Source organism: Podarcis pityusensis (assembly GCF_964106645.2).
Source record: "Podarcis pityusensis genome assembly, chromosome: 10".
Taxonomy (NCBI): Eukaryota; Metazoa; Chordata; class Lepidosauria; order Squamata; family Lacertidae; genus Podarcis; species Podarcis pityusensis.
Window position 1 is genome coordinate 32,436,255 of NC_138035.1, and position 63,002 is coordinate 32,499,256.

The window sequence follows — 63,002 nt, forward strand, 5'->3', positions numbered from 1 at the left end:
CATGTTATCTGTTTCCTTGTCTCCATGGGAAAGGATTGCTAAAAAAGAAAAGGGAAAAAAAGGGGCGGAGGAGCCCTCAGGCATAACATCTGTGCAACCAGTCTTCTCTCCAGGTTTTAAGATTTATGCAAAAGCAAAACACAGAGTCCTGTGCCCTGTGATACCACTGTTGCCATTTACTTCCAAGCTTTCAGTCCTATCGCGGAGGATGGCACAACTGCAAAATGCCCTAGCTTGAACACAATGCTCCTTTGATATTTTTCCCCACAAAGTTCCAATCCTAAAGATGTATTTACTTCTCTAATCTAGGCATAATCACTGTGCTACTTTCAGTCTCTCCTCTGCAGCATTTTGAGTATGCATAATCATTGCGGAGTTCTGTTGTTGCATTCCCTTTTGTACTTTTTGGCAATGGAACAAAGAAGTCTTTCTTCTCTCCTAGTTATCTGACGTATGAAACAGAAATGTGTGTTGTGATCTTCGTTTCCACCTAGAGATTGTAGTATCTTTTAACTGGAACGTAGCATGTCTAGCCTTTACACACACACACACACACACACACACGGGAGCTTATAATCTCTGCAGCAATCTGTAATACCAGCATCTGGGGCTGGATTTGGGGCACATGCAGCAGCATTTGTGATGTCAGTCTAATTTGTGAATGAGCGTAAAATGGTTGCAAAACCATGAATCCTATAGGCACCCTTGTTAATCAGTCACGGTTGATGGCATCTCCCTTTACTTCCTGCAGTACAGTCATTACACATTACAAAACTTAAATTGACACCAAAACCAGCATCCCCATAGTTTTCAGCTTAGCCAGGGTCCAATGCCATCACAATGTATGAATACCCACCTCATTGTGTAGATCACATCGTTGGATGGTGGGGACAGGAAATGCACACTGTAATGAAGCCCATCCATGTTGGCCAATAGGCAGGGGTGATGGATGTTGCAGTCCAACATTTGAAGGAACACAGGTTCCCCACCCCTTCCTCAAGGACTAACAAATTTATAAAGACATTATGCCAAGCAATTCTTTGTTAGCTTTCCTGCAAAACATGCCTATCCTCCTGAAAGAATGAGGAGTACACAATAGATCGGAAACAAAGATCAGAGGTAATCAGAAAAATATGTAAGAGATCCATTCTTCTATATGCTCCCTAAAATTCACAAGGAAAGCTTCTCTTTGCTAAGTAGACCTGTTGTGTCAAAATCAGGATCTATTTGGGGGCTATTTTGGAGCCTTTCTTGATTCCTTTCTACAAGACTTTGTGCAGCAGAGCCCATCTTTTATTTAAGATACAAAACATTTTATCAAGGGAGTGGATTGTATGCCTCCACTTACATACTGATCTAAATACTGCTGCTGCATGCATTTGGCATTGTGATGTGATGGCAACAGCAAGCTGAGACAGATTCCTGTGGGTTGTTCATCCTCTGCCTCCTGCATAAGAGAGGTAGAAATGTGACTTTCCTTGGAACTCTGGAGACACATATTGTAGATGGCAGTCAGAGGCCACATGCACACCACATATTTGTAGCGATATTATGCCACTTTAAACAGTCATGGCTTCCTGCAAACAAAGAATCCTGGGAAGTACAGTTTGTTAAGGATGCAAAGAGTCATCAGAAGAGCCACATTACCCCCACAGAGCTACCATTCCCTGGGAAGGGATGGACTGATTGTGCTGTAGGGAATTGTGATGCTGAAAGACTACATGGCAGCTGTCCAGACGCATCATTCCAATCATTAACCAAAAGAATGGGAACAACCCAGCAGCTTCTATCCCATTTGTGGTTGCGTTTGCTGAGCACAAGTTAAACGTAATAGTATTGCTTGCTGGAATATAAAACACTTCTCCTACTCATGTTTTATGGATTGAAGTTTTAAATATTAACACAACATAAATAGGCCAAATAGCTTTTATCTTCACTGACTCAAAGGCTCTTCTTTAAACGAACCTAAAATCCTTCCTTTTGTAGATAAAGATGCCCATCTGTATTGCTCATGAATCAAGTCTCATTTACTTTGAAAAACTTAAATCACACTTGCCATGCTGGGAGGACAGTAACAAGCAATGATACTTCTTCTGGAGTCAGATACAGAAACCTGAAGGTTGAATTGAACTTTGCTTATTAGCTCTTGTTTTGTCTCTCCTGCCGCACACTTCCCATTCTGTCACTTGTTGATCTCCTGGGGCAGGGGGCAAAGCTTGGCGTTTTAAAATTAACGGTTATATCCCACCATTCCTCCAAGGAGCTCAAGGCAGAATACATGATTTCTCTTACCTGTCCCCCCCCCCCCAGTCAATTTTAGCCTTGCAACCACTCTGTGCTGTAGGTCAGGCTGAGAGACCACCAGCCCTAGTGTTTCACGGCCAAGTAAGGATTTGAACCTAGTTCAGCACCAGTGGACTGTCCTAGTCCTAGTCCAGCATCATAACCATTACACCACAAGAAAAGCCCGCTGGGCCAGAGCAGTGTCCCACCTAGTTCTGCACTGTGTTCTCAGTGTGGCCAACCAGATATCTATGGGCAGCCTGCAAGTGGGTTCTGAGTGCAGCTCCTGCGGTTTCCAGCAACCGGGTATTCAGAAACATACCGCCTCTGGCAGTGGAGGTAGAGCATAGTCATCAGGGTTAGTGGCCACTGGTGGCCAGCTTTATTCTCCATAAGTGTCTCTCTTCAAAAACCATCCACGTTGGTGGCCATCAACTGCCTCTTGTGGGAGCAAACACACCAGCTCTTGCTAAAAACAGGGGGCTTTATGGAAGCAGGCCTTAATGAGAACATTACTCTTTGGACATGAGTACCCCATCCTCATGGGACGCGGGTGGCGCCGTGGGTTAAACCACAGAGCCTAGGGCCTGCCAATCAGAAGGTCAGCGGTTTGAATCCCTGTGACAGGGTGAGCTCCCGTTGCTTGGTCCCTGCTCCTGCCAACCTAGCAGTTCGAAAGCACATCAAAGTGCAAGTAGATAAATAGGTACCGCTCTGGCAGGAAGGTAAACGGCATTTCCGTGCTCTGCTCTGGTTCGCCAGAAGCGGCTTAGTCATGCTGGCCACATGACCCGGAAGCTGTACGCTGGCTCCCTTGGTCAATAAAGTGAGATGAGCGCTGCAATCCCAGAGTCGTCCACGACTGGACTTAATAGTCAGGGGTCCCTTTACCCCATCCTCACAATGCTGGGATAAAGAAAAATAGAACCTTGCTGCAACTGTGTTACATCAGTGACATAATTTCACATGGTTCCTAAAGCTAAAGTAGAGCAAGCCATCTCAGCAAAGGAACACATTGGCCTGCTTTTCAAATATGCTGATCCTTTCAAAGGCAATGAGCCCTGCAAGTGACTCTGTGCATTTGCAAATAAGAATCAGCAATTTTTTAAACATGCAATTGCCCCGGAACCTACAGCTGAGTGTTTTTGCCTTATTTACAGCCCAGGTTTTGTTCTCACTGGGAATGACTGCAATATTAATTAATGCTAGCCATTCATTACGGAAGTCAATGAAGTTAAAGGAGAGAGAAAAACTAGACGAAATTGTTTCTGATAAGCACAAAAGGTTGTCTAAGGTGACCACACTGTGAGGTCAGCACAGCAGAGGTGGGGAGGAGCAGGAGGCCTGGAAGCGTAACCCCTCCAGCGAATTAGTGGAGGGGTCAGGGTGAACGAGACTCATTCAGCTTAAGTTGGAGGGCAGCCAGAAAAGCAGAGGTAAGAGCACAGACAGGCACTTAAGGTTTTAAGGCTGCCTATCCTTGGCCCAGGCCTTTCCTACTTGCCTGTGTTTTTGTTAGCAGACTTAACATCCCCAAACGCAAACCTGCATTGTAGGGTATAGAATTATCACACTCCTGAGCAAGAAACATAATGTACAGTGGGGAAGAGGAAGGATGTTATGGAACTTATCTTGTTAACTGTTCATTTATACAAGAGTCATGAAATGTGTGCATTAGCCTGAACCATAACCCTTGAAGGTGGGGCCTGATTCAGAGGGACCATGTGTATTCTGCCACTCATCCAGCCTATGACATGCCATGGCATTCAGGAAAGACAAAACTAACCTAGAGGTGCCAGGAGACCAGCTCTGCCATAGGGAAAGGCAAAAGGAACATTAGATCAGCATCCCAGCATGTAGACTGAATTGGTTGGGGGTCTTGCACGCCTAGGAAGCCTGCTTTCCCCCCTCAGTTAATTGTTCTGCCTTTACCCACTCCATACTTCCAACAAGTCCAGCCAGCAAAGTTGGCATTGGTACATTTTGAATTGGAGAGATGCAAAGGTTTACACTTTGTGGAAGCTACACCACCTTTCTAGTGCCTGCCTACTGTTACAATGATGTAAAGGGAGGGATCAGTCTGATTCTGATCTGTGTCAGTTTCACATACGCAACTCTGTTCCACCCCGTTTTTGCATCAGTATGCAAATTATGAAACTGTACCAATTCATATTTAAGTATACATTCTTGACTGTTTTCTACACAATAGGTGAATTTCTAAATGCATCTTCCCTAAAAAATATTTCATTTTCTTATATTTGGATTCCACCGTGACGTACATGAAATTCTCAGAAAGCCATGTTCTGTCTATCAATGAAGCCTGTAGGAAAGCATTCTAGATGGCAGCTTTACAGTTGCAAAAACTCCACATTGTGGAAGCACAAAGATAAAACCTGAGCCTCTTCCTTAACAGGGCAACTGACATTTTTACTCTGGTTTTTAATTAGTGGTAGCTAACTTGGAATTTGGTATGGATCTTGTTATGTTTTGTAAATTGAAAGTTTTAACATGACTGATACTGCTAATATGTACATAAACTCTGAACTGATAATGTAAAAACCAGCAAACTTAAAAAGTAAAACCAGTAGATAGCCTTATTACTATTTCTCTGGGTTTTTTACACCAGCCCCTGTACTGTTGGGGAACAGCTCAAAAACCTTAAGACATATTACTACATCAAACTCTTCTAGCTACAATGGATTATTTAGCAAAATCTGGGCTTGCAGTGCTGTAGAATGCAAGGCCCTCTGTGAAGCTGTGATTTTCCAGCTGCTATTGTGTGTGGGAAGCATGTATCTCCTATTTAAATCCAATAATCTAAATAATTGAGGCTTCAGCAGTCCTACATTCCAATCCACTTTCTCCAGGCCTGTTGCTCTGTCTTCACATCTTAAGCATTGCAAGATCAGCCTTCTTTTCAGTTCTCCGACAGCCCTCCCTGGATGACTCATGCTGTAAGTTGTTGTTGCCCTAAGAGGGAATGACAGCAAGCAGAAATACCAGTGCTGTTGACATTATAACCCATGCTCAGGTAGGATCCCTCCCTCTCAAATGACTCAATATTTCAAATTCTCTTAACATGGGAGTCCCCTGTGATGAATGTCTAACCACCACCCCACACCCTAGCTTGGGAGAAACTATCCAGGAGTTTCTGGAGACATGTTAGAACTTGGTGCTCTGGCTAGGCTACCAAAGCACTATTGTGACCAAACTTGGTATAGTTTGTTACTTAGAGGAAGGCACTTAACTTGAAGAAAACACTTTTCCTTTTTTAGGTGCTCATAATGGCGGCTTCTTAAGTGCTGCATGACAAATACTGTACATTCTTTCCAAAATACTGGCTTTCTAACCATTGCATGCAGCTACAATCAACACTCAAGCAACGTTGAAACCATCATAATACTCTTTGCACATGTCAGGACACCAAATCCTGAAGCACTGGGCCAACTGAACACTTAAAACGGTCTGCCACAAGAAGCCCCTAGTGGCGATTGTTACTGCTACCTAAAAAACCTATTTTGTTTAATCCAGGAATAAGGGCAGTGTGTTGCGGATCCTAGTTGATTTCTGGACATGTCTGACCTTACAGGCTAGCAGGGGTAGTAGTATTACAAAACTCCAGTGCAACATTATTTTCTGAGTTCTTGGTTGGTATAGCATTATGTAGTAACATGCTTTCATTTTATTCATATAATTAGGGCACTTTTCGTAATTTTGTTACGGTTAACTTTGCATGCTCCGACAATCACTAGCACTCGTCATGCTGCCATGTTTTAAACACTATTTGGAAGCAAAGCGAGTATTTTCGCAAAGCCCTCCGATTGCATTTACCAATAGCATTTGGAATAACCAATACACTTAAGGGTTTTCTTATATAAGGCAGAAAGTTTAGAAAATGTTGGTATCCTTTAAGTTAGGTGTTGTCTCATACACCCCGACTTACTTCTAATACACAAATGTTAAGTCAAATCTCACTGAATTCAGTCAAATTTACTTCCACATAGAAACACTGTGGTAGAAATGTAGTCCAATTAAAGATGTAATAGCCAGGAAAAGGTCATGGTGCTAAACAGCATTTTCTGCTTTATATACGGCATTCAGTGGCTTCCAACCATACTTTGGGAGATTTAGTTGCTGCAACGTTTCCAGTTATCATCCAGGTGGCTTTCAGCAGGTATCAGTCACATCTGGTCTGTGCTATTTCTGCAGCGAGCTCCTCGCTCACCCTGGGGATGTCTCAAAAGAGCTGAGCCTGTCTTCAGGACATTTACTTTCTGGCTTTACACCACTGCACCCATCTGGAGAAATGTTCCTCCCAACCCCCCCCCCCCCCAAATCTATTTCCCACCCTTACAAACCCTTAGTGCCCTTGCACAAACAACAGGGACAAGAGGCTATTATATATCATGCTTTTAATACAAACTTAAAAAAATCTGGAACAATAGAAACTGTACAGATTTGATCAACCTTTGTTGTTTTTTAACTAAATCTCTAGACACGCCAATGTCCTGTTCCAAAATATTGCACAACATTCTGAATACAAAACTCTGATTGTATTCCTCCTTCGCTAGAGAAAAAAGAAAGAAAAAGAACGAAACCCCCTCTGGATCCCTACTCAATGGCCCCCTGCATGTAAGAACCAAAAAACCAAACAAGAACAGCATGGACCTCTGCATTAAAAAACATACATAATTCTGTCCTCTTTGTGTCCATCCATACTCCAAGATCACACGTTGCTGATTCGCTCTTCAAAAAGGGTCAGGAAGGAGGGAAGCGAGGGGAGAAAAGGAGCTTTCACTGCTGCTTTTTTAAAATTTTCCTGAAAAAATATTTTTTTCTCTCTCCTCTAAGAAAAAATCTTGAAAAGAAAAAAGTTCAATTTTTTTTTACGTTAGAAATATACATATATTATATATACCTCTTACATTTTACAAATGTAGCAAATTATTCAATATAAACGGACAACAAAAAAATTAACACAAACCCATAAAAATAAAAGTTAAAAAAAATCTCTTTTTCTTCCTAAGAAACCAGGTAAATTAGTGCAGGTTTTAAAAATAAAATTGAAGCTGAACGTCTAACTCTTGAGACAACAAGACCAAAAAAGAGGCCGTGAGTTTCATTGTCGCCAGCACTGGAAATGCTTCTGAAGCACGGTATGTGTTCCTTTAGGAAATACAGAGGTTGGTCCTTCCCCTTTTCCTCCTTATGAACGCAGACTTCTTTTCAAAATGCAGTTAACAGGATAAAGCAGTGTGAAACATCACATGTTGCAGGTGCTAGTGAGGTTCTCTCCCTCCCTTCAATATACTTAAGCCTGAGAAGGGTACATAACCCCACCCAAGGCAGTGGCTCAGGGCAGCTTTCTGCTGCATGTGGAAGTTCTCGGCGGAGATTATGCTGGGCAGATAGGGAGCCAGCAGCTCTCCTAGGGAGGAAGTCCAGTGTAAAAGCATGGCAGTCTACAGTACATGTTGAGGGGAAAGAAGTGGGTGGCAGTGGTAATGTTGGGAGTGGGGGTGGGGTGGGGGGAAGACAAACAAATGTGTTTACTGAAGAGGTCTAACGTGTCTTGTTCAGATTGAGGACTTCTAGCTTCATGAAACTTCACCCATCACATTACTGCCCAATAGTATCTTCCCTCCTCAACCCCTTAGTGGCTCACAGAAAACAGGCAGAATGCAAATAAGTTTTTTCTTTTTTAGTGTCCTTTTCTTCAGCCCAGCAAAGAGGCAGGGGTAAGAAGGGGTACAAAGAAACAAAAAAAGGGCTCAACTTGGGGATACCTAGAGAAGATCTCCTGCATAAGCCACATCACTGTGTCCTGGGCAGGAGACATTTCCCATCCATTTCACCAAATGATCTCTAGTGCATCAGAATTAGGCATCCTTCACAGGAGGACAGATGCTTGTAGCAGTTAAGGCTCATATACAGTCCTACAGGGAATCCTCAGTTTAGCTTAAGTGGAAACGCAAGTCTCCAGGTCAAGTCACCAGAGAGCTCTAGAATTGTAGCTTATTTATTCAATATGACTTTGCCAGAGAAGGTGCAAAAGCAACACTTTATACACGGTCCAAACCATGCTGTTTGGGGGTGGGGAGCAGATAGTGATGGTAGAGAGAATATGCCTAGAGTATGTAATCCACAGTCACATCTATGTTATCTCCCCTGAAGTTCTCTCTCACCCCTTATCGCCATAGATAAGTAAACTTTTGGACTCAGTAATTATCTCACAAGGCATAGATGGGGAAAGGTTTGCCAATCATCTGCCAAAAGAAAAGAAAAAAACTCACTCTTGAAGGCCACTACTGTCCCTGTCTTCCAGGCTGTCCTCTCATGACAGAAAAGGGAGATGCAGGGAATACCATTAGGATTCCTAGTTCAATAGCAACAATAAGGAAGGAGAGACTCTACATTCTTATCAGAGAACACTTTCTTCTCACCACATGTTGAGCAACATTCTACAGCAAGCCCACTTCATTCCTCATGCAGAGTCTCGAAATGGAACAAGTCCAGACTGGACCTGATATGTGGGGCGCTCTTCCGTACAGGAATGCCTGCTTCCTTTCAAATGAAAAATCATAAGGTTTTTGGTCAGAAGTCTTAAGAGACATGAGATTAAAAGTGCAAACCCTCATGCTATTCATCCAGAAAGCAGTCTGCACTGTAACTTCCTCTTCCCTGCCAAAAAGTAGTGCTATCATAGTCAAGAGCAGGAAACCATCCTTTCCATGAGAATTAGTAACCAAATGCTCGGCTGTCAACAGAAGAGCTCAGAACCCCATAAACCAAGGCAATTGGTCCAGAGGAACATCAATGGGGGCTGCTCAGGCACAAAAAAACCCTGGAAGGCCAGCTCTCACTCCTACCCTTGAAAGAGAGTGCAATATACATGGATCAATTTTTCTCACAAGTCAGAAGTGTTTGCATCTAGAGTCCTATTTATACATCATAGCATTAGCAGCTGACATGGGATCTAAGCTTCCCAAAGAGTACATCTAACTCCAGACTCTTAAGGGGGCTAAGGGGAGAGGAGGTGCTTATAATGGAAAACTGTAGGGGGGAAAAACCTGTCCCAGATGCTACAATGCTGCCCCTTCCAGCATTCCCCTGAAGCTAGAGGGGCTAAGGCCTTGCCATCACCAGTTAGCGCAGGAAGAAACAGAAGCTGAGAACTTTGTTCTACTCCCATTTTGCAATAGGAATACAAAAATGGAGTTATGAGAAATGAATACATTTGCTCCACTGTCTGGGCCTCTCATTACGCATTGAGAAGCCCAGGCCTACCCTAGGAAGTGCTTGAGACTTCACACATCCAGAAGCCATCTAAGTCACCCCCCATCACTCCAAAACAGGGAGGGGGGGAAATCAAGGTATCTGGCTGCAAGGGACATGACAGCACCCTGAAAAATGCCATCCTTGCAGTAAGAATATTTGAGAACCAGTTCCAAGAAGCAGCATGGGACATAATATAAAGTGGCTCTGGCTCCCACCACTGCTGGGCTGGAACAATAACCTTCCTCATTAAGTGTACAACAACGGATAGGAAAGAGCACAGGAAACAAGTTTAAAAAAATAATCAGTGCTTCAGCAGCGCTTCCTGGCATGACACAACGAATCAGGATTTGTCTCTTTCCAAGAAGCTATATTTATAAGATTTCAAATATTTCTAATTATTTTTTCTCTTTTTTTGGAAGTTATTTTCCCCAGAATACTCTCATGGTGGTCAGTTGGCCAAAACCACTGGCTGGAACGACTGGCTGGGATACTGCATGGCGTTCAGATTGTAGCTGAGTCCTTCCACGAAGGGTGTCTTCTCCAGAAAGAGGCTGTTGGTGCTGCCCCCAAAGACCTGAGCCATGTCAAAATTGCCGCCGCCGCCACCACTGGCACTGAATTGGGATGCAGGAGGCATGCCGCCGGCCTGGTTTTCGGTGGCTACACCATCAAAGAAGAGGCTGCTAGCTCCTGGTGATCCACCATTGTAAACAAACTCCTTGGCATTGGGGGAGAGCTGAGATTGAGGGGCCGTACTGCCCCCGATGAAGTTCAGAGAATGCATAGACAGGGAGAGACCTTTGTGCTTCAGCAGGCCATTGGTGGGCGACCTGGCCAGGCGCTGCTGCTGCTGTGGTGGAACCCCTGTGCCACTGGTGGCTGCTCCAGCTCCTCCACCTTTCTTCATCTTGGTTGAGCCAAACTTAGTGGCAGCAAAAGTGGCAGTGGTGAAGGTAATGGGCTGGGCAGAGCGAGGGATGAACGTGGGGCTGGGTGACTGGCCAAACGATGGGGATGGAGAATTGGACAAGGAGTTGTCCTGGCTGCCAATAGGGACGAACACCTGAGCGTCAGGATTGAAGCTGCTCTTGATCTCCTTGTCCAACTCAGCTGCACTGCAGCCCTCGCTGTCATCTAGATATAGGACCTTAACAGACCCTTTCTCACCAATCTGGTAGGAGACTTCAAATGGGTCAATCCAGACACTCAGTTCTTCAGGAACATTGGCCCGCACATCCTCTACAGCCAGCCCACTCCGCTTGGCTGCCATCTCGACTACGGGGTCCACCGTCTCCCCAATGTGAACACAGCGGTAGCCAGAACCCTTCAGGGGCTTCTCTGGGTACCAATGGCCTTCATATTTTTTCTTCAGCAGCCGCTCTAGCTCTTCACCAAACAAGTCGGCCCGCCTCCGTGGAAGCTTGTTGTACAGATATGAGATGATGAAGTTCAGAGCAACTTTGATCTCCAGATGCATACTCCCTTCACAGCAAGCAAGGTAGGGCAGTATATTAAAAATAGACAGCGGACACAAACATAGACGGATTTTGGCTCCAAACAATTCTGAAAAAGACAAAGAGAAATGAAATGTAAGGTGGAAATACTGTATCTTTAATACTGTTGCAGCACAATAGTTATACTTTTAGTTGCAGAAACTGATTCCTGAAAATTCAACATCTTAACTGGCAATAATAAATAAAAGACTGTGCAAAGTGCATTTGCACCTTGACAATTGTAAAGAAGAATATCCCTTTATGCATTTAACACATACACATTTCTTTGGTTCTTTGTATGCTGTCAAACATTATTATTTATTAGTTTATCTCTAGGCCACTCACCAGCCAAAAATTGCAAGGTGATATACAACATAAAAAGCTGTAAAACTACACAATAAAAAAATATGATAGATCCTTTAAAAAAATCACAGTAAGTTAAATGTTATAAAGTAAATCAAACCAGCAAAATATACACCCTTGGAGTGCCTGAACTTCCTTCAAGAGCCTCAATAAATAAATACGTATTTTTTAAAGTGCCTAAAATTGCTAAGGAGACCAACTGCACCTCCAATGGGAAGGATTTTCATAACTGGGGTGCCACTAAAGAGAGGTGTTGCTGTCTGGACAATGCCATTGATAGCACCACTAGCAGAGCTTTCATGTAGTTGCTACTGTCTTAATGAGTCAAAGTTTCATTTTAAGACACTGGAGCAACGCAGATCAATACATTTCAAAAGACAGAAACTAGTTTAATGGTGATTCATCCCATTGTGGTAACACCAGTGATCCTTGACATTGTAATATTAAATAGATAACAAAAAGCTGAAAAGGTGTTTCTTCTGAAAATAGCTTCAGAAGGTCAACTCAGATAAACGGAAGATAATCCTGGATGGAACTAACAGTAGCTTCTGATCCCAAGTGATATAAAAACAAGGCATACGTTCATCAGGAAGACTCAGGAAGGTTAGTACTATGTGGCCTGGAAGAGAACTTTAGGTCAGGCTTTCCCAATGTGCTGACCTCTAATGTTTTGGTGTACAACTCCCATCATCACTGACCACTGGCCAGTGATGAAGCCCAAAACACCTGAAGGACAATAGATTATGGAAGACTGACTTAGATTCCCAAACACCAAATTTTCTTCTTTATCCCCCCCTTTTTTTTAACTAACATTCTAGGAGACCTCCAATCATCACTCATTCTATTAAATACAACTCTAAATGCCCCAGAAAAAAATTAGAGAAAATGAAAGATATTTAAAATGAAAGCTATATGTATTATCTTGGCAGCTTAGCAGGATAGAGACTAGCTTTTTGCTTCCTTAGGATCACCTATAACAAGTGCCTACTAAAAAGCAAGGGCAAAGGATACACTCCAAACTTCTGACATATATGTCAAGCTGCTTCTTCTGGTGTGGTGCTTGGAGCTAAGAAGAAATCTAAGCTTATCCTGAAGAAGGAACAAAGAGACCTCTAACTACAGCATTAGGAACAACAAAGGAAGCTACTGGATAAGTTTCCATCTTACACGCCATTTCTGAACACTTGTGGCAGCTTATCTGCCTATCTGGTGTATGAACAGCTGGAATTAGACAAAATTGTGTGAAAGAAGGAATTAGCACACAATGACTGTACAAACTGTACACAGGTAAGATACTGAATTTTCTACCAGAAGATGTAGTGATTATAGGTGGTGATTCCTTAAAACCAGGGTTGCATTCGCCAAAAAAAATGCCTAGTTGCCATTTTGGGGCCAAACAGCTTGAAAGTTGTATTTTTCAAAATGACTTTTTGCTTCCTGAAATTCATTCTGATTGTACAAATAAAATATAATATAAAGAATTCTACAGGATGCGATGCAAGTGTGTGAAAACATTCAAGACCCAAGGATTTCAGGCATGCATCTCCAGATGGTGAAGATGGCAGGCACCATCCTGGCGCCCGGGCATCTTCACCTGGCTGCAAGTGGCTGATAGCCAGCTGCAAAAAGCACCTGGCAAATTTCAAACACTGGCCACTACCAGTATTTGAGAGAGTAGACAGATTCATGGAAAGTAGCCCCATCAATGGCTACTAGTCATGATGGCTGTATGCTGTTCTCCAGGATCAGAAGCAACATGCTTCTGAAAGTTGCTGGGGAACAAGAGCAGACTATTGGACTTATGCTGCATTTGTTCCCATAAGCATTTGGTTGGCCACTGTAGGAAATAAACTGGATTTGATGGGCCTTTGGTTTGAACCAGCAGGACTTTGTGTTATTGTGTTTCACTAAAGCCTTAAAAAACTAAACTCTGCATTAAGTATGTGCACAGAAACCTGCCGATTCTATGCCTGCTGTATTATCAAGTTGCAGCAAATAGCAGAAGAGCTCTCTAAAAAAAATTCCTCTGAATGCAGTCTTATATAGTTGACCATGGCCTGACCGCTAACAGCACAGCCCAAGACCTTGGAGCTTGTTTTTCAGGAGTTACTAAACCGTGAGAAGTTTTATCACAGCTATTTGAATGTGCTTCTTAAAATGGAAATTGCCACAGGAGAAATTTGAGTAAGGCAAATTTCTGAAAGGTCAACTAGAAGCAGAACATTTTCAAGCTAGGCAGTCAAACAAACTCTTTAAGATGGAGCCTTCCAATGGATTTCTGACTAAAGAACTATTGTTAAAGCAATGATCCTCAAATTTCTCCCCCTCCCCCAGATTTCTCCCCCCACGGGTCTTGGCAAACCCCTAAATTCTGTTTATGCTTCTTGCAGCAATTATAATTTTATTATTACATTTGCTTACTGCCATTTATCCAAAGACCACAGGGCAGTTCACAACAGAATGCACTGTGCTAAATACTGTATGATTTTTAATTGTATTTTTATTTTGTTGTACTACAATTTGAATTTCATAAGATTCTATAGAATTCCTTCACCAGCATGCTGTGAAACACCTGAATGATATTCAGTTTGGGAACCCCTACCATAAAGCACACAATCAGCTTGGAACAGAAGCTCATGTGCAAGTTCAACCCACACCACCCTCAGTAAACAAATAGGCTGCATTTATTCCACATATAGCAAAGTTTCAGTCTGCTGTACTGAAAGCTTAGCAAACTTGAGAGGGTAATACATGACTGGCATTAAGAGACCTTATATTTCTGTAAGGATGCCACATTTTGGAAACTAGCTACTATAATTCAGATCTGATAGTATTTCTTTCTTTCTAAAGGGACACAGAGCTGTCTACAAGTATGTTTTCAGGAAATAAACTGTTTTTGCTTATGTACATGCTGAATGCCTTGGTCAGAATATTAAGTTACAGCTCACTTCAGAGTAATTATGCACAGGAGTAAATACCAAGTTGAAAGGGACATACTTGCAGATAAGTGTACAAAGGATTGCAACCTTCAGACCTAAATACCATTGTCCTGATTGAGGGGTGCTCTTTCATAGTATAGCTTTAAGACAGGCATCTACAGCTGGAGAATGGAAAGATTGTCTCTCACAGGAGTTCCCTTGTCCATCTGGCTCTTTCTCTCTCAGGGAAATGAAAGGAATGTATTACTTTTCTACAAGCAGAACTTTAATGGTTGCGAGTCTTCAAAGATAGTACGAAAAACTACAGATATCTAATCTTCTACTCTTTGGCTATACCATGCTGCATTTATCACTGCAATGATAAATTAAATGTTTATGTTAAATTAAATTAAATGTTAAATTAAATGTTTGTGTTATAGCATCTATACAAATAATAATCATCAAACACTAGCTGACCCCACATATCTGTGTGTATCTGAAGAAGTGTGCATGCACACGAAAGCTTATACCAAGAACTAACTTAGTTGGTCTTTAAGGTGCTACAGGAAGGAATTTTTTTACTTCGACTATGGCAGACCAACACGGCTACCCATCTGTAACTGACCCCACATAGTTTAGCACAACAGTCTAAATTATTTTAGAAAAAAGGTCCACCAAGGAATATAAATCTAGCTTACATGTCAACAAAATAAGCTTTATATCCATCAGGATTCAGTAATCCCTAGGCTGTTAATATGGCAACCTACACAGGGGATGACTGCAGGTGGCAAAGCATAACAGTCAATACGGAATCCCTTGTTTTCTCTGCAGAACTTCATCAATAAAGGTGCACATTACCTCAGGACAGCCTATGGTTCTGAAAATGTCAGAGGCAAGTAGCAATTTATTTTGCACGAGACAATTACAAGCACATGACACAATGTGGAATAATGAGCTACACAACATTTGCCTATGATTCGATGCAAGAACAATCTCTGGCATTAGGGCATAATGTCTCAGTAATACAGGCATTGTCAAGGTACATCACTTGCACATGAGGAAATTCTACAGTGGTCCAGTCATATTGAGTAAATACTTAAAATAATGACCTTGTCAGCCAGGTTTCTGACCCTTACACAAAATACGGCAATTATTGGGGGGAGGAAAGCGGTACAACGCTGGCTTCATCATTGCTTTACCCAATAAGCCAGAATCTCATAATAGTCTCCTAACATTTGCTTGCAAGCCACACCCAAGCAAAAGAGCAACCTTCAATTCAGTTGACCCCCACCTCACCAATGCACCCACTTTCAGAGGATAATCTGAATTAAGTACAGATGCAATACAAAGCGACGGTGCCTGGGGAGGGGCAAGCCCGAGGAAGACACGTTCTCGATCCACGATTGCACAACCCACTCCCTCTTCTCCTGCCAAAACCTCCTGCGTCTGTGGGCGTTATTTGCACAGGGCACCTCCCTCCCAGGCCTCCTCGCGCACGCAAAACTGGCATTACCGTCCCGCACGGGGACCTGCTCTCCGCCCGCCTCCTGCCCCACAACTTCAATAATCGCCTGTGCCAAGGTCCACGGATGAATGACCCAGCCAAGGAAGCCTCAACACCCATTAAGGCTGGCCCCCTCCCCTCCGCCTCGACTGGAGTGTCCCGGGAGTTGTACTACGTAGCGAGCCCTTCTTTTCTCCTACACAAGATGCAGCGCCTGGGCGAGTGACCTACTTTGCCTTTTAACTACCCTTCTCAATATGCTTTGCGCCAAAGCTGGCCCAGACAGCGAGCGCCTGCTCAGTGGAGCACGGCACAAAATTTTCCAAGGCGCATGCGCTCTCTGTGCTCGATTGCTCAACGCTTCTCCCCCCTCCATCCCCCCCCGGCCCCAACATGCCATCTTGCATTGTTGGATTTCTATGTGGAATAACTAATTTCTCGGCCTCTTTCTCCCCCGCGCGGAGAGGCGGCTTGCGGGGCGGGAGATGGATTAAGCGGAGGAAATTTCAATCAGGGCTTATTGTTACGGCTGCAACTCACATCTGCTCCTGCTGGGTAGCTCAGAAGTAGACAACACCCCCCCCCAAAAAAAGACACACCAACACACACACGCAGAGCTGCTAGGCCTACGAAATAGAGACTTGGTAAGGCGTCCTTGCAATACTCGAAAGTAAATCCCCGCTAGTTCAAGTGCGCCTTGAAACTGATAGCCAAGGCACCTAGCAGGGAGATGCGGCCTGCACTGGGGGGGAGGAGGAAGGGCCGCTTCCCCTTCTCCCTCCCCAGCCAGCAGCCGGCCTCCGCCTCCCCTTCCCGAGGGATGCACGCACCAAAGAACCGCTTGCAGCCTCCTCTTTCGACCTAAAGGCAGGCACCCCCCCAAAGATGGGCGGAGGCCGAGGAGAAGCGTAGGCCGAGTGAAGGTGATCTGGCCCTGACCTTTACCTCCAGGCTCTGGGCTCTCCTTTCAGGGCCGCCCAAGCTTCTGGGTCACAGGCGCCCCCGCCCCATAGCTGAGAGCCTTCCCTCCCGAAATCTCCCTTCTCAACAAGGGGGGGGGCGCGGAGGCGACACCCCAAAATTAAATTCGAGGGCGGTGCAAAAATGTGGCTTTGGGCTCCAAGCCGCCCCAGGCCCGCACCTGCAGGGCCCTCCGAGGCAGATCCCTGGGCCTAATTTACCTCACAAGGTGGCTGTCACGATGAAGGAGAGGAAGACGACGGCCAAAGGCCCTTCCCACACCGAAAACTGCTCCCAAAACCGAGCCCAGTGCTGCCGTTTGGTTTTCCTGAGCCTCCCCTCCTCCATCCCATTATTAAATCACTGCGGGAAGGAGAACAAGTTCATCATCCCACCTAAGCTTTGGGGCAGCGGGATTTCTCCCCCCTCTTTACCCCGCACTATAATATAAACATATCTATATTTGCTTTGTTTTAGGTCTGCGTTTGTGACATAAGAAATCCTAAAGAGGCCCCCGGGGCTCTATTCCGAGGAGGGAGGGGGAAAGAAAGTTCGAGCACAAAACGGGCTGGAACCATCTTTTTTCCTGACAAAAGCCGAGCTTTTGAGTATTGATCCGGATTGAGCGGAACGGAGCGGAACAGAAACCATCTTTTTCCTCGCTCGGGTCCCAAAGATCCCCCACGGCCACCCCTTTGGTGTTGTTCTTGTTGTTGTTGTTACCTCCACCACCGTTTACATTCTTAAAAAGGATCGAAATTTCCTCCCCTAATTCACACGAACCTGGGAGGAAGGCAGAGAGGAGGTTTTTTTTGCACGATAGGTGGTCCAAGGACTCGATCCTCGCGAATTACCTGAGGGATCTGGGGTGGCTGTTGTTGTTTGTTTTTAATCCACTCCGGTAAAATGAGTAAAAACAAAATGGTGAACCGGGGACATTTTTCAATCGTTCAACCCAAATGACTTTCAACCTCCCTTCACGATGAAATGAAAAACATTAATCGCTTGGGGGGGGGGGGGCAAAGAGTGCCGTGTAAGAGACACAGCGCTATTAAGACTAAGGCAGGGATTCCTTTTTTTCCTCCTTTCTTTTAAAGGGGCAGAGCAGATCTGCCTACGATGATTTGAGTAGAAGCCAGCCCTTCTCTCCTTGAGAGAACCAGAAGCGGAGTTGGAAGACTGGCGGCTTCTGAAAATCTTATTAGCACAATGCGATTAATTCGTTCCTTAAAGGAATATACGAGGCGCAGCAAAACCCCAACGAGATAAGCCGGTGTGCGGAAGAAAAACACCGTTCAAGAAAATATTTAAATCGTGTGACTATGGAAATCGTTCCTCTTCCTTTGCCCTCATCACCCCTCAATTCTAGCAATAAGCCATCACTTACTTCTTTTTTTCAGCACCAGGTGAGATGGTTTGGTGGCTTCTTTTTCTTTCCAGGGTGTTTCTTGGGAGTTCCTCTCTCACAAAGTGCTGATATGGTGGTGGGCGTTCGATTTTTTTTATATAAAAAAATTAAATGGATGCTGTTTTAGATAACTTCTCCCCCTTCTACAGGCCCAATCAGAAGTGGGGTGGGGGGATGTTGACTGGGGCGCCCCCTACTTCCTTCCTTCCCTCCCTGCGCAGGGAACCTGAAGCCACCCTCTCCCTGGCCCAAAGTGAGCAAAGTAAATGAAAAGTTTCACCCTTAGCAACCCTGCGCATGGATATTCCCTTCCACACCCAGGGTGACGCGTCCTGCAAAGGACAAGGAAGGGGAGGGGAGGGAGGGCAGGCTGGAACTACTTTCCCAAACACTGGCTTTAAATTAACCCGTTCTGCGCCGGGTGCGTTATATTGTTGTTTCAGATGCTTGGAAACGCCTCCCGTAAAGAAAGTCCGTCATTTGCCACGGATATTTATTTATTTTTTTGGTACGTTTTAATGAATTTCCCCTCTTCATTCTGTGACAGGCAACAACTTGTATTCAACTCTTCAGAGAACCCTCCTGAGAACAAACCAAATAAAATTTAAATAGATTGGACCCCTTTACTTACTTCCGAGTAAACCTACATAGGCTTAGACTGCATGAGAGATCAAGCTTTTATACTGAAGACTTTGCCCCTTGTAATTTGAGTTAATTAATCTGCAATAACTACCAACAAGCTTTCTTCCATACACACAATCATTTATGGCGACAGAAATGCTCCCCGCCCCATAAGATGTGCTGGAGGTGGGAAAATTCCATATTTCCCACCCTTAAGCCTCACTAATGGTGTGAGTGGGTGGTTAGCACCTTTCACCACCAATTAGTGAATGTGAATATAGAGACAAGGGTTGGTAATTATATTTGATTCTACTCTGCTATCTTCAGTTAGGGCTGAGAAAGATTTCAGACTAAAGCCCTGGAGAGCTGCCAGGCAGTGTGGATAATACTGAGCTAGATGGACACATAGTCTGATTGGATATAAGGCAGCTTTCTGCCTCTGACAAATGAAGCAAGAAATATTGTATAGCCTGATGATATCTATGCATGTTTATTTGGAAGAAAACCCCATGATGTTCAGCGGTGCTTACTTCTCCAGTAAGAACTGTAGCTTTGAACAAATATACACCTATTCTGTACCTCCTACTTTACTCCATTAAATGTTGATAATGTTTGTATGTCATCATACCAATGAAGGATATTTAAATTAGACTGAAACTGAACAATCTCTCCCACATTCCACTGAACATTTTGGTTCACCCAGTCCTGTAACCCTCCTGTCTGCTGCTGTCAGATGCCAACTCCAGCCTCAGACACAGGGGTGATAAGTGATGTAGTCCAGCATTAGAAAAATGCTCACTGCAGGGTCAGCCCAAGACATTTTGCAGCCTGAGGTGTAGCACAAGATGGTGTACTTCCCATTTGATATACACAATGCAACTGGACTGGTAGCTGGATTTTATTTCATCACTGGCAATGGGGCAGTGGCCTCCGCCACACCTGTGGGAAGCAGGTTCATTTAGGGCGGCCAGGCCATGTGGCAGGCGGAGCTCTGGCATCCAACAGCGAAGTGGATCTTGGAGCCAGGAGGAATGCCTGTGAAGCTGCCTCTGCTGCTTCCTGGCATCTGTTGCCTCATATGGCTAGTGGTAAGCATAGGCCCTGTACAAAATTGGGTTCTGTGCTTAGATTTTTAAAAAATAAACATGCTGCAGAAATAACATTTTATAAAATGACAAACTAAACCTGTTTAGGATGGATTTGTAGATGAGGGCAACAGCGCTTGTACCACGGAGTAGGACCACTATTTGCAAACACATTATTCAGTTTAGTTAAGAACTGCTTAATGTAGGTTAATTCTTCTTATAAAATATGTCCATAATTTTAGTCCACTAAATCAAAATCATGTTGCTTCCCTCATTTTCATAAGTGATGGGCTTTTTTCAACCAGGACAATGATGATAGTAGCAGCTGGATTAATTATGCCATAAAAGTGTTTCTCTGAGCTGATTCAGTGAATGGAGGATTATAGTCAAAATTTTGTTCTTATCGACTCAATTGGCTTTTAGTACCTGTTTATATTACATTTACCTCTCAGAAAAATCCACCTGCACTTTAAACATACAATATATTGACAGGTGAAATTGACACTCTATAATACTTGTCTCTGTAAATCAAATTAAATACCCTGCACTTCAGATTTCACTCATCCTTTTCCATGCATTGTTCCCAAACATGAAGTTGGTGTAAGTGGGGTAAGCTTTTAAATTCCTTGTGGCCATCCTGAGGAGAAACCACTCTGAGGAGGCTGGGAGAGCGGCTTCAAGCCATCTTTTCTAGGATCTTAATTATGAAGTTCCTCTCAAACCTCTGCATGGCAAGAATCTTCTTTAAAGAACAGTAAGATAATTTCCTTTTGAGGGTGTTCTGCAGAATAGGCTTACCAAGAGAGAAATCCTATACATCATGTATACTCAAAAACAAGCCCCATTAAGTTCCATGGGACTTACTCAAAAGTAGCGTTTTCCAGACAGGTAGCTATGTTAGCTGGTTGCTGCAAAAACATCGAAGAACCCTGTGGCACATTAAAGGTAAACACATTTATTATGGCATGAGCTTTCGTGAAAGAGAATCCGTTTCATTACATGCAAGAGTCCACTCCTTTGGTGTGCAACGGATGACTTGTCTATATCTAGCATTGACAAAGTGGTGTTGGTGCGGAATCGGAGACAAAAACCTATTTGGCTGTTGTTCCTGTAGCTCTTTCGCGGAGCCATAGCCTGCTAAAATAGTCTTGTCATAGCAGGAAATTGGATCCCCGACCATAGCATATTTCAAAAATGGCAGCTGTTAGTTTCTTTAAAAGGGAAAAAGAGAGAGAGAAGGGAGGGTTTGCCCTTGCCTGGAAACCGTGGGCTACGACTTCACAGCTCTGTGGGAAGCTTAAAACTATCTGCTTTTTGAGTGCATGAACTTTCTTAAGAAAGAGCTCGCTTAAAATGCGTGAGGTCGTCTTGGCCCCTTCCCCTTCAATCTATGGAGAGGGCACTCAGAGGCACATTGCGCAGTCTCAGGATACGTTCTCGCTTCACAACAACCCAGACCTTTTGCTGGCACGGAAACCAGATCCTGGGGCTGAGGGATCTCTGCGATCCATTCCCCAAATACTATCCACCCCAATTTTCTTGGGAGTTATCCCCGTGGTTAAAACAGACTATTTAGATCTGCGTGTGCGCGAGCGTGTCCTATTCGTCGATCGACAAACCCAATTTTATTTTTTTCGTTGGAATCCGAGCGTAGAATATACGTATTTATTTGTAACACGGTGGCCTAAGGGGTTGGCGTGCGCCATCAGATCTCCCCACTGGCTGCCTTGCGTTAAAGCACGTGAACTGCAAGCTGCACAGAAGCGCACCTCTATTTCCCTGTTTATTTTCATCCTTCAAATGCCGGAGGGTATGCAAATCAGCGCACAGCCCCTAAACAAAACCCCACAAGGCACGGATGTCAGATGGCATTTTAACTATTCATGGAGCACGTTTCCCCGCTCTCAATTGCAGGTGCTACTCCGCACGATTCAGGGACTACTTTTTCAGCACTGCGCCTGTGCATTTGCCTTCGTCGACGTAACTTCAGACGCAAGCACTGAGATAGGCAGAACAACCTGCAAGGTGTAGGAGCGCAGGCTGTTCTAAAAATAACAGCACCATGCTAGCAACAGCCTTCCCATTGGCTGGAGTCGTTAGGGGGTTCTGCAGATTGGTCTGCTGCGTTAACCAGTAGGCTAAAAGCGGGGTGGGGTCAGCGTGTTTTGTGTGTAAAACTGGAAAGGCAACTAGGTTGCTGGGAAGTGTAGTTTTTTGCCTGTAGGTTCCCTAGGCCTGAAGTTGCCAAAGGAAGGTTAAAAACAAGACTTAAGGAAGGATGTGAAGCTGTGCCGTTAAAAATAAGGGATGTGTTGTATTTTATCTGCTCCCATGGACAAATATGCTGTTTAGTATGTGTCTCCATAGAGCATTTTATTGGTTGTTATAGGGAGTTGTAGAGACACATTCTCTGCATCTAAACCCCTATTAGCTATGGAAATTATTCTATGTTTTTCTTTTGCCTGTCTGTATAGCACACAAGCAGGAAAGCAGGACAGGTTTAGACTGCCCTGTATGAACCATTTAGGTCTTATAGTAGATAAAGTGTCTCTCTACTCCTTATTCCTCCTATTCAGAGTTAAGCATGTGAGAGCTGCATTTACTACTTACAACAAAAGCCAGGGGCTTTGGCATAGTCCTAAAGCCAGTAGAAATATCTTCTACAGCATTCATGTTACTGATTTTTATCGTATGTTAATATTTATTTATTACACCTCTACTAGAAGCTCCAGAGATGTAAACAAGCATATAAGGACAATTTTGCCAGTCACATAACCAGTGTAATCCTAACTGCGCTTACTTGAAAGTCCACATTTCAATGTTGCTTGTTTACTCAAAAGCACAGTTCAGTATTGAGCTGTAAGGCTGCATTCTTAAATATACATGCTTGGAAATAAACCTCACTGAAATTAATGCACCTGCTTGGGGCATACCATGGATGATTAATTAATATGAAATGAAATATTACTTGTATCAATAGGATAATTTGCCCTATATTATTAAAAATAAATTTGACATGTTTTAAACCTGGATTACTATTCCTGTTGTTCATTGTGCTGCTCATTGTGGGACGTTTACAGTTTCCTATGCATAGTAGGAAAACTTGGTGGATTGTGCCCAGAGTGAACATAACAGCTCCACCAGTTAAAATAACAATGCGTTTGTCCAACAGGATGTTAGGAAACCTGCTAATCCAGACAACAGAAAAGTAGAACAGAATTAATATACAGTTATACCAATTTGACTTAAATGAGACTAAATATTATGTCCCTATCCTAAACACACTTAATGCAAGTCTGTTTAAGTTCAGATCTCATTGTCCAGAAGACTAAATGGAGTGCTCAAAAGGATACGTTTTTCAGATTTCATATAGTCAACTCAATCTACATCTAGTAAAATGAAATTACAGCAGCATTTCTATACACATTTACCTGGAAGTATCTTATTGAATTCAGTGGGACTTCATTTGTTCCATAAAAGTAAATGGACCTTAAGCTCATTTACAGCACAGTTCTATTAGAAGTAATGTATCTTAAATCCTGGAAGCTCATATAATTAGAATGTAATAAATGTACAGCCCAGTATGCAATCTAGCATAACAGGTTATGTTCTATATGTAGGCTATATGATCATCATAATCATTATGTATATTAATAGCAAACTCAGTTGCTGAGTTACGACGGCTATGTAGCCAAAATGGTGCTACTGAAAATACAAGAAGTAAAAATATCAACATGCTTGAGAGAACCCGAAAATAAGCAAAAGTAGGGAAAAATAATTATATAAATTGTAATAACATTTTGTTGCAGGCCCCACTTGTAATATCATATTCTTTTGCCAGCATATTTGGTTGTTTATTAGGCAGACAATGTTCCAAATATTTAAATAAAGGCAATGAATTTCCCGACACACCCAGAACTGTCCACTGAAATACTATATAGAGATGCCTCAAGCATTAATTTTTCCATGGTTCATATGCTCTTTTTACAAAGGCGAAATATAATATTCCAGTGATCTATGCTATACTTGAAGGAATACATGCACCCTGAACCACTATGCATGTTTATGAAAAAACAGATCCTTATATATTCAGTAAGGCTTGCTCCACAATACATTGAAATGCAGCACACACGTCTATTCTCAAATATATCCGTCAATGATTGCATCTATATTTCCATGATCTTTTCATCATTCGTATCCATTTGGAACCAGTCAGGGAGAATTAGGAAGACAAACTGAAATAGAAAACATTTTCAGCAAAGACACACAATTTATTATTAAATCCAGCTATTCCTTATTTTGCTTCTAGTAAACCAGCCTTACATTAGACTGACCAGTCCAGTTTCAAACTCACACTGCAATTTATGTAGCTTTTCTAACAGTGCAATATCCTATACATGTTTACTCAGAAGTAAACTCCACTGACTTCAGTGGAACTTATTCCTAGGCGAGTATAGGATTGCAGCCTAAGATTACATTTTAATTGATTTTAAATTGGATGAAATTGTTTTGCACTTTTTTTTAATTTCCCAGGCACATTGGCAGCCCTAATGGTATTTTATTATATTATTAAATCATTTTTTAGTATTTAGTAATTTTATTATTGTATTTTTTAATCTGTAAATTGCTTTGGAACTTTTTAGTGGAAACTACCACACACATTTAATACACTTTAAAAATAATCTAGAAAACTTAGTTAATATTGCTGCCGATGACTGAATAAATCCTATTCATAGGAGAGAGGAAAAACATTCCTTCCACCATACTAGATTTGCTGTGAGTTTTTAATACCAAGAAAGACCAGTCAGTCTATAATTAGGTGTAATTAGCACTTACTCATTGCCCAGCATTCTTTACCTTTGCATCACCTGACACTTACAACCCAAGGAAATTAGTTCCTTCCTGCCTTTCAAATGAAGAAACAGTTTGACAAGGAGCAGTTACTCACCATGAAGGTGCAAAACACAATATATACTACAAAGTCAGACTTATTCATCTCAAATCATCCTCCAATTTAGTTCTCTATATCTTAAGGTGAGAGGTGTGGACTTTTGTCAGGGGAGGAACAAGCCATTCTCCTCCACCCTCTTCTTGATTTATGGCATTAATAGGGCACCTGTGGCCATCCAGATATTATTGGACTACAAATTCCATCCCTCCTGATGATTGATCGTGCTCAATGGGGATGATGGGATGTAGGCATCCAACACCATAGATTCCTCATCCCTCCTTTATGTCCATTTCCCTGAGTAGACTTACCAAGCTGGGAATCATGGGGGCAACTCTGTTTTTCACAGTCTTTATGCCTTCCCTCAAGTGCTCACCTGACTTGGGAACTTGACTAGGTAAGGTAATTGCTTCCTTGACAAGGATAGCTGGAATGGCAAATTCTGAGAAGCCATGAGACAGAAAACTACTGAGTTGATCACACCCATTTTAAGATGGTTACATGTAAGACTCAGGAAGATGATCAGGCATGTGATACACATGATTAAAGCATATTACTAACGGGCTATTATGGGCCATTCACATGAGCAAATTTCAGCTTAGTAGGTATGACTCCTTTCTTGGCCTAGACAAAACATTGCAAGTTTTATTTTCATAGAACTTGGCCAGCTGTGCATCTAATGGGACACAAAGGCATAGATGTGAACATAACAATGCATTTTAAGCAGGGCTAGTTGAAAAGACCCTGATGTTGAGAAAGATGGAGGGCACAAGGAAAAGGGGACGACAGAGGACGAGATGGTTGGATAGTGTTCTCGAAGCTACTAGCATGAGTTTGACCAAACTGCGGGAGGCAGTGGAAGACAGAAGTGCCTGGCGTGCTCTGGTCCATGGGGTCACGTCTAAACAACAACAAGTTGAAAGGTACATAATATATTCTCAACACCAGAGAGCACAATTTACACAGACCTTCCTGCAAGTTTTGTTGTGTGTGTGGTTTTTTTTATTTTTACAAATTGTATTATTGTAGGACCAACATGAGTACAGCATCCATACCATAAATCTTTGCTTCATTCTTTCTATACAATAATCTCACAAGGCAGGCTTTGGGCTCCATTTTCAGAGGAAAAGCCAGGCTGAAATATAGTGACTGGATTTGGGATTGGTAAATGCAGGTTTGAAGAAACTATTCTCCGTAGAGGCTGCACTGGTTTTTAAATCTTTTAAAAACACTCTTTAAACTTTGTAACTGAAGGATAAGGAGCCTATGCCATTAGCGACTACACATCAAGTGGTACAAGCTTTTGAGTACCAAGGTCGCTAAAAGTAGTGCACACTGTATCTTGGTAACATTGGTTTCCCTGGAGATTTACTAATGCAGGCCTGTATAATTTGTAATTCCTCAAGTTGAAAATAGCCCACCAGCCACATTATTGTGGCATGCCAAGCACTCCCCCATTCCAATTTTTGCAGGTCCAGGAAGGAAGTAAAATCAAGTTTATTGAGCCCCTAGAATGGCTGCCACATGCGGCTAGTGGAATGCATCCAGCTTGGTGATAAGACAAGATGTTTAGTCTCATAACAAAAAGTTGCAAAGAAATCAGAATAAATTTCTTATCTGAGCAGCCTGCTTTACATTGTCACTTTTGTTGGATTCTTAGGCATTAAACCAGTCTCTCAAACCTGGGTCCCCAGATGTTGTTGATACCATGGTCAGGGATGATGGGAGTCGTAGTCCAACAAGTTTGAGAAAGGCTACATTACACAAACACATATCAAATTTAAGATATCTGTGCCAAGTAGAAGCAAGACAGCAGCTCACATTAAAAGGAATGTCACTTCTCTTTGTATCAAATATTTTAGTCTATAACATAAACAGTAGACCAAGACAGAATCTACAAATCATGTCACTTGTCATGTTCTGAACTCTTTTCATGTTTTTCCACATTATCTTCTTTGTCTTGCATACACCATTTTCAGCCATTCCACATCACAGACCCAATGTGGGGAACCTATGGTCCACCAGTCCTCTCCATTTGGCCCATTAGGTCATTTGGGCTAAGCCACGCCTACCTGCTTTATACCTGATATGATGTCTGATGTAGGACAGATGAAGACATGGCCATGCCAAACTGGGGTTGCAAGCACTACCAATCTAGAGTACAGAGTCTTCATTTTGAGAATTAATTTATCATAGAAGCATAGAATTGTAGAGTTGGAAGGGACTTCAAGGGTTATCTAGTCAGCCCCTGCAATTCAGGAATCCTGCCCACAGCCATCCCTGGGAGGGCTCAAACTACCAACCTTCTGGTTAACAGCCAGACACGCTGACCCATTTTGGCACTGGTGGCTACATGACTGGATAGATTTGCAATATTTTGCGTCTTGAGTCTTTCCATTCTGGTCCCATCCTATTGCTCCCCAAAGGTAATATATCTTATTGGTCCCCAATAACAGCCTCTAGAGCCACTACCCAATAACAGCCTCTAGAGCCACTACCATTTTTTGTAAAAAGAAGAAAAAGCTTCACCTGCATTAAAAAAATAGGAAAGGCAAGAAATATTACAAAACCAACTATAAAAATCAAAATTCCAAAAGTAAGCTTTTGGAGGTAGTACAGAGTATACCGAGACCTGTTCTAGTTATAGCATTTGAGAAACAATGTTATTCATGGCTATGCTGTAGTGGTGTGTTAATATGCTTTGCCTAACAGGCACAGTGGGCTATGGAATTGAATAAGGTCAGTTAAAAGTGACCTGTTTTCAGAAACCCTGGAAGCAAAGGCTGAGGTCCAGGATTGCGAGTATGTAGAAAGCTTGTTGCTTCTCTGGCTGAACCTGTTCTGTGGAGAGTAGCTTTCTACCATGTAGAGGCACCTTGGTGCTTAGAAGTACACGTTTATTACCACACCTTTTACCACACCAACTATTTCCCTTCAGAGACGACAACTTGTGCACAATGTCTGGCTGTGACTTGAAATCTGGTAATCACAGCTCACAACAATGCCATTTATGGGATGGAAGAATAATCTGGGCAGGGCAACACCCATCTTTTTATAGTCTGCTTCTCATGGGTCTTTGTCTGTAGCAGCAGTAGGATGTCATTTCCCTGCTGCTGAACTAGTGTTATGTGGATAATTGCACTAGAACAAAACTGGGTAAATCTCAAATGGCAACTAGACTTTTTCAACAGTAGGCAAGAATGGCGGTTTTACAGCATAGGCATTTCACACTGATGCAAGACACATGTTAAGACAATATGAACTACTGTTCTTATAAGCCTTTCAGTGCTGTGGACTTCAAACTTGCCACTGTTGGAGGATATCATTTTATACATATCTAACAAAAGGAGCACAGAAAGAACAATATGGAGAGATTCAGAGACAGGACCCTCCTTTAGAAGACTACTATAAAACTTTATTGATGCATAATTCACAAAGATGCTGTGGCTTGGCTTACTTCAGGGAAAATATAGGCGCGGTCATAACACTAAGTGAAAGGATTCAGTCAACAGAAATTTAGGTTGCTTATCTATAAAGGGGTAGATTGGAAGTCACAAGGGCTGAAATGTAAATCTCCTTCCTCTGAGTCACAGATGCAATAAAAATGCTCAACTCCTTTGGTAACATTAGGGACCACTGAGGAATGGCAGGGAAGACAGCAACCTCCAAATTTAGTTTTACATACTAGTTTCTGCAACAAATTTTAAGGACTAAGAACAAATGAGCTGCTTTCCAGTAAGATGGCAGTCCTTTTTTTAAAAAAAGAATCCTTGCAGTCTCCAGCAAATGTACCATGGTGGAGATGGGATCACCTTTTCTTAAAGCCATACTTCTTTCGTTCATAGAAGAGATCTGTTTTTGAGCTGCCCAGATTGACAATCTTGGGACAGCCGTCTCGCTGAAAAGGAACAGAAAAGGGGTATGGTTAGAACAAGGGTAATGCTAGTAAATGTATCACACAAGTTACTTCCCAGCTCAGATAGGGTGTGCAAGAAAAAATTAATCATCACTCAACACAAGACCCAATTCTGATACACGTACTGGCTACAGATAGTTATGCCAACCTTCCATTTGAAGTCCAACAGAGATTCTGCCACAAAGGCTGCAATTCTAGATACGCTTAATTATTTCTGAGTACACTATTTTAGGATAATGCTGCAATTCAATTTTCTCTAACAGGGGCGTATGAATTCTACATCCAGAATAAGTTGCACAAAGCTCCTTTATTTAATCTGGCCTTGGTGTTTGGGGTTTTGCAGAATTTGGAGTGTTTTTGCAAATACAGAGGAATTAAAAGATCAAAGTCATACTCGGTAGACCCATGAAAATCAACATATTTAAGTTAGTGATGGCTGACTTACTGTAAGTCCATTGATTTAATGGGTCTACTCCAAGTATGACATGGCTACCCAAAGAAAGCAGGCATGGACAGTGAGAAATATTAAGAGCTGTACAGAACAAGATTAAGCACTTTGCAAGCCCGACTCAAAAACTTTGCTTCAGCTTTCTGCAGATACATCAGAATATTTTCAGATTTATCTAAACCACCATAAGAGCTAGAAAATGAAAAAGCAACAGAAAGCCAATATGTGAGCTCCTCAAGGAGTCAAATAGCATGCTGCTGTTCGACTCTACAGAATTTGATGGCTTGAGGTAGTTCCTGAAGAAAGAACTGATGTTCTGAAATGCACTGAGCTGTAATAAATCTCAGTTGGCACTTTTGAGAAGCTTCTCCATTTTGCATTCTTTCTCATTTCTGTGGCACCTTACAGACTGCTACTGGCATGCGGTGTTCGAAACTCCCACTGTGACAGGGAATTTCATTAGCGCAAGAAGTTTCTGAGCTCTGGGTGCAGTACTGCGCCTAAGATTTCAGACTAAAAACTGCAGAGTGGAAGGAAAGGAGGACCCTTTTCTGCCTCCCCACTTCCAGCTACTCTCTGAAGACTGGAGAAGAGACCGTCTGAAAAATATTAGGAGGGTAGGCAGGGGAAGGAGTAGAGCACGTGACAAATGAACATAATATTTTAGCTGCAGTTCATTCATTTTCAGCTTTGTATGCTTGTTATAAAAAAGCGCACCTAGACATTCTGTTGCTGCACCCATAACATAGGTTTAAGGTGCCATTTGGCTCCTATCTTCCATATCTCAGTTTCTAACACTACTGGCATGGCAGCTACAGGGTTAGGCAGGTAGTAGATCATTTGCTGTTGAATATGCCAGGGTAGTTTGGATTCAGGGTAGGCAGGGACCGCCTATTGTTCCAATAGCTGCTGTGAAGGGATGAAGAAAAAGAGCGTGGTACAGTTACAGCTGGAGGAACCCACCTTACAGATAATTTTCAGTTACATTTAAGCTGATAGATCTGTGAACTTTTTGCAGGGTGCTGGATTCTGTTCACCAACCTACCCGCTCAGCAGATGCAATATTTTCCTCAGTTTACACTTTGACACAGCAAATCAATAAATACCTCCCCAGTCTGAAGTGACACATTTTGTGTGTGCCCTATGCCACATTTTCTGGAGGGGCACTTTCATTACTGTGTAATGTGTTAAAACCATTTCCAACTGCACTTCATGGCCTCGCCATTTCAGCATCTGTCTGATTTGGAGAGGATCCTCTTCATAAAATTCCATCTTAACCTCGGTGCAGCAGTACTTTATGCTAAAAGAACCCATTGTTACTGACCCATTTTCTTCATGTTGTCTAGCAGCCCTAGTGCCTTCTTTTCTGTCTACAGCTGAGACGAGTTTATGCACACATTCAACATGTACTCAACTGTAGAATCCAATGTCGACTTACTCATAAAGCATCTATCACACCATAAATGGTTCTAATGTCACAAACAGTACTTTTAAATGGAGGTAGTCAATACACATTCAACTGCAAATCATCCAGTAATGTATATGCAAATTCAAAAAGCCTTTCCTTTTCAAAAACCTCCTCCTCCCAAGCTCTTCCTACACAGTTAGTATCAGACAGAATGAAGCTAATTGTCAGCTACTCCATTTTCAAGAACCATGCTCTCTACTTCTGCTTATTTTTCAACTCAAATGTGAGACGGCTGGGTAGGAACAAGGTCACTTCTATTGTCCCTGCGTAGTAACCAGCAAAACAGGTGCATTTCACTTTATAGATAATTGCATTTCTGTGGTACAATTGGAGCAGCGAGGTGAAAAAAGAGAGCACAGGAGCTCCTGCACCTTTAACAGATGTACCTTCCCTCTTCGCTACAACTATTAAAGATGCATGAGCCCTGACCTATTTTTCACAAGGCCACTTTAGAGTCAAGGCATTTTTTCCTGTACTCATTCATTGTTAAAACAGTCTGAATCTGCTCTTACTGTAAGGGTTTCTGGTACAGAAGAACACCAGCTCTACTGTGGCAACATTGTAATACCCATCCTCAGACAAAAATATAAGGTGTCCCAAATTCATAGAAGGGACCCTGAGGGTCATCTAGTCTAACCCCCTGCAACGGAGGAATCTCAAGAAGTGACATTACAAAGGAATTTGTAGGACTGTGTCACTGGAGAGAAAATCTGATACCATTGCTACTTACAAACCACCCCACCCCAAGACCACTAACCCAGATTGCTGTTTAGAATAATACTACACTACAACGGCTGGTAGTTGATACTATAGTTTTATATTAAAGGTTCAACTGCCAATGCTGATTTTTATTTTTTAAACCCCTGTCCTTGATCTCTTGTAATCTAAGGCATGAATGAAATCTGTCTACTGGTTTGCAGCCATAAGTTATTTTAGAAGAGTTTGAAATTATAAATTATGTTAGTTTTAGGGCGCTTTCGAAAGAGACAAGTATGAACCTTTATTGAAGGTACTGGACATGAGAGCATATAGATATTAGAATATAAGCATCCCAGGCTTCAGATGTTTACCAACACATAGGCCAACGATAATAGTTAAGAACAAACAATTGCAACTTAGAGAGCAGAAAAATGCGAACCCGTGTAACAATCTTACATCTTTCTCCTGGATGGTGCATTCTTTACAGTAGTATGCATCAGAGACACCAGGACCTCCACATATCACACAGCGCCCTTGATAAGACCCATAGTTGCACTCATCACATATGCGCACCAGTGTGCAGGGCCGCACATAAGAGTCACAAATAACACACTTGCCATCACCTGCAAAATAAGTACACGTATTTCAAGTGAAAGAAAAGATGCAGACAAGCCACCCACAGAAAGAATATACACAGCCTATTAGATTACCCACAGAACATGCTACAAAAGCAAAGCGTCAACTGGGCTTGCTTCCAGGCAGATGTGTTTAAGGTGGAGTTGCCACACCCCAAATACAATGACTTGTGTTGTTTACAGATAAAAGCCCAAAGCAATTGGCATTTGATTGAACTTCTCCATAAACCAGTCTGCCACATTTTTTGAATTTTTTAATCATATGTAACACCAAATCAGCATCTTTGTGCAGGGATGAACACAGAATGCAGCATCACAGATACATCAATCAATCATATAATGCCAATGCAATCTTCTACACTTGAAAGGTATATTCAGTGATCTTTTCTTAATTTGGCTTTAGGAAAGGCTGAAAGGGCAAGTGCACACATACATAATTGAAGCCATTATTGCTGTAGATAGCTCTTGAGGTATGGAACCAAAGTTAGCAAGTAAGTAAATAAATAGCCAACAGATGGCAATGACAAGCACTGCCAGCCTGGACCATATCCAAGCAAATGACCTAAAGACGAAGAGCTTCATATCCCATTACCCTCGTCCATCTAATCTTTATTCCTACTAAGGACTTGTTTAACTTGCTCTTTCTTTCGGAAGGTGAACAAATGCTTTTTAAGAATGCTGATAATTTCCTGGGTGACAGCTACAATAGACCATCTCATAGTTTCTCCCCAGTACTGCTTTATTTCTAGTTTCGAAGATGGGGCAGGAGTAGGGAGCCATTTCATTTGTGTGGCAAGTAGCCCTGGGAAGCACCCAAGTGCAGCACCCTCTACTCTCTTACTCTGCATCCCTGGGCTGAAAAAGCATCTCTTTCCTGTCTGCAATAGCTTGTGCTGTTATCCTGTCCTTTTATGACCAGGAGAGACAGCATCTGTTACCCCAGTAGCGATATTAAGAAAAGCCATAATCTGCCCATAACTCCATCCTTTCTGAAATCCTTTTCTTCTTTCTGACATCCTTTACTTCTGCCTAGTTTCACCTCAAAATGGACACTAGCTAGCCTGGTCATTATGTGGCCTGAAGTTTTGCTTTTATTTTACAGGTACCTGTGCTTTTTAAGGACTAGAGGAACAGCTACAATAGTGCTTTGGAGACTCCGGAGTGCAGGGGTGTGTGTCTTTTTTCAACACAAGGGCTGCATTCTTTTCTGGGCAGCCTTCCTGGGGCTACATGCCAATGGTGGGTGGGGTGAGGTGGGGCAAAAGTGGGCATGGCACCAAATTTAAATTTTACCTTTGTAAAATAACCTAGTTTCTATGCACACTCAATCAACCCTCTCTATCCTCCATCCATGGCTACAAGAGGAATTATCAGAGTTCAAGGACACATTCCAGCCAGGTAAGAGCTCCTGGGGTGTGAAGCATGGTCAGTGAGGTGTGTACTGGGGCGGGCTCCAGGGGCCAGGCAGAAAGGCCTGGAATTTAGCTCCTAAGCCTGAATTTCACTGCCCCTGATTAGCACACATGCTAATGCATGTGTGACTGTTACGTCTTAAAATGCCAGTAAAGACAGCTGCAGCATATCAGGAATGCTAAGTGTGTTTTCTGTGGGCTGGATTGGACAAAAGTCCAAAGCATGATGTGGTGCAACAAGAAGCCGGTGGCTGGTGCACCTCTTCCTTCTTTTCACAGGTGCCTTGCTTTCCTGGTCTGCTTCCTTGAAGTCTTAAGTTGCCAGTGCCAAACTATGGTTTAACGTTACATCTGTCATCTCGTCAGACATTCTATGTTTGAGAAAAATGTAGCTACAGTAGTACTGGAGCAACACAGACATCCCTGCTTAACATTGCAAAGCTTTTAGGAAGCAGGAAGTTAAAGGGGGATTGGAGGGAATGGCTGCCATGTTCTGATACATTTTTCAACCCCTTCCTTTCTTCTCTTAAACTCTTACCAACTTTTTTCACCCCCCTTAAAATCTATATAGCATTGATCCTCTACTTTATTTTTAAATTATCTAAAGTAAACATATAGGTATGTTGCCAATTTTTATATTCCTTCTCTTCTCTTGGGTTTAGATTCAAAAGTGTTTCAGACAGGTTTAGGTGAAAAGGTGAAGTTTCTCAAGTCTATGGCAAGTCTTGAACATCTAAGCTGCAGTTCTATACTAATTTGCTTGGGAGTAAGTTTCAGTGAACATAGTGGGAAAATTCTGAATATGCAAATATAGGATTATACTACATGTGTAGCTAGAATTTTAAACTTAAAATGGCATCATACTCAGTGCTTGTTTTCAGGGGGTACTCAAGAGTATGCACTATCAACACCTCTTTTTGTTGTTAAAAAGTGTGGCACTTACTGTAACAATTTCATGGTGAGTACTGGCACCTATTTTTCTAGAAAAAATGCACTAGTTATACCTATAAGTTTAATTGAATTTTAGAAGACAGACTTTACTCAGCTTGGAAGAAATCCTGATTCACAATATTGGGCTCTAAATCACAGAAGACACACAGTATGTAAAAAGCTATACTCACATTTTTCACATAGTCGTCCAATAGCTGCAATAAAAATGGAGAAAAATGAGTAACATTCATTTGGAAATTCTGAAAGTTCCACATTATTTCTAGAATCTGTACAGTGGTACCTCAGGTTACATACGCTTCAGGTTACATACGCTTCAGGTTACAGACTCCGCTAACCCAGAAATAGTGCTTCAGGTTAAGAACTTTGCTTCAGGATGATAACAGAAATCGTGCTCCGGCGGCATGGCGGCAGTGGGAGGCCCCATTAGCTAAAGTGGTGCTTCAGGTTAAGAACAGTTTCAGGTTAAGTACGGACCTCTGGAATGAATTAAGTACTTAACCTGAGGTACCACTGTACTACTCTTCAGGATTTACCTCATATTCAGGTGGGGATGGGTGAACTATGAGATTTAAAGGCAATTAACTAATAAACATGTAACTTTTGGTATTCCATAAGAAGATCCTATCCAGACTGATATTCGGGGCTGATCCTATCCATGCTTAGTCAAAGGTAAACTGAATGAACTTTAATCAGTGAGTAGCTAGATACAGTGCAGTGGCAGCAAGGCCACATGGCACAAAGTACCTGTGTATATTTTAAGAAGCAGCCTTTATATTTTCCCTTCGGTTTCAAACAGTGGGACCTGTTTCCAGGCACGTGCCTTTAGGAATGCAACCGTAGGCTTTCACTGTTAATACGGTATTGGCAGGACTAAACTTAAAGCAAACGTAATCTTTCCTCACTCTGCCTAATGTGTTTTGCCAAGATTAGAGCTTGTCATTTTCAAAACAACAGTAAGAATGTAATACTCATAGGGAATGAAGGCAAAGAATGCGCTATTTTGATGAAAATACAATAGCAAAGCCTTATGTCTTATGTACGTCACAGGCCAAGAGTGACGCAGCATCATGTAAACTTACAACTTCCAAAGGTAAATAAGAGGGCAGGAGGCCCAAAACCTGTAGTTGTATGGTAGGAAAATCTTGTAGCAAGTATGATTAAAAAAAATAAAAAAATCCTTGCTGCTAAAAAGCAGTTAATAAAATATCAGTTAAAAGCAGGAGGGAAGGGGACAGAAATGTAGGACATTAGATATGACTATGTGACTCATGTAAAACTGTTGTAACTGATACAACATTCATTCCACTTTAAGCAAGTACTGTGTTTGGTTGCAAGAAGATCTCCTCTTTTGCAGCCCAGCTAGCTGAAATCCTTTTAATTAGATGCTAGGGATTGATCAGAACTTAAGTGTGCAAATCATGTTCTAATATTATACAGCAGGACCTAAATGCTTCCATCTACAAGCCACAATGATGCAGCAGATATACAGTACTTGTTTTTCCATCTAGGTCTGCTTATGACAGCTGCAAGGTTGGCAGACGAACTGCACTGTGTTAAGGAATATCTGACGGGGGGGGGGGGGAGAGGAACAGTGATGGGCTCCAGAGATACATTTGTATGCAATATAAACCATCCTAGGGGCCAGCTGGCAACTTGAGGATGGGAGAGCCATTAAGGAGCAACTACTTTATACAGAACTTATGCTCTGAATTCAGCTGTCAGGGCTAACGGTTAAACGGACTAGACCTCGGCTGATTTAAAGCTCCTTCTAAAGCCACCTAAGCCTGCGACTATCACTGCATCTGAGGGCACGGAATCCCCCGAGGTCACTGCCGCTTGCGAGATGCGGAGAATGAGGTTTCGCCGGTCCATTTCTGAATCTCCCGTCGGTCGATTTCATTGGGCGGCTACGACTTCAGCCACAACGAGTGAGGCCCGAGCCCGCCGGTTCGCAATTCCGTTTCAGACGTGAGGCCTCGCCGCGTTTTGCCGTTTGGACCAGGGCAGAAGTCAGTCGAGCCTCCCGCCTCGGAGACCCGGCCGGTGTGGCCTTCCCGGCCGCTGCTCTCCGCCCGCCTCCCGCCGCGCGCGCAGGCCAGGCCCCCCTAGGCTCCCGGTCCGAGGGAAAGGGGGAAGGAAGGGGGCCTCACCCACGCCCGCCTGCTTGCGGCAGAAGATCAAATCCGGGTGGTGCTTGGCCATCCCTGAACCCCTTCGCTTCGCCTCGCGCCGCCGTCGTTACTGGCCTTTCACCTTTGACCCCTTCAGGTCCTGGGGAAAGCGCAGGTCCTACACACTCGCCCACCTCCACACATACCGGCTTTTAATTTCCTTTCGCGCGCTACCGCGTCGGGTTACCACACTCGAATATCCCGCAAATAAACAACAACGTGTTTCTTCGTAGCCCTTAGAATATTTTTAGAAGAGGGGAAATGTCGGCAATTTACAACTCTCTCTCTCTTTCAGGACCTGGCAGAGTACCGCCCTCTCGACTGACGTCATTAGCACGCTAGAGATTGGACCCATTTTACAGACGGGCAGCGTAGAGTTAGACTTGAAACGCTTACAGAGGCCTCAACTTTCGTTTGCTTTCCCTCTCTAAGGGCGGAAGTGAGAGCTGCTCATAGAAATTTGGGGAGGAATTCACGATGCTAGCGTAGCAACCCGAGGCAGAAATAACATAATACTCCTAATGTTGCTCCTTTTTTTGTTTCTAAGTGAACGCGCTGCTCCTCCTCAGTCAGCTACGCTAAGCTAATAGACTTCCCCATTGATTTGTACAGGCAGCCTTAATTTCGGTACTATTGTAGTGGGACAGAGAATACGTATGCCCAGGTAAACCCGGAAATTTCCAATTTTTTTAAAGGTGGACTTCTCTGCATTTTCTTATCACTATGTACTATTATTGACGAGGAAACCGGTTTCCTGTGGAGAAGTCACGCCTCCGGAAGTACTTTGTTTCCACGCGCCCGCTTCTATTTAAAAGGAGACTTGATGGGCGCGGCCTAGGCCCCGCCTACGAGGCACGTCCTTTAAAAGCCCCGTGTGACGCTATCGCGCGGCGACTTCATCTTTGTCAGTGAACAAAATGGCGCCGTACTGTGTCCTAGTCAGTCGGTTACAGGTGAGTCTGGTTCCCGTAGAGTCGGTTATGGGCAGAGCAAGCGGTAGAAGCTGAGTGTAGCTGGCGGAGTCGGCAGTGGGGGTCGAGGCCTGCGCGCCCCTCGCTGCTCTTCGGGCTAGGCCTTCCGCTTCCTCGCTGTAGGTCAGTGTGTCCCCCATGCCAGTCCCGCCTGTGACTCCCTGCAAGCGAGGAGGGATGTTTGCTTGGCAGTACCATAGAAAGGCCTGGCATGCCAACACACGTACACTAGCGAAGGCTTCGTGCTGTCTCCGGGGTGGTGTGCTGTCTGGTGGGGCCCCGCTCACGAACTCAAGGTGAGGGCAAGGTTACTGGGGGTCTGCGCCGCTGCTGGCTTCCCTCCACACTCGGCATTTATAAACGACGCATTGTACCGTTATGCATGCAGTCGTATTGATAGATGGATTTTTACAACCTACACACGGTAGGTGGCATAGGAATTCACTTCTCAGCAATAGGCCTCTTCCCTGTGGCTTGTTTCACACAAATAGTTCCCCAAATTTTATGCTACAAATTATGCACAGAACTGCTTTTGGGTAGGTAGAACTTAACCTCTCTAGCCCTACAATCCTGTATACACTCTTATTTGGGCAAGCCACCTAATGGGGTTTCCTTCTGAGGAAAAATGTTTTGCTGTAAAACATATGCACCAAATAGTCGAGCTGTAAATGTTAGATGTATTGTTACTTTTTGAAATGTTTTGTAATACCTTTTGTTTAAAAAAAGTGGTTTGTTTCAATCAACCAAATAGCTCAGGCTTAGGCATGAGATGGACATGCATAACTTTGTTTGTATGCTGCCTTTCTGTAGTTCAAACCATGCTCAGGACAGTTTGCAACATAAAAAATACATAATTACACACATAACAAAAGTAGACACAAACGATAAATACCAAAAGTTCACAAATTAAACAATTTCCACATAAATAATAATATTTAAAATAAAGATACAAAAAAAACTGATTACAGCAGCAACCCCACTCAACAAAACCCCTAAAAAGTACCCCAGTCCAAGAGTCTGTTCAGCATCTTCAACTTTTGTAGCTGGAATCAATCAGGATCCTGCCCACCCAGGCCAGGTGGGTAAAGGCCTGCAGGGCAGGGAGCAGGTCTTCCAGGACTCACAGCCAAGATGGACACCAACACTGCAGACAGGATGAACTTGAAGCTAAGATTGTTGGTTTATGAAAGATACCATGTGCATAAGGGAATACAGTGGTACGTCGGGTTAAGTACTTAATTCGTTCCAGAGGTCCGTTCTTAATCTGAAACTGTTCTTAACCTGAAACACCACTTTAGCTAATGGGGCCTCCTGTTGCCACCGTGCCGCTGGAGCACAATTTCTGTTCTCATCCTGAAGCAAAGTTCTTAATCTGAGGTACTATTTCTGGGTTAGCGGAGTCTGTAACCTGAAGCGTATGTAACCCGAGGTACCACTGTAATACTTACATTGGGGCCTTAATGGTGCTTGTTAATGGGTTCTGAAGACTCAAGAGATACTGTTGCTGATACCAGCCTGTATGATACCTGCTTTCATTTTCCCCAAGTATAAGTGGGACAAATTGATTTATCGGCACCCCTACTTCATATAGCCCTCTTCATTCTCTCTACTTGTTGAAAAGTCTGCCTGCTTGACCATAATAAAGAACGTTGCCCAATCCACATATTCAACATTCATTTTCACTGAAACAGTATCTTCCAATATCTTCCATTGATACAAAGTCAGGTCATATTAGGGACACTGAAGACCCAATATGCAGCATACTGAAAACAGTTATTTTATTTATCAAAACTAGCTCCCTGCACAGTGATGTTTTGTTTCCCCCCACTCCATTTATCCCTTAGTCACTTACATTGAGTAAGAGTGTATGGAGGGGACACACTCTGATTATTTCTATTCAAGAGGGCTTGCATGCTACTTCTGAACAGTCAGCCCTGAGGGAGGAATTTGTGCTGGATCTTCTAGCTGTTTGGTCCATCAGCTGCCAATCAATTATAAACCCTGCTGCTGAAGGTGGTAGATCATCAATGAGCACAATATTATACTGTTGATGGATACAGGCGGTGACCATTTCAAAAGGGAGTTCAATTCCTAGAATCCATGCACATCGGCAGAGCACGTATAAACTCAAAAGAACCCATGTCTCAGTGATCATGCATCAGTTGGACATTTCTAAAATGGTTGCCACCTGTACAGAGTTCCCTTTAAAGGTACTGGGAAGCTGCTAGAAGCTAGCTGTATTGTGACTTTATACTACACAGTCAGAACTATACCGTATATAGTAGCAGTTCCAATTTTATTTAAGAAGCAAGATACTGTGGAGGTGGTGGCAAGCAGAGAATAGAATTGGAAAAGTAACAAATGAGTCAGAGTTTTGAGAGGTATATGCTAACTTCAGGTAGGAGAGATTGCACACCGATAAGCTAACAATGGAACGAGGCTTTCAAGACCAACTCTGAAAGACTGCTGTGGGGACTGAAAATTCAGTGAAGTTTTGGATTGCATCTTAAGATTAAAAACAGTATTTAGAGTAAGGATGGCTAACCTTTGGCCTTCTAGATGTTGATGGACCACAATTCCACTTATCCCTGGCTTATTGGACATGTTGACTGGAGCTGATATGAGTTGGAGTTCAACAATATCTGGAGGTTAGCCACCCCTGTTTTAGGAGGCTTTATGTACGACTAGGGGAGAAGTTTGAAGAGGAAAAGTAGAACACATATTTATGGGGGTGTAATGTTGACCTGTTTACAAAAATGCCATTGTGGTTGGCCAAGGACCTATGACTGAACTGAGACTTAATCCTGTGACCAGTGGTAATGGTGCTGCTTAAACACCTTTTCCCCCTCATAATTAAGCTATCTACCTGGAATGTCTCTTGAACAAATTCTGTTAACATGAATGCCACACTAATTTCAGTGGGATTGCGCAAGAGGCATTCCTCATGCATTGTACTTTTAGTCATGATGGCTTTGAGGTAGCATGTGAACTGCTCACTCAAAATGCCAATAGGAGCAGAAAAATGAGTGAAATCACAAACATAATGTTGCCTAGATTTGTATTTTGGGTTATGAAGTGAACAGTTGTCCAACTGTAGTTCCATTTAACTAAAGCAATAGGCAGAAAAACTAATTGTGCACTGAAATAAAGATATGCCTCTTACTGCACATAGAAATGCTTACAAAGTAGATTCAGTGTTTTTAATATTCCACACAAAGTGATGAATCTCAGAGAAGTCAAATTGTGGATTGGAGTCTTGAGTCACTTCCTTTCTCAGTAGAATTTTGTACTGAGATTTTTCAGGACATGCAAGAAATTGTGAAGGTGGCTGACCATTACTTGATCAGATTTGAAACTGAAAGCTGTTTTAAGATCTGCTGACTTCTTCAGTCATACAAGGACATAAAGACAGCTTTGGCTACAATCCTAAGTACCTTTACTAGGGAGTACCATTTGACTAAATAGGATTTACTCCTGAATAAGCATTATTATGATTGCAGTATTGTGTTTGTCAGTCTCATATTAAAAATAGTCTTAAAATTTGAAAGCCGGAAGCTTGCTCAGGGATAGTGACAGCAACTGACAATGGTGCTAATCTTTGCTTGACAAATAAAGTTTGTCTATTAAATACATGCAGTGGTTGCCTATCTGTTATTAGTACTGTACATTAATCTCTTACTTTTGTGCATGGTGCTGTTGCAATCAAAATTCTGACACTTCTTTGCTGTGAACAGAGTTTCTAGATCTCCAGTGCAATCAATTAATTTTTCCCTGAAATCATCTACCCTCACAATTTTATAATTGTTCTGTTTTATATTTGTATCTGCATTTTAGCCTCACTGTGACCCTGTAAGGTGGGTTAGTTTGCAAGAGAACTAACTAAAAGCTGGCAGCCTAGCTATATATTCTGCCTGAACATTTATGATTTTAACGTGGTCTATCTACACATGCAGCAGAAGATGATAGTAGTAGTAGTGCTTTAAAATGGATTGTACTACTTCAGATTGGAGATGGGGATCCTATTTTTTAATGCTTCCCCATGTTAGGTGTGGGAGAAACACTCCCCACAAGTAGAAAACTAGGCTATGAGTATTTCTTTTCCTGATTTACCAGTTTTTTTCTTTTTGCTGGGACAATTTTTGTTTTTTGTTTGCTATTCTGCCACCTCTCTCCTACCTCTCTCCTGTCATGTGTGTGTGTGTTGGTCAAGCCTTTGCTGCAAACTTTGAAGGGTGGACTTCTGGCAAGGATTGGCACTGGGGTGGTCAGTGCTGTTTGGAAAACTGGAGAGGTGCTGTTAGAGTGTGCAGAGGTGTACTTACTGCAAGCTTGAGATATTTAGGGGGTGGCTTAGCATATTGGGCCTTGAAAAAAGACATTATTCACAAAGTGGTACTTTTAGTCTTCTTGTAGCTGCAGGTGTTCCCTAATCTCCAGAATCCCATTTGGAAGCAGCCAGTATCCTGTTGACAGTAGCTGGTGAAAGCTGCTGGAGTTATCTTGCATTTGACATTCTGTGGCTTCCAAGTATTTCTCATATTTCTCATTGTAAGGTCTACATTTCATTGATGGTGACAGCTAAGCACTTCCTTATCTGTTTATTTCAGCAAGCCTTGAGTAAAGGTGTTCGGAGGTACCATGCCTCTCGTGTCCTGTGCCAGAGGGCCAAAGTGGCCATGAGTCAGTTTGAACCCAGTGAATTTGTGAACTATGAAAAGCTTGAGAAAAACATCAACATTGTCCGGAAAAGGTAAGAGTTGAGCTTGAAAAATGTCTTATTAAATGGCTGGGAGGAAAGTAGTTATTACAAAAATACAATTGTATGCAAGATCTTGTAGTGGTAGTGGAATACGGAATATTGCTGGACAGCTTTCATGTATTGAGGCTTGAATGCATGTGGTGGCAAAGTTTTTTAAATTTCAGTTTCTTCCCCTTTTTCTTAAAACTGGTTCAGTTCAAAATATCAGAAAAAATTTAGGCTTAAAGTAGTCTTAATTGCACAGGTTATTTTAAAAAGTGCTTGCTTATTTCTTTTACTTCATTTTAAATGTTGCCATTTTAACTGAACACTCTAAAGTGGTGAGTGAACTTGTGGAATTCTGTTCTGGGGGGCATATATTTAAAAATATAAAGCTTCTAGAAATAACTTTCTGTTATGGATAGTCATTTTTGCATCTTCCAAGCTTTTGGTAACCAATCTGAGTATGAAAATAATTGCATTAACTGGTTCATCCTTAGTAGTCCTAGCTGCGAAACTTTTAGGATCAAAGCAAAAATGACCATTAAGCGCCCTCGCCTTCAGAGCTGTGAGGTAATTATTGCCATAGATCCCATAAGTCATTCCACCCTACCTGTAGCATCTAGGAAACCTAATCAATTCATGCAAGCCATTATCATGTAACTAGTTGAGATTTTAACCCAAAATAGAAGGTGAATACTTGAGTGAAAAACTGCTTCGAAAGTCATACAAATTTATATTTGTTTTACAAAAGGGCAAACATCTCAAATGAGAATTAGAGAAGCCAAATAGAACAGTTAGGAGTCAGTTCTGGTATAACATTCCTGCTTTTTAAACCCTGGTTGAGCAAGCAGTTGTGGGCTGCAGGATTCTCTGCTTTCCGTCATGCCCTGAATCTTCTGGAGCACAATTTTCCCTTGTTAGCTTTAACATTAGAGTGTATGCAGCATCAGGATCAACTATTTCTAGCCATTAGCTCCTGAAGCTCTTTCCTCTAGCTACATACTTGCGTGTAGAACCTGACAATGAGCCTTCACCTGTGACGGAACTGGGATAAAGTAATGGGCTACAATAGGGGTGGAGAACTTTTGGCCCTCAAGAAGTTGTTGGGACTACAACTCACATGACCTTTTACCATTAACAACCCTGGCTAGGACTAATGGAATCCAACCTTTCTGGAGGACTGTAGTTGCCCTACCCTGGCGCTGCAGACAGGACCTTTATGAGTCTCATGTTAACATTTTGAAAGATGTGACGTGGTTAAAATGAAGGAGCTGAAGACATAAAGTTCCCTGTTTCCTTCCCAACAGATTGGACCGTCCCCTTACCCTGTCAGAGAAGATTGTATATGGCCACTTAGACGATCCTGCCAAGCAGGATATTGAGAGGGGCAAGACATATCTGCGTCTGCGGCCAGACCGTGTAGCCATGCAGGATGCCACTGCCCAGATGGCCATGTTGCAGTTCATCAGCAGCGGGTTGCCCAGAGTGGCAGTGCCCTCGACCATCCACTGTGATCACCTGATTGAAGCTCAGTTGGGTGGCGAGAAAGATCTCCGAAGAGCAAAGGTAATTTATTTATATTTTATACCAGCATTTTATTTACTGGAAGCTTGCAGCCAAATAATTGGCTTGTTTAAATCAATATGTGAAATTTCAGAACATCCCTCTTCCTTTTTGACCTATGGGTCACAATGCTGCAGTCTTATTAGCAGTCACTGGCAGAATTCCCATTTCAGACCTAGCAACCACTTTCCATGAGGTTGCATCTAAAATGGAAGTTGGGACTAAACGGATGTGGTGGTACAGAGCAAGAGCCTCTAAACTACCATTAAACTAATGAAAGTAAGCCTGTTAAATACAGGGAAAACCTTCCTAGACCCCAGCAAGCCATGAGGATCCTGCATATTTTAATATTTTCCAGTCTTGCCCTTTAAAATAACTTTCCATCTTGTCGCTTCTTCCTCTGAAATGTTTACCTTAGTTTCCAAAACAGTAAGACTTAGAGCAATACTGCTGTAGTAGACACTGTTGTAGTTACGATAAAGGTACCTCATGTGATTTCTTGGGTTTGAAATGTTCCAGCTCAAGAATCTTTTTGCTCGTTAAGTCAGCAAAGTAATATCTGGAGAGTAACCAAAAAAAGCATGGGAAAGAAGTGATTTTTTTTTATTTGTTCTGCATTTGGACTGTTGCACATCAGGTTGAATAATGTAACAAATGTGCCCTCTTGATTCATAGAAACAGATCACTGCAGCATTTACAGAGAAAATCATCCTTCATGCATTATAATCTTTGGTGTTGTTTTTATTTTTTAATGGGCTCAGCCTATTACATTGGTGGGATCAGACACAGCATCTCATTTTGCATGTGTCTCAGAAGAATGTACATACATATATATGTGTATATTACAGGAAGAGCATGCAGTGTTTGGAAAAGAGTTGATTATTATATAGTTGTTTATATTTGCCGTAACAAAAAAGAAAAGAAAACGGAATAGATTTGTATACAACTCATGCAAGCTATACAATTAATCTCTGGATGCAGACCTTTTTTTAGAACACAACAGACAGGTTTTGGTTATTTATCCTGCCTGTCAACATATGCCTAGGAAAATTATAACTTATTGTAAGTTGCGACCAGCAGATTAAATAAATACCTAACTGCTTGGTATCTGACTGGGATGTCATTCTCAAAATAAAATCTCTGTACAGAGTAAAATCAAGGAATTATGGTGAAGAGTGGGGTGGCTGGTCTCTTAACTATTTGGGGTAGAAACCATACCAAGTTCTTTACAGATGCACTTCATTTTTGTCTGTGTATAAACAGGACATTAATCAAGAAGTATACAACTTCCTAGCCACAGCAGCTGCCAAGTATGGAGTGGGTTTCTGGAAACCTGGATCAGGAATCATTCACCAGGTAAACTCTTTCTTCCTTAGCAGCAAGAACAGAACTTTAGTACATATGGTTTAGGAACATAGGAGGCAGACTTGCATTGTTTTAGACCGTTGGTCTGCCCAGCTCAATATTGGCCACCTTGACTGGCAGTGACTCTCCAGAGTTTCAGGCGGAGGTATTTCCCTGCTCTACCTGGAGATGCTTAGGCATAGCCCATCCCCAGAAATAACTCTCTGTACTTTGTGACATCCTTTGTGTGGATGATTTTCAATCTTTCATATGAGAAGAACATGCAACTTTTTTTGGACATGTGGTCCTGCAGGGTGACTAATGTGTGCCGTTCTGGACAAATCTTCCAGCTGTCCATTCAAGGTCATGCTGATCAGAGTGTAATTTGATATTTTGTTTTCTAGAACACCATTGGAAGGGTGTGTCTTTTTTTGGGGGGGGTCTCCAAAATCCAGCGTTTTTTCCCTTGTAGTCGCAAATTTAAGAGAAAGTTGACAGGTTAGAATTGCAGAGTTGGACACTGCACCATGTCACTTGCATGTTTTTTTCCTGCTGAAATTCATTTTTGAAAGCAGGGACTTGAGAAGGGGCAGCAATGGATTTGTGCTCTCCACAATTAAACTGTGGTATTTTCTGTGGCAGAACTCACTCTTTTAATGTAACATTAGTTTTCCTTTGGCCTGGTAGAAAGGCCTTTAATATATCCTATTAGATTTGACCTTGAGGTTAACTGGTCATAGTATTTTTTGAGCTTTGTATTCTTGTAATTAACTATGAATTTTTAGAGAGCAGGAGTTCAAGGGGAAACTTAGGAGATGGAAGCCTTTAAATTCATCTGATTGTGTCAGCAAGCTCCTCTTGTGTCCCTTACTGATGGCTTCTTTCTTCCCTACCCTGATGAGCATGACTCATAGCCAGCCCAAACTGATTGACCCTTCTGAATCTGCTTTAGTACTAGAAAAGTTTCCAAACCATTTTGGTAGTTATTACATCACCTTAAGAGTCCTGCTGAGTTTGTCTACATAAATCTCTCCTTCTTTCTCAGATCATCCTGGAGAACTATTCCTATCCTGGTGTTATGCTTATTGGCACAGATTCCCATACCCCCAATGGTGGTGGCTTGGGTGCAATCTGCATTGGAGTTGGTGGAGCTGATGCAGTTGATGTCATGGCAGGAATCCCCTGGGAGCTCAAATGCCCAAAGGTGAGACAGTGGAGCATATAAACGTTGCCTCCATGCAGACAGTTGGGATAGGTGAACAAGAGGGTTCTTTCTAAAGGAAAAAAAGGGGGGATTTTACAATATCAAAATATGCTGGTGTAAATGTATAGCTATTGCTTGCAAGTGGAAACTCTGAATTTCCACTCTTCCCTTTTTCTTATTCTTGCAGCTTGGAAGATACGCTGATGCCACTAACTTTAGTTAAGCATACCTGAGCTTAATAGCAGATAAGGAATGTGAATCTCTGCTCCAAGAATCTCTCTTATATTTGCAATAAGGATATTAGTAAACAGCCATTTGAGAAACTGAATCTGCATACTTATTTTTGGAAGTGACTCTTTCTGCTAACTCATTTTATTTGGTTCTTCAGGTAATTGGTGTAAAACTGACAGGTTCGCTGTCTGGCTGGAGCTCTCCTAAAGATGTGATCCTGAAAGTGGCTGGCATACTTACTGTGAAAGGTGGCACAGGAGCTATTATAGAGTATCATGGGCCTGGCGTTGACTCCATCTCTTGCACAGGTAGGAAAAAAGCACCTTAGATCTAGAAAATTTTGGACCATGAAGGTTTGGGAGCTGGTGGTAATGGTCAGATCAGTGACTGAGGATGGAAAGAAATTGTTGGTCCTTGGGAGTGGAATTAGAACACGACAAGCAGCCATTGGCTAAGTAGATCAGCAGTGTGATACAGAAGAATCTATGTATTAATCCCTAATTTAAACATTAAACATTATCGGTACAGTAATACTATAACATAGCAGTTGTAACAATATGCTAAAGGTAAGTAAACATTTATCAGTTTCAGAATTAGACCCATAAGTAGTAGCAGTTGCCAGGACATTGCCATGTTCACCTCTACATAGCTCCAGGAATCAATTATTTCAGATACTGTATCATGATCTATTGAAATATTGCAGTGTTTAGCTGTGATATATCGCGATGTTGAAAACCAGATATCACCCAGCCCTAGCCAGGAGTGGCAGTTTCATAGGTCTGATGGCTCCAAGTGGCTCAAGTGAGGCTTGCTTTTCTGTAAATTCATGTCTTCATGCCCCAAAGGTGCTATCCAGAAGCGGTACACAGGTGGTTGTGTTTGGTCACTACCTGGGTCCTGTACTAAAAATACATGTAAATCTATAGAATAATTTTTTTAATAGTCATTGATAATAAAATGTGACTTGTTTTCTTGGAAAAGACAGTATTACTGCTATTAGAAGAGGAAGGGATTGCAGTAGAACTAGTGTATTTATCAAACTATCTAGTTTTTTACTGCATAGCAAATCTCTCTTTTTAAGAGAGATTTTCCTATTTAATGAGCAGTAATATCTGGCTCTTGGCTGTTTATAAACTCATAAGTAAAATGATGGACTGTAACAGGTCAGTATACTGACTTGCAAATGGCTTTAATTACTTGGGTTCCAATCTCACTTGTGGTATGGATCACCTCTTTCAACCACAGGAATGGCAACTATCTGCAATATGGGAGCTGAGATTGGTGCCACCACTTCAGTCTTCCCTTACAATAACCGGATGAAAACATACTTGTCCAAGACTGGACGAGCAGGTAAGAACTTGTGGAAATATGTCAAGGGGTCATACAAAACGGAAGGCATTTCCGCCCCCCCCCTTTTCTTCACTGTTCTGCCTTGTGTGAAATTACATCTTTCATTTGCTGGCTGTTTGTATCTTATTCTAATTAAATGGATTTTAATTTCCAACATACTGCAAAGCCAAGAGGACTTCTGGGAAATACCTAAGGAAATGAAGCTCTAGAAGAAATTCATTTCATGAGTTAATGGGATAAAGCAAATCATGAATTCAAAGGGTTGCTCCCTTAAATTGTTTAACTGAACAGAGATGGTAGGCTATTGAGAATGGGATGGGGGACGGGGAGAAGGAGAATGGGACTGTGTCATGTTGTTTAACCTGGTGCAGAGTTGCAGCTTGTGTCCTTTCCTCCGTTCATGTTTGTTTTAGGCAAACATCAACTGGTCAGGGCTCTTGTAGAAGGTGACTTATGCTATGCAGTTACAATCCTCTTAAGTAAATGTAGCTAGAATGAATTAACTTTATTGTTGATTAAAACATAACTGTGCCAGTTTTATAAACCACGACTCAGAGCTCCATTCTCCAACCTGATGCCTTCCAGCTGTTGGTGAACTAAATCTCCCACCAGTCCCAGCCAGCATGAACAATGATCAGGGATGATGGAAATTGTTGTCCAGCAACATCTGGAGGGCACCAGGTTGGAAAAGTCTGGTTCAGATTATTGGAAATAAGCCATAACACATACCTGGTTTGTGTGCTTCCTCTGGCATGAGGAGAATGGAAATGTCCTTGTCCCCAACCCTTTTGGGCCTGGAGGCACATTTTACAGAAGGAAAATGCTTAGAATCCCCTCCCCCCCAAACAAGCACAACATCTACAGTCCCCTAAACAGATTTTAAAAAGGGGGGAAACTCTGCGAAAATAGGCAACCCTCTCCCAACCAAATAGCTCCAGAAAAGCCCACAACTTAAATTTAAAAAAGAAAATGGGAAGGACAGGAGGTCTTGTTGGCTACTGAGAGGTGTGTCCAAGGGTTACAACCACATGGGGGATCTCAGATCAAACTATAGTTCCATGTTGTGGAAAAGCTTCATGAAGCTTGTTTCATTCAAGGTACCCAAAACAAGGAAATACAAAGCCCAACCTCAAATGATGAACCAAAATGCAAAATTGGGTAAAGGTAAAGGGACCCCTGACCATTAGGTCCAGTCGTGACTGACTCTGGGGTTGCGGTGCTCATCTCGCTTTATTGGCCGAGGAAGCCGGCATACAGCTTCCAGGTCATGTGGCCAGCATGACTAAGCCGCTTCTTGCAAACCAGAGCAGCACACAGAAACGCTGTTTACCTTCCCGCCGGAGCGGTACCCATTTATCTACTTGCACTTTGATGTGCTTTCGAACTGCTATGTGGGCAGGAGCAGGGACCGAGCAACGGGAGCTCACCCCGTCGCGGGGATTCGAACCGCCGACCTTCTGATCGGCAAGTCCTAGGCTCTGTGGTTTAACCCACACCGCCACCCGCGTCCCAAATTGGGTACAAGCATATAATTGGGTATGAGCATATAAATTTCCAAATTAACATGCAAAGTGTATAAATGTATGTAACTTTAATCTCTTTACATAAGTCAAATGTACAAAATAGGGTGAATAATTAATATCAGTCCAGTTTTGGAGAGCCCAGTCTAGGGACCTGTTCTTTACTGCTGACTGCCTTTTGGTTTATCTCCTCTTGACCTCTGCGTTCAGCTTTCTCCCTCTCTGATTTCAGCGATTGCTAGTTTGGCAGATGAATTCCAAGAGCACTTGAAGCCGGATCCTGGATGTCCTTATGACCAGTTGATTGAAATTAACCTCAACGAGGTAGGATACACTTGCTATTTTTAAAGAAACAGTTCATGTAGGAGACCTAACAAGGGCATTTTAGATGATATATTCAAATGACATTGCTCAAGAGATTTGACACAATTCCTTTCTAAAGTTTAGTCTATATATCAGTAGGGAATATTGACTTGGAAAGAAGACAAGTTATTGTAGCAACTTGAAATAAGGAAACTGCATATCTTGCTGACCTTTTCACTCCTAAAATCTAGCCTAGACTTAAATTTTTCATTTATTCTGCTCTTCATGGTCCATTCTTCCTAGATTTAGATTTCTCTTCTCAATTAAAAGTGCCTATTTAAGAACAAACATTTTAAAGTGCTTCTTGTTCATGAAAAATTCCTGTCTTGCCATTGTGTATAAAAATCGTGTTCTTGCAATGTAGTGGTGATTATTCAGAATTTTCTCAACTACTTGTGACATTTCCCCCCCCCTTCCCAAAGCTGAAGCCCCTTATCAATGGGCCCTTCACTCCAGATCTGGCACACACTGTAGAAGAAGTTGGTGCTGTTGCAGAAAAGAAGGGCTGGCCAATAGATATCAGAGTTGGTGAGTAGCACTTTTCCCTTGCTGATGATTCTCCTGGTAGCTTTTCTCTCCACCTTGAAAACTGAGGTAACATTACTTCAGCTGCCTCTAAGCGTGCTCTTCGTAACTATCAAGCCAGTTCCTGGAAGGAATGCTCTGTCTATCAAGTATACAGGTAGCTCCAGTCTTGCATGTTGGGACTACAACAGAGCTTGAAGGTCCTCATTGACTGTGGTCTAGAATATGCAGAACCCTCTTGTGACAAACCTGTTCTGTAAACATGAACATTCAGTATCCCACTAGGAGTCTTCATCCTTTCTTTCTTTAAGGAGCATGCTTGAGCTATTTCACTCTCAAATTTAATTCCAAGGGGAAGCCGGCTGTTTTTCTCTTTAAGTGTTGTTCTAAGATACTAGAGGTTAAGCAGAGAGCCTAGCTTGGAAATCTCCGGCAAAATGAGTACTGATATGTTACATGTTTCTTTAATTTCTTTCTTTTTTTAACAGGACTTGTGGGTGAGGTTAAACATTTGGAGGTCTGTTTCTGACTTTTCCATCTCATGTGCACAGGTCTGATTGGTAGCTGCACCAACTCCAGCTACGAGGACATGGGGCGCTCTGCCGCTGTGGCAAAGCAAGCGCTTGCTCACGGGGTGAAGTGCAAGTCTCAGTTCACCATCACACCTGGATCAGAGCAGATCCGGGCCACCATTGAGAGGGATGGCTATGTGAGTACTCTTGCGATGGCGCATCGTGGCCAGTATATGCCTCCTGAAGAGTTAAGATGAAGACCGCCACATAGTTTTCTATTGGCTAATTCTGTTCTTTACCTTCTTCAGTCGAAAATCCTGCGTGACGTTGGTGGAGTGGTTCTTGCCAATGCTTGCGGGCCATGCATAGGCCAGTGGGACCGGTAAGAGGGAATGCATTAAACTGATTTCCCATAAGAAATGAATCCTTTTACATTGGAAATGAAATAAATGCATGAATGCAGATAAAGCAAAAATTTGCAAGCAGAGATCGTTCTTCCAGGTCTCAAATGAACTGGTTAGCGCGAAGAAGATGTTTTAAATTGTTTTTCAGCACAGCTTTGGGAACGCTGGTTGCAGAGCAATACAAAGCTTTGCACGTGGGCCGTGAACAGCTAGCTGTTCATAGCTTCAGGTTTTACAATTTCTGTAGATCTTGACAAGCCTTTCTCTTTTGCTTGACTTTGCAGAAAGGATACGAAAAAGGGAGAAAAGAATACAATTGTTACCTCCTACAACAGAAATTTCACTGGTCGCAATGATGCCAACCCAGAAACACATGCTTTTGTAACTTCACCAGAGGTATAGTATGCATCAGGTTTATTCTACAAGGGGAGAGGTAGGCATCAGAAACTGGACCTGCTGCATTTCCTTTGGGAAAAGGATAAGTGGGCCTTTGAAAGCTCCAGAGCTCAAGCGGGGGAAGTATAAGAATTGTGGATAGCTTCCTTGTGCTTTAAAACCTAGTGGCCCACAAGTCTTCTCAAAATGAGAATACAAATAGTTGTTCACTTGAAATTAAGGTGAGGAGATTATGCAGTTTAGTCAGGGTTGGTTTCAATCTTGAGCAGATAAGTCTTCCTTGTACCCTCACATTTCATGCTAATAGTAGGCTTTCCCTAACAAGTATTTCCTTGTGAGATGTCTGAATTATGGTAAAAAAAATTAGATTGGAATTTTTAGAGTGACAGAATAGAATGAAATTTAGGAAATGGGCTTCTCTCTCACCCATAACAGATACTTTTTTTCAGATTGTAACAGCCCTATCACTTGCCGGCACCCTGAAATTTAACCCAGAGGTAGACTTCCTGACAGGTTCTGATGGAAAGAAGTTCAAACTTGAGCCACCTGATGCTGACGAGCTGCCCAGACTGGTAACCTTCCCACTTCTTGTCAAACTTGCTTCCCATCTTACATCACCAATTGGTAGGAAAATTATTAAAGGACAATGCATTGGAAACAATGTTTTTGCCTCAGTATAGCTGTTTAAATATGAAAATGTTCTTAAGGTGGTGTGCAGAACATGACTAGTAATCCCACTGGACAGAGACGGTTGTCTTATCTGAGTGAGATAGATGTGGGAGGTGGGAGCAGGCAGTCAAACTAGGGAAGACCACATGATTCAAGGAACACCTGAAGATGGCTGAGCAGAGAGATGACTGATGGGGGAATTCCTTGAGATACCCTTTCTTTGTGACCCTGAAATACAAAATATGTGGCCTTGCCTGAATACTATGAATTTGGGTTTTCTCTCTCTTCTGGATAAGGTTGGCTTCCTCCTTACATCCCTTTGCTTTTAATAATAATTTCCTTCAGGAATTTGACCCAGGACAGGACACCTATCAGCACCCCCCCAAGGATGGCAGCAGCCAGCATGTGGATGTGAGCCCCACTAGTCAGCGCTTGCAGCTCCTTGAGCCCTTTGACAAGTGGAATGGCAAGGACCTTGAAGACATGTTAATTCTCATAAAAGTAAGGAGGGGAGGGAGCCTGGGTAGGGATGGGAACTATTAATTGTCCACTCACCGCTGGAATTGGGAATGCCTGCTTCCAAGGGTCCAGTGTCACACACTTCAGGGATGTTCTGAGGTATTCTTCTGCTGGAGACCTCCATGCACACTGCCCAGGCTTGCACCCCAGGGAGGTCACTTCGGTGCTGCTAACGCAGCGATTTGGCTTCACCCCTGGAGGCATACACCTTTGTCTCGCGGGACAGACAGATGCCAACAATGTGTGATGCCTAAATTTCCCACCAGCGGAATCAGTCTTCAGGGTAGATTTAAACAGCAGAGCTTTTATTGGAAGATTTTTTAAAAATGTAATTGTGCTACATATCCAAATGTTCCTGGCAACTCGCAGCCCATAATTTATAAGGTGGGTTCTTGAACTTTATATCACAAGCACAATGACCCCAACCACAGTATTCAAGGGTAAGTTCCACTGATAATTTTCAGCTAATCTCTTGTGATTATGAGGTTTAACCGTTTGCCAATTCAGTACATTTTAATGGAAGATCTAGGCAAAAGTTGGGTATGGACAGGATTAAACATATGGAATCTCCACAGTGGCATGAAAATCAAAGGATGCTAAGAATACTAAATTGGGGAATTGGAAACCCCAAAGCTTGCAGTAGTCCTCTATATAACTTAAAACAAATGGGAATAAAAAAAGCATATCTCCTTTTGATCATATAGGGTTGTATCCAGTGATAGTTCTACTCAGGGTTGAACCATTGAAAATAAGGACCATGAATTAGGTCCCTTAATTTCAATGAGTCGGTTCCAATTAGAACTTAGTTGGATACTAGCACAGAAGCACATGTCGCTTGATGATGAGATAGCTGCACTGGTTACCAATTTGCAGCCAGGCCAGGTTCAAGGTTCTTGTGTTAACCCACAAAGCCCTAAACAACTTTGCCTTCAAATACCTTAAAGGACCATCTGGTTTCTGGTCCATCTGGTGACCAAGGTCTTCCGATTGGGCAATCTGGTAGTCCCACATACCCCTGAAGTTCAGCTAGCCTCTGCTGGGGACCAAACCTATAGTGCAGCACACCCTGTCCTGTGGAAACCCCTAGCAGTAGAGGTTCAGTAAGAGTCATCCTTGCTTTCGGGCATCTTCTGAAAGCTATTATTCAGGCATGCCTTTCAAATGTGAGATTCTTTGCCAAGCCGCTTGTACTGATGTGTTTTTTATTGTCGCGTTCTGTTCTTAAGTTGCATACCACCTTGCAATATTTTATATGAAAGTGCAGTTTTAAAATATTTAAATAATACAATACACAATAAGCCCTTGAAACTGAAACATACCTCATGTTGTCAAAATGCTCATTCTTTATACCGAGTTTCTCTTAACTTGTATTCCAGGTGAAAGGTAAATGCACCACTGACCACATTTCAGCAGCAGGTCCCTGGCTCAAATTCCGTGGCCATCTGGACAATATTTCAAACAACCTGCTGATTGGAGCCATAAATATTGAGAACGATAAGGCCAACACAGTGAGAAACGCATTAACCCAGGAGTTTGGTCCTGTTCCTGACACAGCCCGTTACTACAAGGTGAGACTTCTCTAAGCACCACAGGGGTACGAAGGTGAATAGTTCCTAGCCACATTCTCACAAATAGCATTGCTTCCTTCTCAAAACTCATTTCTGCACTTTAAACACCATAAAGCAGGAATAAAATCTCCTCTCGACTGTCCTGCAATTGTATAAACGCCACCATATACTGTAGCTACTGTGCTTCAGGCACAATGTCCTGCAAAAAAGGCTGCTGTTCCACTTCTAGACACTAGAGGATGCTCTGGAGCCAAGGACTCCAGTGGGTTTGGTCAGAACTTATATCCAGGGCCAAGCTACCATCAACTGTCCTGTAAGAAGGATCCCATGAGAGGAAGGAGAGGAGTCTCCTTTAAGAGGGAAGGTATAGTGTATAGGAATGTAAGTAATAATAAAGATTCCAGCTGGAATGTCCCCTCAACAGGGCTATCTGCTACTTGCTGCCCTGTGTGATGGCTCCATATGGCTTGTCACATGTTGGTTTTACTCATTTTGTGTGTGTTTAATGTGCTGAAATTATTTGTACGTTTTATTGGAAGCACTGTGCCCTGAAAAGTGGGATATTAAAATAAGAACCTGAGAAGAGTTCTGCTTGGATCAGACCCGAGTCCCACCTAGATCAGCATCCTGTTCTCAGTGGCCACCTAGATGCATGTGTGGGCAGCCTGCAAGCAAGACATGAGTGCAACAGCATTCTTTAATGAAATATTGTTTGTTACAATTGAACTAATTAACTATAGTAGAATAAATTAACCAAACTAAATAAATGCAACATAGGGAAAGGTCTGGGTAGGAAAGAGGAGTTATAAGTCCTTGGATGCCCCCAGTTTTAACCACAGGAACTAAGGAAGCATTTTTAGCTCTTCTCTTCTCTTCTTACTTACGTGCAAAAGAAACTTAACTCTGTCCAGTAGTTTCCTATTCTGATTGCCTTCATGTGACTTGCTGCTACAATTCATGGCCTTCAGTCTTCTTTTCCTTCAAAAGATTACATGACATCTTATTCTTATTCTCTGGCGATCACTCATAGCCGAATAAGATTGTCTTCCATGAACTTAGTCTTAACAGTGTGTCTGTAAGTGACTGTGGAGCCCAGTTCTGGATCAACACGTCCTTCCACAGTGGGGACATAGGTTTCCAGGCAGGAGTTGATCATGGTGAGGGTTTGCCAAACGTGCCTTCCTCTGAGCACGTTTCTCCCTTTTGTCCTGAGTTCGAGTGTCTGATAAGTCCTGGGATAAACCTTCATTCCTGCTTTGCCACAGCAGTCTCTTTCTTTCTGAATACTAAATGTTTTGTGTGTATGCATCTGCTTTGTTCACAGAAAGAAGGTATTAACTGGGTAGTGGTTGGGGATGAAAACTACGGTGAAGGCTCAAGTCGGGAGCACGCGGCACTGGAACCACGACATCTTGGAGGAAGAGCCATCATTGTCAAGAGCTTTGCCAGGATTCATGGTGAGAACCCCACTTTTTATAGAGCCAACTGAAGTGATACGGAGGTTATACGTACAGTTGGCTTTTTGTCCAAATCCAAACATTTGCTCCCTTAGGAACTTGTGGGTGCATACATGCTTAGATCCACAGCTATGCACTAGTGGTTTTCTGTAAATGTGTATCACCTCGGTTGTACTCAAGATCCTTTCACCATATATATCAAAACTTACATGTCCAAAGTGGAGAGTAATCAGCTTAGTTTTTGTGCTTTAGTTACATCAGGACGGTTCAGAGGGATTCCCTGGAGGAGAGCTGGTGTCACTGTGAACAGCCAGCTGTGGAAACCCTGGCGCATGTAGTGTGGCATCTCTGTCTTTGTAGTTGCCCTAAACAAAATTTAATAGCAAAGTGGTTGGGGGAGAAAGGGACCGTGAGGATAGGATGTACTGGACTTCTTGCTGACAAACCAGACCCATAGGATTATGTATGATCTAGATAGTTTTCTAGTTGTGGTTTTGTCTAAAAAGGAATGGGATGAATCCCATATGGTGGACCGCCAGCACAATTCAGAACACTGAAAGTGGATAAAGAGTGCCAGATAATAGGGGTTACTAATTGTGTGTTGAAGTATTGAGTTAAATTATAAGTAGTAGCATTTTACCTCTTTTGCAGCTTGCTGTAGTTTATTATTACAGTTGAAGTGCAGAATGTTGGATGCTGCAACAGTGTGATTCTGTTTTAATCATGCTCTGAGTCATCTACTTTTTATGGCATTTGGTAACAGATTTAGACCTCTAAATGCTTATATCCAAATGGCTAATGGTACCGTCTGTGTTCACTGATCTCATGTATTGAATCCAACAATATAGAAGTTAATATTCTTATCTTCTCTCTAGTTTGTTGAACTCTCATTGCAGATAATTGTGTACACGTAGTAAGGGAAAAGAGGACCCTTCCATGATTATTTTGTTGTAAAGAAATGGTCCCCAATTCAGGGAGTTCCTTATTCTGGTGTCAACTCCTCAAACTATAATCCTAGGCCTTTAGACTTAAATTCCTTCTATATACTTTCTCCCTGAAAAACTGCTCATGTGTTCAGTGGCATGTTAAAGTAACAAAACTATTTCTATTGGCTGCACATTTAGAAAGCTGGAGTAGTGCATGCAAGTGGGTTAACAGTTCCAGTTGAAAATCTTAAATGATTTGCCTTTGGGATATAGAGACTTGCTTCCCTTTGTTTCTTCAGTCACATTTAATAATTTTGCTTGCTAGGATATCTGTTACTGCTTCTGTAGATGAAATATAGACTACATTGAAAAATCATTCAGTTAATTCTTGCAACAGGCTGCTAGAATGTGTCTTGAAAGTGTTCTGCTGACTGTTTTAAGTCCAATGTTCTTAACAGAAACCAATCTGAAGAAGCAAGGCCTCCTGCCACTAACCTTTGCTGATCCAGCTGATTATGACAAGATCCACCCTGTGGACAAGCTCAGTATTGTGGGTCTGAAAGATTTTGCTCCTGGAAAGGTAATGGCCACAGTTTCTCAGCAATAGTCCTTCCTCTCCCTGCTTTTCTGCTGCATATTTGTAGTATACAGCTGTATATATCAGCTGTATATATATTGTTCCACTTGAGTAGATCAATTTCTAAAGAACTTCTAATTTTTTAAAAAAATGCAGTTCAGATATTCTGGATTTCTCAGAGGCACCTGAACAAGCAATATACAGTAATACCTTTGTGAACGTCCACCTTGTCTAGCATCCATTCCGGAGAATGTCCGTGGCAAACCCAGAAGTACCGGAACGGTTTACTTCCGAGTTTGCCGCTCATGCATGCACAGAAGCGCAAACCGCTCCACACACATGCACAGACGCGGCACTTTGCCTGCATCCTTTTCGGCTAGCGGCCTGGGCTCTGGAATGGACCCTGGCCACAAAACAAGGTACGACTGTATTAGAAATCTAGAATCTTGGCTAGATTGAATGGATGGACTTCTTTACTTTGTACAGTATCCAAGTGCTTTTCTGTGCTTATGGTTCCAGCTTCCTCTTTTCCCATAAAACACTGCAAATATTTTGCTGCAGATCAAAGTGTAAAATCTTGTAAAGGCAGACCTTTTTGCCCAGAAATTCTCTGACCCATAGGACTGGACCCTTATATTGCCGAATTCTGTATTTATAATGCTATGTTTGCTGTTTTGCTTTTTGTTTTATTGACACTTTTTTACTATTGTAGTTTTGTATACCACTTAGAGATTTTGAAATATCCAGCAGTTCATAAATGCTTTAAAATTATCTGGAAAATGCATAATTTATTTTGGGACAGATTTTTGGGTCTTTTGCATAGAATTCTTGCATTTGAGCTCTGATCTTTACCCATAATGTCTAGCTAATGTTAACTGGATACATGATCTGCAATACAGTGGTACCTCGGGTTACATACGCTTCAGGTTACAGACTCCGCTAACCCAGAAACAGTACCTCGGGTTAAGAACTTTGCTTCAGGATGAGAACAGAAATCGTGCAGTGGCAGCACAGCAGCAGCAGGAGGCCCCGTTAGCTAAAGTGGTGCTTCAGGTTAAGAACAGTTTCAGGTGAAGAACAGACCTCCAGAACAAATTAAGTTCTTAACCCGAGGTACCACTGTACAGATAAGTAGGCAAGTCATGTTTTATGTAGACCTGAGTTGAGAATTATGTTAACTAAATGGATAGTCCTTTAAAACAAAAGATCTGGGTATCTCACCTCTTAGACTCAATTCGGCTTGCAAAAAAACTGGAAGAAAAATCAAATGCATTTTTTGACCAGAGTAACTGATAAATGATGCCTTTAGCAGTCTGACGGAACAAACTGAGATACTTAACCTAGTCCTAGACTTCTAATTTCTCTCCTTTCCTTCATAGCCCCTGAAATGCATCATTAAGCATCCTAACGGGAGCCAAGAAACAATTGTTCTGAACCATACCTTCAATGAGACTCAGATTGAGTGGTTCCAAGCTGGTAGCGCACTCAACAGAATGAAAGAGCTGCAGAAGCACTGAACCTACACAAGTACACACATCCAGTGGACCTGATGACTGTCTCTATAAAAGTGCAATTCCACTACAATTCTTGACAATTAATGTCTGTGATCAAATGTTAACTTAGCTTCCCCTTTATTACAGTACTCACTTGCTGACATTAATGAGAGTACTCATTTTTGCATTATCAGGTTCTGGCTTCCATAGCTGCCTATGTTTGGTGCATTTCAGTTGTCCCATATTGCTTTGTATTTATATTTCCTGATGATTTTTCTGCCCGATCATTTCAGTGATGGCAAAAGGATAAAGCATTAGAAGATTATTGTTCTTGTGGAAAACAAAATAAAGATTGTGACTGACTCATCTAGTCTTCATTTAGTATTCCTACTAGCACTCTGCTCAGCTTCGTAGTGGATATAGGCTGTAATATGCGGTTGAGGAGTCCATCAGGAAGCATACTATAAATCCTAGAATGTGGCCTCTATGTAGAATCAAGTAGCTTTTGTGGAATCTTCATTTTAGTTAGAATTTTGTTTGTCTTAAAGGTTTCAGTAAATATCTTGATATAGGGCGCAGCACCTGTTGCAATATTGAACCAATACAGTATTAAGATTTCCCAATTCCAGGGGATTTTACTCCCATTTGGCAGGAATTTCCATACCTATCCTTGTTTTACATATCTCTCTGCTCCTCTTCATGCTTTCTTATTTTGATACTTTCTTCAATATCTGGTTTTAAAAGGAATAAACAATTGTACAATAAAATTGCAACATAATATAGCACACTAGGTAAACCTGCTATTGGAGTTTTCCCCTGGCTACAACTATTCAAAAAGGGGAATGAATCCCCCTAGGTTAGAAATCTAACATACTTGCTAGACCTCTGCTGGAACACCCATTGGATACTGTAGTATCTTGGCTTTGGGATAACTGTACATTGGGGTGGCTGTAATTTCCCATTGAGAAAATAACAAGTTTGCAAAAAATCCCCACCGACAGCTAAGAATGATACCCCTCCCAATTCTTCCTTCAACTGCAGTTAAATGTTTTAAAATGTAATGCAATTTTGAATTACTGCACAGAAAATGACAAGATTATAAGACCAGTACTGTGTCTAAATCAGCTCTGAGGTCCCCCATGACCTGGGTTTAAGCCATCAAAAGCTTATTCATGTACAACAGCAAAAACTCAGGCTTCCTCCAACTCGGCCCTCCAGATGTTTTGAGACTACAATTCCCATCATCCCTGACCACTGGTCCTGCTAGCTAGGGATCATGGGAGTTGTGGGCCAAAAACATCTGGAGGGCCGAGTTGGAGGAAGCCTGCTCTAACAGATCCAAAGACTATTCTGGAGTGACCCATGTAGCTGTCATATGCAGAATTGCTCTATGGCAGCTACATTAAAATCAGCCGGCTTTCACAATAGCTGCCACAACCTTGCTCCTTCTGTAGCCAAATAGAAATAGTTCCAGGGTGTACATAGATAACTGAATTTTAATTGATGCACTGCACATTTCTTGAGTGACTTAATCACATTTCTCTATACTCCCCTATGATCTGGGAATACTAGTTAGAGTGCTATTATGGCTTTCTGATATGCAGGACTCACATGCTCCATGCTTTTGATCAATCTCACATTCAGTTGTTGCAAAACCACAAAGATTAAGCACTCAAAATATAATACACACTGGGAAGCTGCCTAACTACTATATTATTCTTTTCCTGAGTTCTCAGAGGCCTGCGATAATGTGCCCAACTAATGGAGTAGGGATATTTCCCCCCTACTGCAGCACTTAAATACAAATTATTCACTGCCATATTAAAAACAAAATTGTGAGCGTGAATGAGTCGATACTCACTGTGCACTTCTAAGAATGGGTTTCCCTGCTTAACTAAAATGAACCTGTTCCTTGCTTCATGGATGGAGGATTAGGACCCCTCCAGATATTTACAGGGCTGCACCTCCCATCATTTCTGACAATGAGCAATGATGGCGGGGACTGATGGAAACGGCAGTCTAGCAACTGGGGGGGGGCACAGGTTCCCCACCTCTACAGCAAGGTTCCTTCCACTCACTTGTCAGTCAGATACACTGCTATTCTTCTGCATCTGGAACAGGAGAAGAACCCTCCTAGATCTGGCCAAAGGTCCATCTAGTTCAGCTTCTGGTTCTCACAGTGGCCAGCCAGATGCCGATGGGAAGTCCACAAGTAAGATGAGTGCAATGGCTTTCTCCCTTGTGATTCCCAGCAACTGGTATTTATGTGGAGTTCCTGCACTAGTCCACTGGAGATAGTTGGGACATAATTGTTAGTTTTAAATTGATATTCTGCCCTTCATCTGAGGATCTTTCTTTGGCGATCACTCGTAGCCGAGTAAGATTGCCTTCCATGAACACATTCTTAACAGTGAGTCTGTGAGTGACTGTGGAGGCCAATTCTGGATCCCCATGTCCTTCCACAGTGGGGATATAGGTTTCCAGGCAGGAGTTGATCACGGTCAGGGTTTGCCAAATGTGCCTTCCTCTTAGCATTTCTCCTTTTCACCCTGAGTTCGTGCTTCTTCAAAGTCCATGACACCTTTGGTAAAGGCTGTTCTCAACTGGAGTGCTCACAGGCAAGTGTTTCCCAGTTATCTGTGCTTATGTTACCTTTCTTTAGATTTGCCTTGAGAGCCTCTTTAAACGTCTTTTGTTGTCCACCGGTATTTTGCTTTCCATTCTCAAGTTGGAAATAGAGTAGTTGCTTTGGAAGATGGTAATCAGGCATCTGAACAACAGGACCAGTCAAACAAAGTTGATGTTGAAGAATCATTGTTTCAACACTGGTGATCTTTGCTTCTTCCAGTACACTGGCATTAGTTCGCCTGTCTTCCTAAGTGATAGGTAATTTTTTTCGGAGACACCGTAGATGGAATCTTTTGAGGAGTTGGAGATGACGTTTATAAGTGGTCCATGTTTCACAAGCATACAGTAAGGTTGGTAGTACAATGGTTTTGTAAACAAGCATTTTGGTTTCCCTGCGAATGTCCTGGTCCTCAAATACTCTGCACTTCAGTTGGGAGAAAGCTATACTCGCAGAGCTCAGGCGATGCTGGATTTTGGCATCAATGTCAGCCCTTCCTTGTGGAAAGATAACTGCCCAGGTAGGAGAAGTGATCAACACTTTCCAACGTTACACCACTGCATTGGATTTGTGGCACTGCAGAGGGGTTGTTTTGTGCTTGTTGGTGCAGCACTTTGGTTTTTTGGTTATTGAGCGAAAGGCCAAGTTTTCCGTAAGCTTCTGTGAAGACATATAGGATAGTTTGAAAGTCATTCTCTGAGTGTGCACACATTATGTTGTCATCAGCATACTGAAGCTCTATGACGGAAGTTTTGGTAACCTTACTGTGCTTTCAGCCTTCTCAGATTAAAGAGCTTTCTGTTCGAGGATCACAGGGCAGTTAACACTATAAAAACACAAAAATTCATAACATAATAACAAAACAGTAAATCCCACCCCCAGTTTAAAAGGCCATCGTTCATTTAATTAGCCAAAGGCCTAGGAGAAGAGGAATGTTTTTGCCTGGCACCTAAAGATATGGAAAGGACAGCATTCTACAAATGGAGAGCCATCACAGAAAATACCCATTCCTGTGTCTCTGTCCTCTGAGTTTGAACCTCCCATGAAGGGGGCACACAAAGAATGGTCTCAGATAATGATCACAGGGTCTGGGTTTGTTCATATGGAGAGAGGTGGTCCTTGAGGCATTGCAGTCCTGAGCTGTTGAATGCTTTATAGATCAAAACCAGCACTTTGAATTGGGCCCAGAAACAAATTGGCAGCCAGTACTGTCAGGAGCATATTGGTGTTATATGCTCAAACTATCTTGTCTGGTGAGCATCCTGGCTGCTGAATTTTGCACCAGATTGTTTTGTTCAGAACTGATCTTCAGTCTCTGAGTAGCACTTCCAGGTGCCTTCAGAATTTTTTGTGACCTTGCACTGCCTTTATTCATGCTGCATGTGCAGAAACGCCAAATGTACACTCAGGAGCTATAAAGTCACTAATGTTGCTGTTCTCGCTTCAGGTCAGCAGAATTGTAGCTTTCTAATGTTGCAGTAG

General features: G+C 42.3%; 3 protein-coding genes and 1 long non-coding RNA gene across 5 annotated transcripts; 1 reads left to right on the forward strand and 3 right to left on the reverse strand.

The window, feature by feature from the left end:
- Positions 1-6,678: 6,678 nt before the first annotated feature.
- TOB2 (transducer of ERBB2, 2) lies at positions 6,679-18,483 on the reverse strand. 2 transcript variants are annotated; one of them, XM_080971125.1, is made up of 2 exons: positions 18,187-18,483; positions 6,679-11,124 (listed from the first exon to the last, which is right to left on the reverse strand). In XM_080971125.1, the coding sequence occupies exon 2, from the start codon at positions 11,036-11,038 to the stop codon at positions 10,010-10,012; it is 1,029 nt and encodes a 342-aa protein (XP_080827251.1). In that variant the 5' UTR covers positions 11,039-11,124; positions 18,187-18,483; the 3' UTR covers positions 6,679-10,009. The 2 variants fall into 2 exon arrangements, with proteins under 2 accessions (XP_080827251.1, XP_080827252.1); XM_080971126.1 differs by lacking the exon at positions 18,187-18,483 and adding an exon at positions 17,021-17,151.
- A 5,680-nt stretch (positions 18,484-24,163) lies between these two features.
- LOC308486901 lies at positions 24,164-26,666 on the reverse strand. Its single transcript, XR_013991375.1, has 2 exons — positions 25,789-26,666; positions 24,164-25,605 (listed from the first exon to the last, which is right to left on the reverse strand). It is a non-coding gene; the product is annotated as an uncharacterized lncRNA (long non-coding RNA).
- Positions 26,667-28,254: 1,588 nt separating this feature from the next.
- PHF5A (PHD finger protein 5A) lies at positions 28,255-36,830 on the reverse strand. The gene is made up of 4 exons (XM_080971955.1): positions 36,541-36,830; positions 34,561-34,584; positions 31,849-32,015; positions 28,255-28,759 (listed from the first exon to the last, which is right to left on the reverse strand). Exons 1-4 carry the CDS (start codon positions 36,590-36,592, stop codon positions 28,670-28,672), a joined length of 333 nt encoding a protein of 110 aa, XP_080828081.1. The 5' UTR covers positions 36,593-36,830; the 3' UTR covers positions 28,255-28,669.
- Positions 36,831-37,361: 531 nt separating this feature from the next.
- ACO2 (aconitase 2) lies at positions 37,362-59,260 on the forward strand. Its single transcript, XM_080971889.1, has 18 exons — positions 37,362-37,514; positions 42,140-42,282; positions 43,581-43,839; positions 45,100-45,192; positions 46,226-46,384; positions 46,773-46,923; positions 47,861-47,965; positions 49,718-49,809; positions 50,271-50,376; positions 50,925-51,082; positions 51,194-51,267; positions 51,574-51,685; positions 52,135-52,257; positions 52,700-52,855; positions 54,250-54,441; positions 55,766-55,898; positions 57,283-57,404; positions 58,781-59,260. The coding sequence occupies exons 1-18, from the start codon at positions 37,479-37,481 to the stop codon at positions 58,916-58,918; spliced, it is 2,352 nt and encodes a 783-aa protein (XP_080828015.1). The 5' UTR covers positions 37,362-37,478; the 3' UTR covers positions 58,919-59,260.
- The last annotated feature ends 3,742 nt before the right edge of the window (positions 59,261-63,002 follow it).

Bases quoted from the DNA above. Each gene is read 5' to 3' on its own strand.
- TOB2 (XM_080971125.1), bottom strand. From the start codon at position 11,038: ATGCATCTGGAGATCAAAGTTGCTCTGAACTTCATCATCTCATATCTG.
- ACO2 (XM_080971889.1), top strand. From the start codon at position 37,479: ATGGCGCCGTACTGTGTCCTAGTCAGTCGGTTACAG. The intron at 47,966-49,717 runs GTAAGAACTTGT...CTCTGATTTCAG, and splicing joins GTCCAAGACTGGACGAGCAG to CGATTGCTAGTTTGGCAGAT. The intron at 50,377-50,924 runs GTGAGTAGCACT...TCATGTGCACAG, and splicing joins GCCAATAGATATCAGAGTTG to GTCTGATTGGTAGCTGCACC.
- PHF5A (XM_080971955.1), bottom strand. From the start codon at position 36,592: ATGGCCAAGCACCACCCGGATTTGATCTTCTGCCGCAAGCAGGCGGGC. The intron at 34,585-36,540 runs GTGAGGCCCCCT...TTTTTATTGCAG, and splicing joins CCGCAAGCAGGCGGGCGTGG to CTATTGGACGACTATGTGAA. The intron at 32,016-34,560 runs GTGAGTATAGCT...CTTATTTTGCAG, and splicing joins TGGACGACTATGTGAAAAAT to GTGATGGCAAGTGTGTTATT.